Genomic DNA, 72,089 nt, shown 5'->3' on the forward strand with positions numbered 1-72,089 from the left:
AAAATGCTTTAGTTCTTGGATTAATTTCAGCTTGTTATCTTTTTTATATAACTTTTAAAAATAGAAATATGAATTTCCTAGTGGATTTTCCTCTGTCTCCATGTAATGTACAACCATTTTATTTATTTGCTTTGGGATCTCTGCTGTTATCTGTCTTCCCCAGTCTTACCCAAAATGACAGAAACCAGTGAATAAAGAGTAGTACTGTTGGATATCGATGTGTCTTAGAAGAAATAGATCTAGAGCTAACAGCCAACATTTTCCTATTACTTACTAAGCTGAGGTGAACACCTTAAATGCAGACATCTAAAATTCAGAAATTCAAACTGTGTCATGAGAGTTAGAAAATTTTAATAAAGCCTGGTGTGTATCTGATTTGAATCTTTCCTATCCAGACAGAAAGAGAAACCAAGGGACAATTATCTCACAATCCTTTATCATTTTGGTGTGGGACAAGACAATTTGGTGATCTTTTTCTTACATTCAGCCTTCAAGAAACCACAAACAGAGGAACGTATTTACTTAGCTTGTTTTGAGTGGAAAGAGGGAGCCATTTATTTCTAAACAGTCTCTATGGAGATCAAGGATAGACTAATTAACTTTAACTTAATCTACAAATCACACTGACAGTCAGTATCCCACAGAAAAACACTTCCCCACTACAGTGGCAAATTGGTAAATAATCACCTCTTCACACTCTGTTCATTTGCCATTCTCTTCTCTATTTTTGGGTAGGGATGAAGATAAACTTTCTGTTTCTCAGCAGAAAAGGGACACGTCACTCAGAACTGATTGGGAGTAGCGGAGTTTTGGATACATAAGGAAGAAATTTGAAAAGAGCCTTTTCGTCTGTCTGGATAGTTACTGAGACTCCGGATGTAATAAAGAGTGCCAACATGATGGTGACTAACTGATGATGCTTTTCAATATAAGTTTCAGAAAGAAACAATGCAATATTGTTTCTGTACTTTTAAAATGAAAATCCTTCTCTTGTTGAAATCAACAGAAGTCACACACTTAACATTCTGCTCAGATATCCTGTTCCCCTGAGTCATCTAGTAAGACTGCTAAGCATTTCACATTATGAATTCTTTATTCAAAGACAAAACATATACTTGACAAGTATATGTTTCAGTATATTTCATTAATAAATATTTATAGACATTTATAAAAAGTGTACATTATCTGCCATATTTTTCAACATGTTTAAAAGAAAATGTATTTCACTATCTTATAAATACATTACCATATGTTTTATTTCTGCCAGTATCCAAATGCTCTTCCTACAGAATAGATTCATTTTGCAAGTGGATTCATAAGAAAATTCTTTTTAATAACTCTGATTCTTTTTCTTTCTTTATCTATTTCTTTATACCTGTCCTCCTCCCCTATTACTTAGTAACTTGATATGGCAACTAAAGCTTTGAAAAATGCTCAAAGCTTGGAATTGCATCCAACATTTTTTGAATACAAAATGTATTTATCTTTGTGGAACTTACATAGCTGTATAAGTGTCTAACACTCTATACAATTCAACATATATAATGAAGTATGAAACAGGGCCATTATTACAAAAGCAGACATGTATGCAATAATTGATACAGAAAACATTACAAAGCAGCTTCCTTTTTAAATCCCAGAATTTTACTTACTGGGTACCCTCTGAAAAATGTTAAGTTGATGGAGACCAAAGGTGGTACCTGTTCATAAAACTTTGATTTAATAAGATTTTATTGTTGGGATCCAAGAGTACTCTAGACAGGAACTTGGTACTCGAGATAAATCCTAATGAAGTATTCTTGTCTCACTGGAGCAGAAGTTATGAAGATTATGTCAAACATCCTCTGGCAACTATCAGAAAAATCCAAGAAGACTTCCAGTTTTGTACTCCAAGTACTGCTTTTAATACTTTGCATATGTAAAGTTGATAGGATCATCTCTTATCCAAGGTACAACAGGTATTCAGAGTACTCTGGATACAATACAATTGTCATTTCATCTGTGCACTCTCAACTTCTAGTAGACTCCATCACGTTTGTCATGAATCAAAACATCTTTTGGTCCATAGAATTTCAGAGAAGAATTTCATTTTATTCTGAGGTACTTTTATTTTCTTCCAAGTTACAGTTTTCCATGCTCAGTCATTTCAGAATAAAATATAATTAAGACAGCCTATTTTCTGAAAGCATGTCTGTAGTACAAAATCAAGGATGGTCATGTGCAGGATAACAAAAAAAAGATTACAGAAATTCATCCCAAGTTGTGGGTCCACACTTTTGTTAGTGTTGATGTTATGAAGAGAAATCTCCCTGAAATTTTTAATTTTCCCATTCAGGAAACTAAGTGTCCTTTTGCCATGCAATGAACCCCCTGACAGCCAGTGTATGAATCATCCTGGAAATGAATCCCACACTCCTTGCTATGAGGAGGAATGAGAGGACAGATGAAAATCTGTACAGTGGAGCTTCAAATCCTTGATGTGATTCTGGGCTGTTTCCCTAATGAGCCGTGCAAGGGTTTACCTGTCACTACCTCTGAAGAACTTGTGGAGCCCATGGGTTCCCTCATATCTCACCCTTGCCTCTAATGGCCAGAGCAAATGGAGACTATTTACCCCCTCAGGCTCACACATGTCCTTATGAAATGTATTAGGAGGATGTAGGATCAAGGGACATGCTCCTCCTCTTTTCAGACCTAAACCCTGTGGTGTGCTTTTTCCTTTATTGATTAAATCACTGCCTTCACACTCCTTTGATTAAGGATCTAATCTAATCTCTTTCTAAAGTGAGTTTCTTAGTCATGCCCAGTCAGTGAACTATTGAGGTAGACTACTCCAAGAAGGTGTTTGTTCATTTAAAGTAGGAGAAACATTTTCTTGTTGTAAGAAGGATATGTGAAGAAGGTGGATGGTGCCACTTTTTTTTTTATTAGTTTTCAGTTAATCATGGACCAAATAATAAGCATTAAAATGTAACATCTTAAGTGTTTGGATAAAACAAATGTCACAGGAGGAGAGAGAAAAAGTCATCAGCTCTGATTAGATCAAGGGAAGACTGCATGGTCTGATGCAGTCTGATGCATTGAATTCTTCAGGGATGTTCAAATAATTCAATGTTCTCTTCAAAAAGAACTGACAGCAAACAGATTGTTGTCTCTTGTATTAGGCATAGGCATTTCAGGCTGAAATACCTCTTACCTGTGTCTCATCCTGACAGTTATTAAATGGAGGCAAAAGGAACAGAACTTTTACTTGTTTTAATTCAGAGGCATAGAAAATCAGAAAGCATTCCCAGTTCTTATCCTAGGTGCCCTTTGACTAATTCCAAACCTGCAAACATGCAGCAGATCACTTCTTTCAGTCAGTAATCAGTAAGCAGTTTGCCAATACTCAGAAGTGGTAAGTCAGCAAAATATGGTAAGTCAGAAAAATTTGCCTCCCATCAAAATGCTTTCCACTTCATCATTGCTAGAGTAAAAAAAGGGGGGTTTGGGAAAATAATTCATGTCTACAACTTTCAGTGGGGATATTTAGAGTATAAAGTGAGGTGCCTCTTTTTCTGCATCTGATTGGATATAGGTCAGATAGCCTACTTCTAATTTGATGTAGGTCTAGGATATGTTTATAGATATTGTTTCAATGGGATAACTTAGCAATTACCAATACTCAACTATCTGTAAAATATTCTAAAGCAGTGCTGCACAACTTTTGTACATTTCCTTCATATTCTTTAGTAGGTCATTTCATCAGAGCTCTTTTCAAACTGCTTGTATCATGCTGAGGATATATGCAAAGAATTATATTAATCAGGAATGCTTTCTTGTGATCTATCTACATTATAATATTCTATGGAGACCTGCATTTCTTCATATATTACTGCATATGTCAGTACATAATACTAATACATAATAATACAATGTATTATACACTGCCTTGCTAATTTGGAGGCTATACAATAATCTTCTGTGTTCACATTATGAGAACCAACAGCTGGACACAGTAGACGGTTCCAAGTTTTCCAGTTGTGGGACAAGAACTTCTGCAAAAAAATCAACGTATTTTTCTGTCAATACTTATATCTAGGTTGATACAAGATTAAAAAAAATAGTTTCTCTGCTGTATAGGTTTATAGAGAAGATGTGGCAACAGAAAATGGGGTTTGTTCCTCCTGAGTACTACGCAGCAAACAAGTAGAGATATAAATTGAATGTGTTAGTACAAAAGAAGTAAAATGAGCATTGACACCCCTTTCTGCTGGACTCTTTTTATATCATCACCTCATTCTCTTCTTTTATTCCCATTCTATTTGTCTCTTTATCCTTCACACCATCTGGCAGAATGGATAGTAAATGCCTTAAAGAAGGGACAGGAGTTTTTTAAAAAGCTGCCCATGTACCTCAGTTCTGAGTTGATATGCTTAGGCATTGTCATTAACACTTAATAATGACAACATTTATCAAAGAATTGATGCAAAGGTGACCTATTTCAAAATAAATATTTCTCTAGTCCATATTCACCCTGGGGGTTTGTCCCCTTGTATCTCTTTGCTGTTCCCTTAGCCTGATTTCTATATTCTATATATTCTCTTGTTACTGCTGAAGCATTCAAGATTAAGAAAAAAAAGTTCCACTACATTAGTTGGGGTTTTTTACTACAAAATTTATGATTATAGAAATACACATAAGAGATTGAAATGTTTATTAGCTAGGAATAGAGATGAGCACATAAGTATTTTTCCTGTCCTATGTAACTAACATTCAAATAGCCTGTTATGCATATTCTCATAACTAAATTATCTTATTTTATTTTATTTCATTTCATTTCATTTGAAATTTCCATTAGTTTATCAGTGATGTATTTCATGTTTCCAAGATTTTTTGGAATCCTTCTTGTAGCGGACTTGGCACTGTTAGGTCTGCAATTGGACTCGATGATCTTGAAGGGTTTTTTTCAACCAAAATGATTCTATGATTCTATCATTTCTTTAAGTTCTTAAGACTTCTCTAATTTTTGGTTCTAGTGACATGCTGATAGGCTAGGTTAGCGCATTGCCCTCACAGATATCTGTGTAGATAACTGATCTTTCATATGCTTCTATAAAACCACTGAATCATATGCTTGTTTAAAAACAACTCACTGGTGTGAACAAAAATGATTGGACTTTTAATCAAAACAGTTTGCTCTTGATTCAAGTCCATCCAATAATCCATTTGATTAATTCTTAGGAGTTTTCAAAGTCAATAGGCTGTTAAGAGCTTGATTTCTTACTGGGAATAAAACTTTCCTTGAAAGTCTGAATATAGTACTTAGAAAAAAATATGTTCATGACATTATGTTGTGCAGAGCCAGACTGAAAAGAAATATCTTCTGATCAGTTTGCAGTCCCTTTAACTGAAAGTGACCAAAGGATAGAAGCAGGATTTCTTAAATGTCCCTGGATATGGCACTTAGTCAAATTAATATCTGAACAAATTGGAAAACACTAAGAGAAATAAAATCTATTATCTTCTGGTTTGTTGTATAAATTAAAGATTTTGTTTCATGGTTTTGATAAAGACTTTCCTATATAAACACTACCATGAGAATAAACTTCCTTTGAGAAACCATGACAACCATTGCCGAGTCTGAGAAGATGGACAGTGCAGCAGCTTCTTCTCAGATTTGCTGTTCAAAAATGTTTCAATTTTAGAGAAATACAGAATTTTAAAATATTGCTTGCAGTAGGACACAGAGTAAATCCTTTTCCTTTGAGATAGAGTTGGGAAGCCAGAAATCAGCCTCCACATCCTTCCTGTATATCTTATTTCCCTTCCACTCCACTCTGCTCTCTCCCCATCTGCTCCATCTGAAGTTGCCTCCATGTCTCAAGGATAATTTCCTGATATTCACTAGCAAGAAGAATGTTTTTAAAATAACATCCTTCCACACATACCATGTGCACCTCACATGATCCATCCTACTTCAAAAGTACTCTTCCTTGATTACTCTGGACCTGCACAGAGCCAACACTGGGAGCAGAAATAGGGAACCTTTATGGCAGGGGTCTAATATAGGAGCAGGATACGTGAGCAGGAAATTTATTATAGCAGTCTTGTTGGTACAGTAAAAAGCCTGTGCTTGCTTATACTGGGCTAGAGTTTCCTGCTCAGGTGCCTAATCCACTCTACAATTAAATTACTTTTTTATTTATAAAGATAATAAGAAATTATAATAGTGACTGGTCTGTATTTTAATGCTTTTATTAAAATGATTGCATAGAAACAGAAAATGGAATAGGAAGCAATCAAGGAGAGCAATGAAAAGACTGGTGGATAAAAAGGGCAAATTCTTTCCAAGCACTGAAAGTTTCTATGAAAATACAGGGTGACATATCCCTGAGGCCGTCACCTGAGACACTAACCTAAAAACTAGATCACTGTGATAGAGACCTTGGTCCATCTAATGTGAGAAACATACAGTCTCATTTATGATACTTTTCTACCTGTTGGAATCCCTTGTATGAATTATCCTCTTTTCAGGAGGAAGGCAGGAAGCATAGAAGATTTATTTGTGCCAGGTTGCTATTGCACTCTAAAATTTATCAGAGCTTATCTATTCTTCACTGCCAGCAAAAGGAATAACTATAGCAAATGAATTAAAACGAAAAATAAAAAGGAAATAAAACAGTAAAAAAACCTGTGGTCAGTGTTAATGATCTACTTTCCTCTTAATTAATTTTAATTTACATATTCATAGAGGAAATATGTTGCTAGCCAGTCTGCTTGATCATAATATTCCCTTAATATTTCTCTTTATTTTTCTATTCCTAATCTTGATGCTCTTGATAGCTGAGTAAAATCCAACATGCTAAACTGATATGATATGAAAGATATGAAAGACCTTGTAGCCTCAGAACTGAAGCTGAGAACTAGGTCAAGTATTTAAATAAATGCTGTGTCTAGATGAAATACTAAGCATCAAAAAATTAATGTACATCCAAAATATGTTGATCTTAGGTTTCTGATAGTCCCTAATTAAGTAGACCACTCCTACACATATTCCTGAAATAGTCTTCTCAAGGTGCTAATTAATAAGCACAAATCTCTTCTGACATATGTAGAAGCATTTAAAAAATATGTTTCTAGCTTCCCATAAGACTTGAGCAACTGGTTTCACCCAAAAAAAGACAATTTAACGTAGATCTAAAAGTGCTTTTCTATTTCATTATCAACATATTGTTAGCAAAAGCTGGGTTAGATTCTGATATACTTACTTGTGAAAGAGGAACAATGAATATAATTTATGCTGCATCTGAAAAAAACCCATTCTGAATTCAAACAAAACCCACTGGTGGATAAAAGTATCTCTTATCAGAGTTAAAACATCAGATTCTCTATATTTACTAAGGCTGAGATGATGACAGCTTGCTACTCTGAGCATGTTTATAAACATAGGCTCCCAATTCACTGATGTACTAAATGAAAAAACTCCACCTGGAAAAACACTGGGTTCCATTCTGATCCCTGTTTCACCAGCTGATGGCCAGAAGGAAGGGGAGGTCATTATTTGCTCCAAGCCTTCAGGTGGGGCTCATACCTGCAGTGCCTGGGCTGAGAAGGATGCAAACCTTGCTTCATGTGTCATCTGAGTCGGTTCAGGTGGAGCCCACAAGACCAGCATCAAATAATTTCCAGCATCAACGAGATACAGGATGGTTGCCACCAACAACTCACTGGTACCCCAAAGGGTGAGGATGACACAAGCACAGGTCTAGGATGCATGTGTGCGGGGGAAAGCTGCTCTGTACTTGCTAAGCACAGTCCCAGTGCTGCCATGAGACCTCATCCCCTGGCAGAAGCTGATCTGCAGGTCATAATGTGTGCCTAGGCTTTGTCTACCTTGGCTTTTGCTTTAATAACAATAAAAACAATAATAGCAATAATTCACCATTAATAACAATATAAAAATAGTGAAAAATATTGAAAAATAGTAATATTCCCAATTCACATAAAAATGTCTGCACTGAATCAGACCAAACGTTCTTTTACCCTCATGCTGTTTCCTGACACAGCTCTGGGCACATGCTTGGAGCTGTATAATCACTAGGACACATGCAATAGATGTAAAGTTCCCTAGGACCTACTCCAGCTTATTCCAGCTGGGAATTGGCCCACTATTGCTAAGCAGCCCACTGCAAACCTCCATGCTCTCTACATGAAATCTCACCACCTAGTGAGTGTGCTATTTACATCTGGATCTAAACATGCAATTTAATATTGCATACAAATTTCAATGAAAAGCAACATCCAGAATTAATATGTTTCTGACAGCTAGGCAGCCTTTTAAATTTTTCCTCCCGTGCAAGTTCTAAATTTGTTCCATCTAGTTTGAGGATATGGTGCCTGTATAATAGACTGCCTTTAAAGCAAGAAAGAGCTTTGTCTTGTACTAAATTTACAGGCAAGTGTAAGATGTTGAGTAATGTGCAATTTTTTTACAGGGCTCAAACATCAAGTCTCTGCTGACCAGAAAGCATTACACTTGTTTTACAAAAGCCAGTGATGAGAATAACAATCATAATCTCAGCCAAGAGAATTGACTAGTGCAGGATAGCACCACACACAAAGCTGTTTAGCACATTACTGCAGGCAGAAATGTTACTTCAGCCTTTGCAAGGAAATACTTGCTCAAACAATTCACAGGTAATGTCCTAGATATCAAAAGAAGATGTTGCAGTACTGACATTTATTCTTACATATGAATATGAATATTTCATGATCAAGCAGATTAAAACCTGTCTTAAGTAATTATTCTGAGCTGTTTACTACTAAATTCCCTGCTGAGTCAAAGCTGCATTTTCTATATTGTTTTGGTACAGAATATAGTAAATATATTCAAATCAACCAAATCAGGACATATATAGCATGTGTTCAACTAAACTACTTAACATTGGTGAGAAAAAGTAGTAGTTGTGTGGAATTAATATATTGAATTGTAGTTGCTAACTATTAAAATAGCTGCAAACAAATTTTCCAGCAATTCTTTCATGCTCAGAGAAACAAACTGAGTTTGAGAACAAGAAAAAAATTGATTATTTGTGAAAGTCTCGTATAAGTTAACTCAAGCACCACCCCCTCCCCACCCTCCAATTCAAACACAGGTTTGTCCTCACCTCACCTCTGAATCATCTGTTCAATCTGCCCTTTCTCCATCATGCTGTGCTGAACTCATTGTTTCAGGCATATGAACTAGGAAGCTGGGAGACAGAAATGTTTTTGCGCAATGTTTCCCATTCAGAAACAGTAAAATGAAAACGATAGGAAAGGACGTCAGCCGCCTGATTATACACAGAGGGACGTGTCCTTTCAATGAGCTAGGTTTACAAGTAAGAACCAAAGACTTGATATTTGAAGAAAAAAGTATTTTTTAATCTAATGGTGCAGGGTCTTGATTCAACAGAAACAGCCTAATAATATATTCTTCGTATTATGCTTGCTCTTGAGTAACAGGTGAGCTGGAGTCTCTGCACACACAGCATCCATTAGGGAGTGCTTTTGTGTACCTGCAACATTTTCATGCTCATTTATAAAGAGCTGCTTTACCTCGCTGCAAACTCCCAAGAAGAAGCAGTGGAACCCAGCGGGAGGTGGGCAGTGCTAGGGATACAGGTGTGAGAGTGTCTCCCAGCAGGGCGTCTCCCAGGCCATTTAGCAGCTCTCCTGTAAGTAAAAGAGATTTAAAAACCCTGCCACCACACCAATTGTGGCTATCTCCTAAACCCAAACGTTTCAGGGAATATATAGTTTGCATTTGTCCTTCATAGCTCTTGACATGACAAAGATCTAGTTACTAGCTGCAGGTAGACTTGCACTTTGTGGCAGCTTCAACTTCTTTTCCAGGAAATGGAAGAGAGTGGTTCTTCCTCCCAGCTGGGGATTTAATGATTTTGACATTAACTTGGGTTCATTGCTTTCCTTCAAGTATTTTGCATTCTTTACTTCTAGATAATTGTTCATCAGGGCAATTATAGAAAACAGCACAGCCTAGACCCCCAAAGTAGTGAAAATTCAATATTTTAAATTAAATCCACACCAACTGCGAGGCCTGAGCTCCTTGAAAATTAAAATCACAGCTCCTTCTTTCATATTGTTTTTATCAAATCAGCATTTAGGGACTGAAAGAATTTTTTATACTAGTATATTTGACTTTGAGGGTAGAATTGCCAACTGCTGAAGCAAGAGCTTCCTAACCCAGAGTAATTTCTCTTCAAAGTAGGATTTAAAAAAAAAGATTTTCATTGATAGATTCTTACTTATGCTAAATGCAAGCATTTCAGGATGTTGAAGAAACTCCTAGAGCACAAAAGCAAAGAAGAGAGATGGGCTTCTGGAATCTGCTTGCCATTCAGGTGAAAAAAACACGACTAATGATTGTGAATTTGATATCTTGTAAAACATTACAATATTTTTCTTTTCTTCTCACAAAATTAAGGAATAGGTTCTACACCACAGAGGCAAACATAGGTAGAGAATAACAAGTGTTGAGAAGCCATGCAGGATAAGTATTAGGCACTGGTTATCTAATTAAATATTATGGCTATTGATGAATGTTAGAATTTTTTTTTTTTTCCTTTTCACTATCACATTATAAGAAAACCAAATCCTATTATATAGGAAATTTCCGTCTGGTCAAAGAATTCAATGTTAATAACAATTCATGAAGCAGAAAGATATAAAATTCACTATGAAGAATAAATGATGGTACTAAGCAGAAGTTGTTTATATTAATTTGCTTTTATGACTTCACACTGACTCAAATACAGGTAATTTCAATGTACTATGACAGAAAAATGAAAACAATGATGATCCTTTATATGTGTCACATGGTCTGATTCTTGTGGCTGTCCGGTACAGGAGCTGGACTTCGATGATCCGTGTGGGTCCCTTCCTAATCAGGATATTCTATTGTATGATGCTCCATTTTCTAAAACACGGTTTTAGAATCTCTGTGTTATCAAAAAGGTATTAGCCTGCAAAAAATTCTATTTTTCTCTTCATCACAAATAGAAATAAACTACACATGGCAAATATGGCTGGTGTAGTGCAGGCTTTTTTCTGACCTAAACAGCTGGCTGCAAGATATATATATATATATATATATATATCTATATATAGATATATATATATATATATTACATAGATAGATAGATAGATAGATATAGATATAGATAGATATAAAATCACAGAAACACATTATTACTTCTACTCCACTAACCAAAACCTCTAAATGGATTGCCAGGGACATGGTTTCTACTCATAATTTTGTTATTTGAAAATTTCTGATATATAGTATTCCAGGCCAATAAGGAAAAAGACCAGCACCACCACCAAAAAACCCAGAAAAATATGGAGCTCAGAATTAAAGTAAAATTTAAAATAATTCCATATGGTTTAGAAAATGTACATTTACATGCAAAGTACTTTTAGTTGTTTAATTTAAGACTCAGATACAGGCATCACTTATGGAATGTATGGACAAAAAATGAAAAGAAACTGTATTTTTGTTACCTTTGTTCCAGAATGTTTGTTCCAAAGCATTCCAGAAAGCTTTGGTACAGTGATCGAAAGTAGGTGTGCATGAATATCTCAGTGCATCATTTGACCTTTGATTATCACATTGTTTATTTCTCCTCTAAATGACATTCCTTCTTTGTTAAATGAGTTTTATCCTCCTGTCCCATGTGGGTTAGCTCGACCACTTTGTAAAACTTCAATGCCATTACTGAAAACAGAGTAAATGATGAGGAAAATGGAATGCTGCATGCCAGTCCTCTCGACAAGAGTGAGGAATGCAGACTTGCAGGGCTTAACTGGCCCTGTTGCAGATTGTCCCTGTGAAGGGAGGAGCCTGGTGTCAGAGGACATGTCTGTAGGGCACAGCAGGGAAAGCAGACAATATTGCTTGAATGAGAGAAGTGCTGTAAGTTACTCTTCAATATTTGTCAGGAGCAATGCTGGAAATGTGGCCTTCCAGTTGCCATGGTTACAAGCAGACTTTCATACAGACTGGTAACAAAAAAGTGCCCTCCAGTTATTTGTTGCCTGTTTCACACGTTCCCCACTTTTCATAATGATTTATTCCAATTGCCTAGCACTTCTCATAGAAATATTCATCACCGTCTGGGGCTCAGCTTTTCATTCTTCTTCAGCTTCCACTAATAATTCAGGACATTGAAGAACTGGAACAAATAGTAATGGTTTAACTTTTTTTTTTTTAATGCAGCAATTGCCTGGATATTCACAGGTTATTTTTGTATAAAATTTAGTGTTTAAGACAGGATTTCAGCCATATGTGACTTTTCTTTTTCCTTTTTCCCCCTATACATAAATATGTTCATTAATCATTAGCAAATTAATCTCTTCATCTAGCTTTTCAGAACTATTTTTCAGCCTCTGTGCCTACTATAGAGCACACAGACAAGACTGACAACTAAAGTGAGAGCTGACTTAACTATTTCCAAAATTCACAAAATTAAAAAACTTCAAAAACATAAACTAGGAGAAGTAATTAAAACTTTGGTTTTTCCTAATGCCATTGTAATGATCTACCATATGTACTATAACTAGGAAAAGTACCACAAGATCTGTATCATAATTTTAAGCATACAGGAAGGCTATAAGCTTTTTCAGATAAGTGGATTTTGTTCCCTAACTTGGTCTCTGGACTGAACATTTACCCTGGACAGAAGAAATTCTGTGACTCTGGGATTGTAGTCTGTGGTGGTCTCATCGATATAGCTTGAGAAAGAAAAAGTACAGCCTGACAGTCAAGATTCAGATTTTTCATGAGCATTCCATTGCACTGAGTGACTAAAGCTACAGAAACCATTCAGGTAACATCAGGTCAACTTCAAGCCATGACCACCTCATGAGCAAACCATGTCTTCCCATGTGTGCAACATGTCCCAGGAGAGAGTGACTGGGTAAGGTACTTCCACTCTGTTCCTTCAAATGCAATGCAGATTTGTCAAAAAGGGGCTTCTGGCACTGAGCGAGCCAGGGGGAGCTATTTAAAGCCCTCAACGTGTATCTTCACTGACAACCCTTCAGTACCACTCAACATGCAATCTACTATCTGTAATTGTCTCTTGACTTCGGTAGTTGAACATCTGTCTGCTGGGGATAATAGCATTTTTAAAGTTAATCTGTATTTGCACAGGCTCTACAGAAGCTGTTTATCAAAGCTTATTAGATGCTTGAATTGCTGAGTCTGTCACATGGTTTTTATTTTTCTTTAATTATTAACAATATAGCAAGTAATTTCCTTAGCAGAAAGAAGTCCCCTCTGTATTATTATAATTTTATCATTATATCAATAATATTATAATTTTAATAGATGCAATAGCAAGTCTTGGTAATTTGGCAGTGTCCTTCTACCTGTTTTAAACACTTCCTTCACAGCAGGTTTTTGTTTTCATGAAACACAGTCTTTCCCACTCCATTCTTTCCCAGCACTCTTTCCAGGGCAGATAATACTTGTTGGTGTGGAAAAGCACAGTATATTGAAGTTATCACACTCATCCCCTGGGCAGAGTTCAAGGTGAATCAGCAGATCACTTTTTGGGGGGAAACATGAGGAGCTCCATCCAATGCAGCAGCCATTGCATATGCCAGTGCCTGTGGGTAAACAGAGGCACAAGGCCAGAATGGGAAGGGGACTTTGATCCAGTCCTTCGAGGACTAAATGACCACTACAGGGGATAAACATGAAGCCAGGTCCTTCCAGTTACACATGAAAACAAATTATCAAAGAGAAAGCTTTCAGTTTGGGCTTGCTCTGCATAAGTTCACACCAGTAATTAGTCACTGGTGCATTTTGCACAGGTCTGGGTTGTCACACCGTGTTTTGAATTCCTTTCTCATCTTCTTACCATCCTATTTTCCTCTCAACGTAGTCTCAACTTCCATGCCAAATAAAGTTCCTTAAAGTCATCATTTCTGCAAGGGTTTGTGACTATTCAAGTTTTATGTCATTATTTGAATTGAAAAGAAAATTATGATTACTATTACTTTGTTATTATTATTATTACCCCTGAAAAGAGAATTGGCTTTAGTATTGCCAAGGATGGCTGGGAACATAAATTTCAGGAAGCCAACAGGACTCCTATGAAATCTCAGCTAGATTTTAAAGATGTTATTTTTGTAGGGAGCAATGTCAGTATTGCTGCCTGTCCCATCCAAGGAACAAGTTTCACTACTGGAACAGATGACAGCAGGCAGGCAAATGACAATAGTGTGATGTCCTGTATTGCAAAAATCAGATCTCTGTTTGATGGGTAGATTTTGAGGCAGCTCCAGAAAACTAGCCTTAATTTTTCAGGATTTCCGTTTTTTAGTTTGGACATCTATGGCTTCCAATTCCTTTCTTGATCTATTTTTCCATCAGTATTTAACACCTTCTGGGAAGAAGGTTGGTTAGCTGATTTTTAAAATACTGACCAAAGAAACCTTTGACCAAGTCAAACAGGCAGTGTATTATTAACACATAAAGAAGTTTATTCTCAGTCTTTCAGACCGAGTCTTGAAGTAGAAAGAACATGAAAATAACTAATCCATAATTCTTTTTCCAAGAGCTGTGTGATTTAAGAGGTCTTCTCACTTTTGTCCAAACATTGACAAAATGGCAGTGTCTACTCACTCCTGTCTTACCAGAGGGGAGGAGTTATCAAGACATTCTTTGAATACAGACACAATAACAAATTATCAGGAGGAAAACTGAGTTGTGGAGTTGCTGTCACAGTTCTCCAGTAGATACTGGTAAACTAAAGGCTGCTCTGCCTTAATAAAAGATGTGCAGAGTGCCTTTCATTTACCACAAGTGTGTGAAATTATCACGGAATACACATGAACTTTTCAGGAAGTATCTTATATGATTGCAAATTCATGTTTGATTCAACTTCTTGATTGTGGTAGCTGGACCCACATGAAAATTTAATATTGCTTTCCCAAGGAAAACGATTGTCAATGTGATGCTGTCCCTGTATTTCATGTGAGTTAATGCTTTTATCTTCTGATAGCTAAATGATTAACTCCTGTCATTGGTATGCTGCTTGTATGTGCTGGCTGACCTTTAAAATAACAACGAGAATTTTAAACCCATTCCTTATTAATACAACTCACATTTCAACTAGAAATGAGCTGAAGCAATTTATACTTACGGCAGAAGGTGACATGCATTTTCCTGCTGCAGAGTTTCCAAAATATTTCAGAGACATCTGTGCGGCTTTTTTGTATCATTTCCCTGCATATTTTTCCTGTCTTGGTGCTAATCAACACACCTTTCAGTGTGCAAGGAACAGCAGAAAGCAAAGATAGATGGAAACAGAAAAAAAAGAAAAAGAATAATATTTAGTAACACCAATGATGGAGAAATAGCAGCCGTAGCTGGGAAAAGGACATCAGATTTTACAAGAATTTGAAGTTTTTCTTTGTTTGATAAGTTAGGCAGCTGCATATCTGAAGAGCTGGAAAAAAAATCTAAAATGAGGGAAGGCTGAAAAACAATGTTGGGAATTGCAAACAGAAGAAAATAATATATGTCAAGTTTTGGACAACTTAGACACTTACCTTAACGACTTTCATTTTCAGTCACTCTTAAATCTTAAATAAAAATAAAGGAATGTTAGTACAATGGTTTTCTATTCATCATGCATAATAAACAGAATCATTTAAGATTCAGGTATCTCAGGTTTGCAAATTAGTTCTCATGGTGAGTCAGAAGGCAGTGACCAAAGCAAAATTATCATATGAACCGATGCAAGAATGTGGTAAATCCTTCACGATGCTCATAAATCACAGGGATTATTGCTGTGCCTATTTCCCTGAACTTTTGTTCTTTCAAGTAATTTGATTCATCTCAGTCACCCTGCAGCTATTTCACCGGTAAAAAGTACCTGAAATTTCAGGGAATTTTTTATTCTGTGTCTGTGCATGGGAGCTATACACAAGTACATAAGTGTGAATGTGGAGATTGCTTACAGCAACCCTCACTGCTCATCACTCAGTCACTTGGTATTTCCAAGTTTAGACAACCACAGGCCAAAGAAAAGACAACTCCATGATCAAAAAGTAGAAATCCTTGCTCAATAGAAGCAAGAAGCAACACAGGCAATGTCAACAAGTCATTTCACATAGAGAAAAAGAGTGTTTGTGTCCCCCCATACATCACCAGTCACTACTGATCAAGTCTAATCTCATTCCAGCTTCTTTCCCTGTGATTGGTAATCTGTTAGCAAAAAAATCTATGCTCCAGTCAAACAGAACATAGCAGGGGTAGGGATGCAGAGTGACAGGTAAGGGTTTAAAAGAGGGGAAAATGAGTTAGTCTTGGGGTCAGCTTGCCAAATCTGAAAGTATGCAATTTAAAAAGTGTACTTTATGGAAAAGAAGCTATTTGTGACCAAGCTTTCCAATGCAGATGAATCTTTTGAATCTATAAAAAAGAAACAGAACTCAAAGTGTGGCAACTCAAAACTGAGCATATTTGCTGTTCTTTGAATTTGGATTTCAGTATTTTGTAAAGATTTGTCTTCTAATAAGTGACTAGGGAGGAAAAATTTTCTTCAAATACCACTGCTTCCACTGCTATTAGTAATGAGGATTTTTAATGTAGATAATGAATATGGAAATCTTTGTTACAAATATTTCCATGCAAGAAAAAAATGTATTTCTTTTTGGTTTTGAATTCTGATCCCAAAATGTGACTAGATACAACTTTCCTCTTCTTTCTCCTCAATTTTTCCCTTCTGACCTCATATGAGAACAAGATAGAGAGAAGATATCAAGACCTGGTAAAGATATAGAGAGTGGTAAATCATCAGCCATCAAACCTGATAAACAAAGTCATCCGAAATTGAAGATTATTTACTTACAACCTCTGTTTAAAAAGAAGAAAATGTACAAGTCTTCCCTTCTTCCACTGCCCACACTAGAAAAACCTTGATTTATATAACAATTTTTTTCCTGGTTTTCTTAACCCTTCTTTCCTTTGTGCATTATAAATCTTCACAAATTTTTCACAAATTTATCACAAACTTTTTCATTAAAACAAGCAGTCACAGCAGGATGTCATGTGGTGTTTGATATTTATCCATGATCAGGGGAACCAGCATGTGCCTTTTCAGTGATTTCAATCAGCCCTCCATCAAAGCCCCATGTCTGAATTGCAACTGCTTTCATTTATACACTTCGTGATAAAAATTAAGCTAAACTTACATCTTAATAATGGTATGAATAAACCAGATTACAAAATCCTGCAGAGGCAGTCTGTCAGTTTTAGAGATCCTTTGATGGCTACATTAGTTACACCTTTGCTTCTGATCTGACAGCATGCTTAAACAATCATGGCTTATCCACATTCATTGCAAGTAACCCAAGGTAAGACCTTAAGTCTTTGGAAAAATCCATATGGGAACAGGACTCCCCAAAGTTAAAATGAATAAATCAAACACTTTTTAAAATAGTGTTGAGATACACTTGAGAATTGAATTTGTTAGTTCTCAAAAAATCAATTCTACAGTCTTTATGAAAAATACATCTGTTTTAATTAGTTATGTAACTTCTTCATTATATCCCTGTGTATCAGAACAACATGAAAGGAATAGGAGCAAGGAGCGTGCAGAATAATAAGAGGTGCTGGGACTACAATACACTTTTGAATAATTTGGCAGGTCTCTCTGCTTGGTAATGACAAACACAGGAACAGACATTATGCAGCCAGCTGCAGCAATATGGCAAGTTACTTTATGAAGGTAAGTTTCATATGAGCAAAATCAGAGCAACAACCCAGCCTGGAGTATTGTTTTAACCCACTAGTCCAGGAACAAGGAAATTCTTTAAACAAGTTCATATTTTTGCATTTTTTCAAATAATCACTGTTTTCAGGAAGAAATTTCAAAATCTGTGCACTTACTTGGAAACAATGTACCCATCATGTCCTCCTTTCATAGGGTTTCTTATACCCTCCACTATTTTAGTGTTTTTTCTCTCCTTTTTTTTTTGTTTTAGTTTTGTTTTGTTTTGATTTTGGTTTTGTTAATTTGTTTGGGTGTTTTCTTTTTTTTGATTGGTTGGGTTTGTTTGGGTTTGCTTTTTGCTTTTTCTCTGGAAAGAAAGGAACAATCTAGCCCTGAGTACTGCAGATGAAAGACAAATGCATGGGCGTGGGAGGATCTATTTTCACTGCTCTTTTTCACAGTAAGGCTGCTGTGCCCTTATGCCCCATATTTCACATTGATGGGAGGTGTACTGGGGTACAGACAACTTTACCGCAGGGGTGAAACAGGGGTTGTGCTGGCAGCATTGAAAAGGGGAATGGACAGTCTACTCTAAAGGAGTAAGCATGGTGGTCACAGAAGCAGAGGGAATAGCACTAATCCCCATCAACTCTAAATATCATTAATTCAAACTGTGAGTGCCACGGGGAATTGCTGCCTGCCTATATTCTTAGTGCCTACCAGAGCTGGGTAATGAACACACTGCTCATGGGCCCTACCTACTCAGCTCTGCTCAGTCTTTGGAAATACCAATATACAGAGTCTCATCCTTTCTGTGCAGACTTTTCAGTGATATGGTTTAAGTAATAACAAATGCTCATGACCCTGAAAATAACCAGACTCTGCCCACTAGGGAGCTTCTGTGTGACTAATTGATTTTCTATTCAGCGTCCCAAGCAAAATGGGAAGGATATAATTTAGAGAAATCTGCTGTGTTTTTTTTTTTTTTATGCCAGTGATGTTTTGTGCTTTTAAAATTTTTTTATTAATAATCATGAAGAGATTAGTGAATTCCAAATTGAAAAAAAATCAGTGAAAATTCACAGCATTGTATGGTGTACATTTTGAAATTAAACACTCATAGAAAGTATTTCCTTAATTTCTCTTCTGAACCAAAACTTCATGCCAGTTTTGGCCATTATTGCAAAATTATCCTAGTTCTGCTTTTTTTTTCTCTTGTAAACCTGCAATTCATTAAAATATTTGGCTCAGCTGCAACTCTAGTTTAATGTCACAGAACCAGGAGAAGAGACATAAATGTGCATAGGTTGTAGTTTAATCAGTTTTAGAAAAGGACATTTCCTTGTAAGGTCCTTGTTCTCACTGCTGGAAGCTTTGCACAGAAGTAACAATGAGTCAATAGGGAAGAGATATGACTGACTGTACCTGGGAGTTTTTATACAGTGAAAAAGCTGAAAGAAAGAGCTCTTTTTTCAGATATTTTAATTGTTATGCAGAGTTTTTTAAATATATTAAAAGGAAATTTCGAGGCAGATGTTACTGTTTGGTTTGTAATTGCAATTATTGTTTAAGAACAATACCACTTGTCAGCACTCTCATCCAGTAAAGCATGGTATTGAAAACAGCTCCACAAAATAAGCACATGGGGTAGATTGTAATAGATTGCAGGGCCCTCAACTTAGTCTAAATAAGGCAATGGAATTTAGGCAGCATTTTTCATTCAAGTCAGACAATTGTCACGTTTATTGAATGCAGAAATTACTTAAAATTCTTCCTAGAGATCTGAAGGGGTTCTTGCACTCAGAAATTTCACATGACAGTACCATTTTTCTTAAATCTCCCAGGCCCTTTGTAATAGCTTACTTTCACTCTGAAGAGAAAAATAGCTTTCTGGCTAGAGTTACTCTTCACATTGCTGATAAATTGCAAACTGATTTGACAATTACTCTGAATTACAGATAGACGTGTCAAACAGATCACTTAGAAACTGATCAAGAGCAAGTTAAAGTGTCAAGATGTAAAATAGAATTAATTAAAACGAGGAAATGGCTGTAGATTTTTTTCCTATGAATAATTGTGACTCTGACTAAACAAGAATAAAAAAGCCTCAGTACATCAAAAGTATATATCTCCATTTTTAAAAAACAATAATCTGCTATTTAGAGGGCTAAGAAGACTTTTCAAACAAATGATTTTGTGCACCAGTTCCTCATTGTGCATCTCTCTTCATGAACCCTCGTTTACCTCGAAAATTCTCTGAAGTCCTCCAACTGGCAATCTGTCAAACTCAGGAGCTAACCCACCATCCTTGAAGGATCTAGGAAAGCTAATAGCTATCCTCCTGACTTAACAGATTTGTTCAGGCTCTGGCACTTGCTTTTTGATTGGCTTAAATAGTTCTGTTGTCCTGGGATGAGGTTTGAAAGTTGCCACCTTGGTACAGTGTTTTTATTAAAACTCTTGGAAGCTGAGCATCAACAGGGTGCAGAAACTTAATTATGCTTTCAAAGCCAAAGCTGGTCCCCATGGAGACCCTTTTGCTTCAACAGCTTTAGCAACACATATTAGCTGGATAAATACAGCTAATGGAGCAGTCAGTCTACTGCTTTGTGAAGGATCTGTATTCAGATAAAGTAGTTGTTTTAAATAGTTGCATATATTAATGTATAGTTGCACACACACATTTTTGTATATGTTAATCATATTAATATTATATGATTAAATATTCAGACATTTCCTTGCACTGTTTGTGGGCTCAGGTGTAAGGATTCAGTTTTGGGAATTAACTTGATCTAAGTCATATTCATAATCATTTTGTTTTTAATTTAGAAGATTCCACATTGTGTTAGAAAAGGATTAAAATTGGAAGGAAACACAGAGCTGTCACAATTGAGACATTATGGTTAATCTCTGTTGATATCTGTTTTCATGCTGTTGGTTACTGAAGGAAAAGGTTGACCCTTACTTCAAGACTGGTGCTGTACTGTAATTAATCCCAAAGACAGTTTTGGTAGGCATCATTCTAACAAAAGCTCCCCAGAACTTTTTCTATTAAGGATAAGCATTTCAGCAAATGTAAAAGGTTTTCTCGGGATAACATTCTGGCATGAGAGCCACACCTTTCCCATCAAGCACAAGGAGATGGTATAGGAGAAGAGTAGCTAGGTAAATATAGCTCAGTTGATCCTTCAGAACATATGATGGAAAAGCAGCCAAAATGTGCAGCATGTGACCTTTGTGCTACTCACAATGCCTCTCTCACAGTTCAATTTATAACAATGCAACATAGAATGAAAATAGGGTTTGCCATTTGTTTGCGTAGAAGGGATGTTTCCAATCCATGAACCAACCAACTTAACATGCTACCATTTGACAGGAAGCCCTAAAAAGAAGATTGCAAACCTTTGTTTGGATAAAACTTATATTGAACTTAAAATTTATGGACAATCTTTCATTTATTTCTGCAAACAGCCATTGAACTGTTTCTGTGAGCAGTATTTTGAAAAATAAAATCAGCATTTACTTGTACAAGCATTGGTGACTTTTGTCTGGTTCTCCTGATGACTCTTTTAGGACAGAGTCAGGGAGCAAAAATTCCAAGATATAGGTGACAAAGTCTCCTAATTAAGATTGAACTGGCTCATTCCACCGGCTGCAACAGAGACCTATTGATCAGTCTAACGCACAAAATAAGTTCTCAGAGGATCCACTTAATAATTTCTAGTATGGATGAATATGATGTATTACCACCAAAACTGGAGAAGAATAACAGTACTTTGAAACTTGGTGTTTTCATATACCACAGTGCAGAAAAAGAAAAGCTGCTTATGCTCCAGAAGCTACCTTCATGAAATCAGTCATTTTTTCTCCCATCACAGCTCTTTTGGTGAGTTTAATGCATTTCACCATGGCAGACTACTGCTTTGCAAGTCAGTTCATCATACTTCTAATAGTGTTGTATTTGATTTATAATATTTGTCTAGCATAAGTAAATCTGGCAGAAGGCAATTAAAATAAAGTTCTCTGAGTTTACAAGGGTTTCAAGCCCAGAGAAAGCTTAATTAAAGTCAATCATGGAAAAAAGCACTTAGCCCTGCAGCCCTACACATTTGTCAGACATCTGAATCATGGGAAAGGTTAATTAGAGTCAAATGAGGAAAAAGTAAACACTAAAAGTGCTTTCTGGGGTTCATTAAGTTTAAATAAATCAAAATATGAAATATTCAACTTTGTAACAATGATTCACACAAATCTCTCTCTGCTTTTCTTCAATCACACATTTTCCAAACTTACTGAATTAGCATTCTTGGAAAGCCCAACTCTTAGTTACACCAGGACTCCATGGCTGCATTTTGACAATGAAAAGGAAGCAGATGAAACCTCTATGCCCTGTTACATTGAGAGTAAAACAACTTGTGTATACATATTCATTTCAAAAGCAGAATATTTTTGACAGGTTTTTTTATTATTTCTTAGTCCCCCTTCTCTGTATGTCTTTACTCTGTAGGATGAAGCAGAGGAAGTAAGCTTTAGGAATCCTACTATAGCTCTCTAAAGTAAACCTTCTAAGTAAGGGCAAGTTGAGGCCTTAGATCAACAAAAATCCCAACAATTAGTGCCTATTGATTCAGCCAAACAAATGAGAAATGAGTGGAGCTTCCTGAATGAAGAACATGAATGCTTATGGTCTCATGCTTGCACAAGTCTTTGGGATCAGAAGATCCTGAAAAAAACCCAGCATGTGAGACAGGGAATCTCATGTACTCGGTTCTTGAGGAGGAAAAGAATTTATAAAATTGAGAGCACAAGTCAAAAAAAAAAAAAACCCAAACTTGTTTTGGAAGACATCTGTTAAAGAAATATACCCACTGTATATCTTGAAGGAGATGGAAAAGGAGTGTCTGGGTTTCTATAGAATGTATCTTCTCAAGATACATATTTTTTTAGACCCTGTTGTCCCCTAGAAATTAGTATCTCATCACAGTATTTCTTAACATGTCAGCTCTTTGTCTCCCTTGCACAAACTAGATTTTTATTGAAGTAAAATAGTTCAAAATTATCCTACCTACCAGTTAGCATGGCTGACAACTCCAGATGCAGTGACAGGCAGGCAAAGTAGATATGTAGCACTTAGAGCATGATTTGCTGTAAAGCAAATAGTTTTCATTTGTATTCATCATGTCAACAAACATTCTGCGAAACACTAGGTAGTATTCCAAACACTAAAACACTAAAAACACTAGGTAGTCTTTTTCTTTCCTCTTCATTTCTTTATAACCATTTATTTTGTTCTTCCTTTGCAGTGCTCACAGTGATTACAAATCAGTCAGGACACCTTCATAAAAAACACGAAAAATAAGTTTCTGTCTAACTTATGCAGGTTCAATTATCACCCTTTTTAGAGAATTTGGCAGACCCACAGATACAAATGCTACAAATGTGTCTATAAAAAAGTAGAAGAAGAAAGAAAGATCAAGGGGCTGCTCTTCATCTAGTAGAGGACCTCAGCTTCCTTTGCCTTTCACAGAGAGAGAGATTTGTTGTGCTTCTATGCCATCAGCACAGGACTGCCATCTGCACAGAGCAGTACAAAGTCCTGAAGGTTTTGTCTCACAAATTATAAAGCTGGAAAGCTCCACTGTTGTCTCCTCCTCCACAGTGCAATGGGAACTAGAGTGCTCCATGGAGACACTCACTGAACCTGGGCCACACTATTTTTGCTGATGAAGAACTTAACAGAGATTCAATTAAATGGCTGAAATGTCCAAATACCATCATTCTTAGCAAACAACTAATTCAACTTTTCCTACATTAATAACTGTATGATCCACATGTCACCCTTATGTGGTAGACTGACAGTAGCTGATAGAATATTCCACATGCCAGCATGAAGAAATACAGCCTTCCATTAATTCATAGATGATTGTTACATCCAAATATGGTAATCACAGCTAGAAAGGTGAAGAGAAGATTAAAATGAAGAGCCAAAAAAAAATCAGAGAACTTGAAAATCAGCCTTTTTGGGATTGTGAAGTTGTTGAAGTAGTTGGTTTTTTTCTGTGTTTTAAACAAGTTGAGATACTTCATCAATCTGGTTGTGATACAGGATGCAAATTTTGGACAATAGGCATTTAGCAATATTGTCATTATTGTTATTGCACAGATCAGTGTCCAGCAGTAGAAATAATAAAAAAAAAAATCAACCCTATGATAAAGTAGAAAGGCTTATAAAAAAACAGATTTCGGCTTTACAAGCATATTTTTAAAAATGTATTTCTAATGCAACCTCCCAGGGAAGTTTTTGGCTTCAGGACAGCATAGTTGTCCTTTCTAACTGGCAATAAACCCAAATTTCATCCTCTTCTCTATGAAATCTCATCCTATTTCTGTCTCTTCATTCCATTTCTTTTTTGTGATCCGACTTCATAATCCTTTCTATTATCTCTATACTCTTCTCATAATGCTTAAGTTTTAATGTAATTATGTTAATCAAAGCGTACAGTTTTCAATTAACTACTAACAGAGGGTCAGAAAAAAGCTTCCTGCTGGTTTTATTTGTTTTCTCATCTTCCTCTGAAGCATCAGTGTCTGGCAACATAAAAGTAGAACTTTTAATCCACTACTCTGCAGAAAACTTTTGTCATTGGTGTGTCTGCTGGCATACTCAAGTCTGACCAGTTGGACAGCATTTTCTCTCCTTGTCACGGTCATGGAGCATAAGGCTAATTTATTCCATTTCTTGGCTTTCTGGTGCACTAGATGATACATCTTATCCATTGGAATCATCTTGGTTTAATTTATCTGATCATTTCACAGGATCATATAATCATAAAATCATAGGATGGTTTGGGTTCCAAGGGACTCAAAGATCATGTATTTCCAGCTCCCCTGCCAGGATATAGATGCCACTCACTAGATCAGGTTTCTCAGAGCCCCATCCAACCTGGCCTTGAACACTTACTGGGATTGGGCATCCTGCCCACTTCTCTGGGCAAGCTGTTCCAGTGCCTCATCACCCTGAGTAAAGAATTTCTTCCTAGCATCTAATCTAAGCCTGTCCTCCTTTAGTATAAAACCATTTCCCCTTGCCCCTCTATTTATACCTGCCCATATAAAAAAATACTTCTCCCTCCTTTTTATAAGCCCCCTTAAGGTACTGAAATGTGATCTTCCCCAGGACCTTCTCTTTTCCAGGCTGAACAAGTCCAGCTCTCTCAGCCTGTCTTTGAAGGAGAGATGCTCCAGCCCTCTGATAATTTTGTGGCTCTCATCAGGACTGACTCCAACAGGTCCATGTCTTTCTTGTGCTGAGGAGACCCCAGAGCTGGATACAACACTCCAGGTGGGAGTGAACTCACCAGAGCAAAGCAGAGGGGCAGAATCACATCCCTCAATCTGCTGGCCATGCTGCTTCTGATGCAGCCCAAAACATGATTGGTTTTCTGAGCTGCAAACATTCACTGTGGACTCAGGTCCAGGATTTTATCCTCAAGAACCCCTGAAGCCCTTCTCCACAGGACTGCTCTCAGTGAGTTCTTCCCTCAGTCTGAACTCATGTCTAGGATTGTCCCAGCCAAGGTACAACACCTTGCACTTGGATGTGTTGAACTTCATGATGTTCTCCTGGGCCCCATCTCTAAGTCTGTTCAGGTCCCTCTGGATAACATCCCGTCCTTCAGACGTGTCAACTGCACCACTCACCTTCCTTCCCATTGCAGACAGATTGCCCAGAAATTGGACTCATCTATTTACTGTCTCTAACACACTTTTGAAGACTGAATTATCTGGCTTAGCTAGAAAAGGTCTTTGGGTTTCATTTAAGGAAATTGGGCAACTTGAATATCTTCTGATTTATAGATCAAATAATCTGAGTTAATTGCACCTGGTGGGACTAAGTGTATTCCTCCAGCTTTTTTCCTTGTGTATGCAAATTTAACACTTCACACCATTCTCTATAAAGCATGGTTTTCAGCCTTTTGTTTATTCTTACAGCTTTTATCTACATCTCCTGCAACTTTTTAACAACCCTGTTGAATCACTGACACCAAATTTGGCACAGTATCTTTATAATGTTTTCACTTCTTTCTGTATCTGCAAGTTAATGTCTTTGCTGGCAGTTTACAGTCTAGGTGCTACTGAGAAAAAAAAATCCATTAAGCATTTTCTAACAGGCAGATGCCATGGAAGAGAAGGTTTATACAACCTTCATCAGGGAGAAAATCACAGCTCATTATCTACTAGGAGTCAGTACACAAAATTACCCAGCACAGAGAGATAAAAAACTCGAAGAGAAAAAAAAAAGGAAGAAATTGAGAATATAGACCTCCCTGACAGGAACACTCTTTTCAACAAGAAACTAGGAACAATGAGTGTGTTTAACACAGAGAGGAAAACCTGCTGTTTACATTTTAAGAAAAGTGCTAGGTAAAGTCTGGTAAATAACATGTGTATAATGAAAGACCTCATAAAAAGGGGCCAGAACCGAGTGATTTTTGGGAAGTGTCAATGCATGGAATCAAAGTGGAATGCCAAATCTGAAATGCAGCAGATTGAGAGTTATGGATATGTGATAAGTGAGAGATAATAATGTGCTGGTAAGACTGGCCATGGTTACAAAATAGTTCAAGCAGTCCAAATAAAGGATCTTTTTGTGTATAAAGACAGATTTTAGTCTGTAATCAAACTTAACAGAAAATTAATATTGTTGCAATTCTGGGTAGTCCTGGAGGTAAACTGAATGAAGGAAAGAGGATGGTATAACATGGTAATTCAATTGGTTGATAGCTAATTTCCTCTTTTCCCAAGGGTCTAAAAAATGTGATAAGTCAATTCCTTCTGGGCAGCCTGATTCCTGCAGCATCTCTGAAATTCTGAAAGCAAATTACTTCCAGTCCTTCTGAATAAATGTACTTCAGTGTTTTGGGACATTTTCATTCCTGTGAGCAACACTTCCAGAAAATGCTGGTATCAGAAAGAATACAACACAACTTTATGGTGCTTTGGTTCTCCAGCAGTGGGTGTTTACAGAGACCTAACTGCAGCAGCTAATTTAACTTTCTGTAAAAAGCCTGCACAACAATATAATCATATCTTTGCAGAATAACAAAAAGTCACCTGTACCTGCCAGAATACAGAAGAGCATGACACTGTCCAGAAGACACAGGGACTCTTGTATCTCCCAAGCTGAAGCCATACATGTAACATTCAGTTGTTTATATAGCTTTGGGAAGACAAACTACTCTTTATGTCTTTCAACTGCATTCACCTGAAGCAATTCACACCAGGAAAAAGATTACATAATGCAGCTCTACTCCACTGTATTACGGTAAGTGAGAAAGTTGAAGATAATGTTTTTTATTTGCTCTTCGTCTGTCCCTGCTTGGTCCTCACTGCAGTGACACAGTAGAACTGTAGCATGTTGGGGGAAGGGAATACTTGTGCTGCTGCTACAGATAGTAATAAGGATGGACAGATGGAACAAATTACACTGAGTTTGCATATCTGTGTAATGTCAGATACTGAAATCAACAGGGAGCTTGTTCCATGGTTGTAAACATGGCTCTTTGAACCTTCTTTGGCAGTACTTGTTCCTGAGAGTGAAGCATGACCATGCCCTGCAGCACTTCAGATCTTGATCTCATTCCACTGCTAAATAAACTCATCAGAACTACCTTTGTGTGCCTGTGCTCCAGCCCAGCACTGTCTTTGTGGAGTGTCTCCATGCCTCCATTGGCACATGGAATCAAAGTGCTGGTCCAGAACTACAGAGAAACAGAATTTAAACAGGAAGGTCTTGCTGACCTAATGATTCAACTCACTCTAGGGCAGCCCCTACAGTAGTGAACATGGATAAAAATGCTTTTCAGACTAACTACACTTAGCAGGTCCAGTCCTTCTTCATGAAGTGTGTCATCTGAATAGTCCCCCATAGCATGGCAAAAGACCATCAGAAAGGACCTATTTTATTCTACAAACCTATTTGCAATTAAAACATTGCGCCAAAGGCAACACACCTTCTTCATTATTTTCCTTCTTCTGTGTAATATTCTGTCAGGCAAAACAGTCTTTTTCCCTCTGTTTGTCCTTTCCAGTGATTATTAAGGCCAAAGAAATAGGCTTTCCACTTGAATTCAGAACTTTAATAAATGTGATTAAATATTTAAAAATATTTGTCTATCAAATAACAATTGAATGATCTTCATGTCTGAATTCTTTGTAACCACTGCAAAATGTGCTATCTTAGTAGCTTTCAAGGATTAAATATGAGTAAGCAACTGTTTGTATATATATGGATATAAATGCTTCATTAATTATATAAACTCTTAGCTAAAAAATTGGTAAATCCATTCTCCAAAGTCCATTATATACAAACAAGGGTAATAGGTAACTAGTTTTGACAGCAGATTAGGGATTCTGTTGTAATATAAATCATAAAAGCAAATACTTAAAAGTTTGTTTCCAATATTAACTCAGTGTACAATTAGAAAAATACATCAGGATCAGAAAATTCAGTGATCTGCTTTCTTGGATGTGTCACTTTTTTTAGATACCTAAGCATATATTTCCTAGAGGAAAGAAAATGCCTGTTTGTAATAGATACATATTGAAAGAGAGTGTTGTGCCAGTTCTTGAAAGGAAAATTACTAAGAATTTTGTGGAGGCCTAATCAGCTGGTTATGTCACTCTTCTTTCCCCTGGTTTTCACCCATTAATTATGTCAAATTTTAACAGTATCAATCAAGACAGCTGAACTGGGCTGGTATGCACCAGCTTAAATTCAAATTGTTCTGTAGTCTTCCATTCTTTCATGAGCAATTGCTGCATTTGCTGTAGGAATACCTTAATGCCCAAGAAAATTTTAAGAGCTTTTGTTTTAAAAAGTGCTACAAACTGTGAAGAATTTCAATGATGCAAAAAATTCCATGGCCCATTTTCATGGGAATCAAAAATAAAGTACAGATTTTGAAAGGGTTCCCAGGACAAAAAGGATGAGCTACTATCTACTGATCACACAGGATTTCATGAAAATTCACCATATATTTCAGCAGCCTCATGGATGTCAATGGCACTGGAAAACTACACCTGAGAATGTACATTCCTTTCAATATGTCTATGCAGTGTTTTAAACACTAGCTTATTGATGGTAACACATCCCAGATTAAACAAAACCAGCTTCAAATTGACTTGCCTATCTAAAGACAAATAGTATCTTAACAAGAGCTTCTGGTTTATGAAAATTCCAATCTTCCTTCACGTGCCAGCCCTAAGAGTATCCATGCCTTTGCTGGTGGCTGGATTCCTAAGGGTGGTGCCATCCCCAGACACCCCATCCTCCCCTTTCATGCAGAATGATTCTGCTGAGGCTAATGCCAGAAAGTACTTTGATGTGGTACTATAAACAGTAGCCACACATAAGGAAAAAAAGCCTGCTATTGAAAATAATTTGTGCCCAAACTTTAAATTAAGAAGTCACAGGTCTTTAAGAGGCCACACACCAGGCTGAAGGAGAACCAAGCTCTCCATTATCTCCTAGCTGGACTCTCTCTTCATTTGCCACAATACCTAGGCTCTGAACCACACAGTAGGAAGGATTTGCATGCCACCTCTCCTGGTGTTTCATTCTGCAATTTTTCTAAACACTGAAAAAAACCCCAAAAAACAGAACTGCCTTACAAGGGCAAAGTGAAGAATATAATTGTGCTTGTGCAGACTGTTGGGTTCTTGTTGAAACCCTGCAGTCCTGGGCCCAGTCCCAGATACAAGTCTCAGGAAAAGCTTTGTTGGAAGGAAGCCTCTATAACAGCTGCTGTCCCTGACAGATGTGCCAACACAGCAACCAGAGAGTCAGTTTCCATAGTGATTGCAAACTTTGCTCATGCTCTTCCTTCGTCCATGCCGATAAGCAGGCACTGACTTTCTCCATATCAATGCTATGTGCACATAAGTCTTTCACAAACAGCAGTCTATGGATATAAGCACAGGAGCTGAACTGACACCTGTGGCACACCTCATCTGTGTCTAGTCTCCTCAGGGAAGAAAAAAAAATTATTTTGTGTTATCTCTTTCTCATTATACAGTTATTTTTAGAATCATACTATTACTGGCTTTTTTATTATTTCAGACTTCTAAGGATAACCAACACTTTCAAAAGTTGCAAAATAAGGTGAAATTCACATTAAGTGGTACAAACAGCAGCAATAGAAAAATACGTTGAAAATCAGAATACCATTGTGCATTTAGATAATTAAATTGCAGTTGATCCAAAGCTGTTACTACAATATCTTGCAAGCTACTGCAAGACTTTACAGTACTCATTTTCCTGTGTGTCGTTCATCCAGTGCACATTTATTTTTCTGTAATGCTCACCAAATGTTATCACACAGGTCTTGATCTTTAGACCTGCTCTCTCTTTCCTCTTTATCCTTAATCTCCTTCCCCTTCTTTCTCTTCCTTTTTAATTTATACATGCATGCTTATGTGTGTGCTATTTCAAAGAACTGTACCAAACGATTAAAGTCAGGGTCATGCATATCAACAGGATTCTTTGGAGCTGAAAGAATGATCCACAGTGAATACTCTTCTCACCCTAATGTGTAGCATAGGTGTTAGAGTGCAGAAATATAAAATGTGGCAAGTGATGTTAGGAGCTGGCAAAATGCAGACACGCTATAAATAATAATGGAGATTGTTTGCAAAATGTTCATAATCTGAAACTGAAAATACCTGTGGTGTTGCCTAATTCTATTTGAATTTATAAGAAACATGGATCATTTCCTAGTGCTTGAGTATCTGAGGACAATTTGTAGATTTAATAATCAGCTTTGTTTTGAAGAAAATCACAGTACCTTTTATTTTGGTCCTGTTGATCTGTTTTTACTAACTGTATCATTAGGTTTTTGATAACTAACTCATTAGGTTTCTGTTCTGTTTCAATCTCAGAGAAAGACTTGAATTTCAGGAAGGTTTAAGCAGGAGATAGATTATCTGATTCTGGTGTTTGAGGTGTGAAGTATGGAAAATCAAGAACTTCAAATGTTCCCAGGTTAGGTGCGAGTAAGGTGATGTGCAGGCAATTGCTGCACATCAGCAATGTACCAAAAGCTTCTCTGTTGGTGTTTGAAAGGAAATAGGTACTCACAGTACCAACATCTCCTCCAAACCCCACCCTCCATGGCAAACACAAAAAATTTCTCTCCTAGAGAAATTTTCTCTTGATCACTTCTGAAGGATGATGGTAGGAACAGTGTGCCCTCAAATTTGCCCTCTTCCTGGCGTTCCCAGGAATGTACAATCTATGTACCAAAATATCCTCAGGACACCCCACAGGAAGCCATCTGGGAACTCCAGTGGGGTAATTGGAGGACCCTGGAGAGTTTCTGCATGTTGTCCTTGAGAGGTCACTTTCCAGTTCCCTACCTGGGCAGGTGGTGAATCTGATTTTGACAGCTACAAAACTGCATTGAGGAAGAAGATACTGAAAGGGACTGGACATCAACCAAGTCAGAAATAAGCAGAGAAAAAACATTCACAGCCATGAACCACAGAAACCTCAATTTACTTTAATCCTTCTTCCAATGTCTAGTTGAGGTACAGGTATTTGTACTTGCAAACTGGAAAGTTTTGCTACAAGTTGGGAAATCACGCATTGGAAGTAAAAGTGGAAGAAAAAAAAGACCTGAACAGATTTGTGGATGATAGAATAACTCTGAGCCCTGCTCTGGGACTCTGAAAAACAACCCACCAAAAATTGTAATCTGAAGGTGAGAAGTAAAGTGTCTTCCAGAGTAATAGAGAAAAAAAATGTTTTAGTGTAAACTTTTGTAAAGCCTCATTTATGACAGAACTTATTCACCTCCTAGAAAATTTTTTTCCATCTGCAACAGGTGCATGGAGAGGCTGTGAAGATAGAAAGGGGAGTTAAAAGCCTATCTTATGTAACAGAATGGAAGTGCTTAACTTTTTTCACATAAAAAATGAAGGCTGAGAGGAGATACTATTGCAGCCAATAAATATTTCAGGAGGCAAATATTAAGCAGAGAGAGGAGGTCAGTGTTAACACAAAATTATATGACTGTGAATTGGCTATGAATTATTGTCTTGCTAGTAGTATATTGCTACTTTACAAAGTAAAATATAAACCAGAGAATCTGTCTTTGTTGATCTGGGTAATATTTTTTTTCATTAAATGAAAAGATCATAACAAGCTCTGTGACAGCTTTGTGTGTTATCATGTGAGAGAGCCCTTCTGCTATGTAAGATTTTCTTTTGCAATCCTTCAAAAAGCAATTTTTGACCCTTTATCTCTGCCTCTAGTGTCAACCTGGTGAATGAAATGTGCTCAATTGAAATTAAATTCTGGTTAGAAATCAGTAACCTTATTCAGGATTCAAGTTCATTAAGGATTTCTACATAGGAATTACCATCCTATGTAATTATCATTACCAATGGTCTAGACTTGCAATCCTTTGTATAATAAATTGTCTTCTAACCTGTAATCAAGAAGAGTAGGAGCCCTCTTGATTTCATTGTTTAATTGAGTAATCATGTTTTGGTGCACAGACTAGTGCTACTTTGTTCAAATGTCATCCTTTCCAGTACATAATTTTTTCAGAGTATCTCTTACTTTTTCTCATTTTAATAAAAAAACCCAGGTATTATATCAATGTATCACCAGTGTCAAATGAAGACCTTTACTTATTCATAGCACACAACTCTACCATATATAAAAATATTTTTATATATGTTGTGTAGCTGGCTACTTCCTTCTGCACTATAGATTAGTATTGTTCTAATCTTTATCTCAGCTGGTTTTTACTGTGTTGGCTGATATTAAGGACAAAGACAAGAATAAATTTATAAGTGGAGCTATTTTACCAATTCATAATACAACAATTTATTCATTTCATTAATGATTTACTTACTCACTTGGAAACTTTCCTTTTATAATAGTAATTTAAAGGGCCAAACCTGAACATTAATTCATAAAGGCCTTTACAATTTTTTTTTCAGCCAGTACCCAAAAAAAAAAAAAAGAGTAAGAAGCCCCACCCAAAGCAATTAAAAAACCCCACTCAAATCCACAAACTGTGCCCTACTTACTCCTTCAAAATCCTGCAAGTCAGCTGGGAAAGGATCATTTTTGGCTTCTCCATGGCTATGACTTGGGATGTACCTGTGAGCAGTGATAGAAAGCACCCTCAGGATACTAATCTCCTTTCAGTAACCAGAAAAGTCCTTCTTCATCCTCAGGCTGCTCACTAGCTTGCCCACAGAACAGCTTTTAACTACATAAGTCAGATGCCTTTTTTACTTTAAAACTGAGTTGATATTCTGGCATTGCAGGACTCCAGAAGTGAGCTGTAGCATGAATACAACCGAAATATTCCTCTTTCCAAAGCATGTGCAGATATTGCCAGATGTTACTGTGAGGTGGATGTATTAATGAAAACTGTCGTGGTGTTACTTTGCAGCAAACTTGCATTTGACAGTCTGGAAATTCTTCCAAATTCCAGGCATAGGTTAAGTGGCATACTAACACTGAAGAATTCCTTTTACCTGTAAGACTGCCTGTCTAGTTCAGCTGCCTCAGTCTTGCAAAAGCTGGTACAAAAACCAGTGCACACAAATACCATAGCCTTCACTTATTCCAATGTACTAACAATTCCTGTCTCACTGACAGAAGATTTTGCAAAATATTTTGCAAATAATTAAATAGGAGCATTGAGAAGTAGATGCATTTTCCCCCACAGTCTTGGACTTCCATGCTGTTCTGAAGAATCTCTGAATTGTAAAAGAAACATTAGTGGATTCAGGTTCCTCAAATTTGCCATATTCTACTCAGAAAGATTTCAGTGTGCAAGTTCTTCCAGTTAAAATGAAGAAGATCACAATACTATTGCTAGGCATAATAACACATGTGCAAATGTGAAATTATGTACATCAATATTTAGTCATTAAAAAATATTCAGCATATAAAAATTGTAAGACACTCTTAAATCAGAAGCTTGAAAGGCAAATAAATTAATGGAAATTAATAATAAACACAGGATTAAATTACATTTTCATTATTTGATAGGAATTTGTTCAGAAGCCAGGAAGACTGGTAACGTCTCCTAGGCTTGAGACATAAATCTTTCATTTTCAACATTTTAAAATACATAACAAGGCTAAGCATAAATTTGCTTCTGAGTGCACTACTAAGGGAATAGTTCATTACTATTTTTAAAGGCAATAATAATGTGCATCTGAGTATCATTCAGGAATAATGATAGAAAGAAAACCAACATTGAAATGGTCCTATGAAAATATCCTCAGTCATCATAGAGGAATATGCAAGAATGTCCACTGTCCAGTGCTATATTGTTATTAAATTGATTTTTCAAACAGAACAGTCAACTGCTCTGACAATGCCTGCTCTTTCTCTCCCTTTTTTTCCATGATAAAAAGCCCTACCCAAAACCAAGACACAACTTTCAGCCTTATTTTTACCTTTACCACAACCATTGTCTGCCTACTTAGGATCACACTAAAGAGCTCTCATTTCATCCCCTAATGCAGTCTTAGCCACCTCTTTGTCAGGGTTGCCAAACTCACAATAATGATGTCCTCAGGCTCTTTCCAGCCTGGTGATGTTGGAAGAGATCCCTGTACGTCACAATTTGGGAAAACAAACCTGGCAGTACAGCATGCTAAGGCTCCATGTGCAATTGGCTGCTGCTCACTTTTGCACAAGAGTAATAATGGTAGCAACCATCAGTGTCCCACTTCAGTTTTGGAGACAGGAAGGAGCTAAAGAGCTGGGCCATGTAATGCTGTGAGCAGCGGGAAATTGTCCTGCTTTTTGTGACTTGAGGCAGCTCAGAAACATGGCTTCATCAGTCCCATCCTTCAATGAACATTTCAACATTCAGCGTTGAAAGAATATTTCAACAATAGCCTGTGGCATTCCCAAAAAGTAGTTCTAAGCAGGCAACTTTGCCTACTCACTGTCTAAGATGTAGTAGGTGAGTGGAGCTCTGAGATGGCAAAAAAGTAAACAGCTTGCTGAAGGAAAAACAGAAGATGGATACTCTCCAAAAGAAACAGATCATACCAATGAGTTCCAACATTTTCTGGATCAAAATCCAAAATTTGGCAGATTTCCCTACTATAAATGCCTCTAAAAGCATTGCAAAAATTCCTATGTGGAAGTTCTAGTAAAACAAACTTGACATTCTCTATTGGTGTCGGCTTTTCCTTTATATTTTATTTCCTCCCATATGCAGATTCACACTTTCAAAAGTTACTTTAAATATTTATTACCACTATTATTGTTGTTTATTTAAACTTTCAAAAAGACAAACAGTCATCATGAATTTTTGTCATGTATATGGCAAAACTGCAAATTTTCCCAGTGCTGAATATCATGCCGGTAACATCTGCCATGACTACCATGCTGTTCTTTTCTGGAAAGATAAGTTATCATGCAGAAGGACAGAACATCTTGTAAACTGAATAAAGACAGGGCATGCTTATGCTAATGTAATACTCAGTCCTTTTTCTTTGAAAATCCTTAGGGAAGATGTAAATAGTAGCAAGAAGCTCTATTACCTGTTCTTGGAACGAGACCCTTTCACTAGTAGATTTGCCACCAACCTAAAGAACAATGGTTGAACAAAAGTGTTTGTAAAGTCAACAGCTAAAAAAGGTCAGGCTTTTACAAGATAATTTTGAAAGGTTGTGAGGTGTTTGTGAAATGTTTAAAATTTATATGTTGCTCAGCAGGCTGCAGAGTAAGACGAGGACATAAATAGTTTAAAAGAAGACTTCTGGTCCTTTAAGAGCTGAGACAGAAGTATTTTATTTATTCCTCAGAAAAAAAGCTTTGCAGCTATGCCAAATGCCAGATCAGACAGCACGATTCAAGGAGTAAAGAGTCTGACAGGACAGGAAAAATTAATCTAGGCTTTTTACAGCACTAAAACCCTCTTTCTGCACTGACTGGAAAGATACTCAGGCTTGTAAAACAAATTGCACTTTTTTGCATGGCATTCAGGTTCACCAAAGCAGTAGAGAACTAGGTCCTTTCTAAAAAACCTAAAGTTTACTGCAGCATTTTCAAAGAATAAAAGCTTTTGCAGTAAGCTAGCAAAGGTGTTTTTGTTCACCATGCTGTTGCTAAGTGGTCTTTCTCACCCCTTCTGCACTGTCTCTTCCAGTTTTTACCTGGCAAAAAAAAAATAATAATAATATCATAATTATTTTCTTAATAATAATGTTAAAAAATTTATTAATTACCACTGTCTTCCCAAGGAAGAGCACTGAAAAATCCACATATTTTTCTTGTCCATAAGAGGTGTAGATTAGAATGTAAGGAGATCAGCTTCAGTGATGAGCATCATGACCCCATTACTCCCCATCCTCCCTTCAAAGTCTGTCACATTTTAGGTTACCTATAGCTGTATTTATGCCACTCAAACTTTGCATTGTAAATAGACTGAAAGGACTGAGTTATTTCACATAAATCTCTACATCTTATTGTCATATGTCATATTAAAATTTATGAGTGGAGCCAAGCAGAATGAACAGACTCTTCATAAAGAGATATTAATTTATGTGAGGGAAAGAAATGGCACAATATTATCATTAATATATTACATTACATATTGATAGGGTCTGAAACATGAACAAACTGAGTTCTATCATAAAACACTGTATGAACTCACAGTATTTGAGATCCACAATCAGTTTTCAGTAGCCAGATCTCTCACTGTTATAAAGAAGGGGAAAATAAAGTTGCAAAAACCACCTGAAATTGATAGCAAATGAATCCAAGGATAACATAAGAAACATAAGAAGCTTAGTGTTGTACTTATTCAACCTGATCTCAGTATAAGAGTGTTTTGAGAGTATAAGAGTGTTTTGGTAAACTATTCACATTGTACAATTACAGTGTTTAATTTCCCAGAGGAGTAAAGCTGTATGGTGCTCTGTTGTGTGTACCTTACTCCATATAGAGACAGTTTTCACAGGAGATCATTACTGCTGCATAAACTTTGTTATAGTTGCACCTGAAGTTCTTTAAAATCCTTCATGCTTCAAAGATTAATTAAGTTGGATGGCCCTGGAAATGTAATTCTTTTTAAATGCCTCCCTAAGGCCTCTAACTCTTCTTAAACCAAGACTTTCTTTCTGTTATTTTCAAGCCACACAAACTTAATTTTCCACTTATCACTTCAATCTAAAGAAATATCATATATTTGTCTGTTGTTCTTCTACATTCAGAGATAGGTAGAGAGCCCTTGGGACTTACAGGACCATTATGTTCTCTTTGGCTAGGAGAGAGATTTCATGAAAGCCTTTAATTTCTGCCTTGCAAGGTAGGAAACAATGTTCTTCACCACCAAGATTTAATTTGCAGTATTGTGGTCATCCTTAATAGCACAAACTTTTTCACCAAAAGTGACAACTAATGGTACTTCCAGACTGCTGTTTAAAAGTCTCCAGCTCTGTTTTTCTCACAGACACAGCTCCAACTCAGAAATGACGGATGGATAAATCAAAACTAATATCTTTTCCCTGGTTTTGAGTTCCACTTGTCACTATATTTTCTCCACCAAAGTGTGTGTAAGGCACTGATTGCTGCTAAATCCTTTTCATAGCACTTAGTTTGTGTCACAAATCTTAAAAAAAAGGGCACCAAACAAAGCATCTGGATTATACCTATAAATTAGGTGAATTCAATTTTCACAATGTCATAGGAAAGAGGTACTTAATGAGTGAGGTAATGCACTTAGGAGTTAATCCTCTGAAGTCTGTAATAAATAGTGAAGGCTTCCCTTTTTCCACTCCACACCTATCTTTCAGAAATTCTTGTCTTCATGATTTTTCTTAAGAATTTTATATATATATGTATATTTATATATATATAAATATATATATAAACAAAAAATCATATTATCTACCTTTTCAAGCACACAATCTTGCTTTGTCTCAATTAGTCCAAACTTTTATTGTATGCAAACTGAAACAAGGTATCTGTGGCATTAGGCCTCTGCCACCAGAATATATCAGGCTGCATACGACAGGGTGGTAATGTCAATAGCTGGAGATATTGGAGCAATAGAGACTCTGGATCAGTTCACAACAAGGTAAATTACTGGCTGCACTTAATAAAATGTTCATTTTTTGTTTAATGACATCTTTAAGTGATATTTTATCTACTTTAACATGTTACTAAAAATTAAGAGATTTATAAATTACCAGAAAAAAAATGTAAGGAGATAAATTCAAGTAAAAGTATGTGGGTATAAACCTTAATCATTCTAATGTCTCTCTATCCAGGATCTGTCTCCCAAAAGCAGATTAGTTCATTGAAATATGAACTAATTCAAACATTGAAGGGTACTATTTCTTCTTAAATGTCTTCATCAGACTATTTCTGATGCCTTTAAACTGAACAAAATCAAAACAGTCATCTGGAGGACTTGAAAGTACTTATTCAAAGACAGAAGTAAAGATGTAACACTGCTACAAAGAGGAGGAATCCCCACTGGGAAGTATTTGGCAGGTAGACCTATCTGATGTGGTGAGTCCCCATCTGTTAGGCTGGTAGTGATGAAGAGGCAGTCAGGAAACTGTGGAGAATCCACTGGCAAGTTACCCAGGAGAGTCTAAAGCCGGGAATGGTGCTGAGAGTCCAATGCAGTAATGGTCAGAATGCATTTTTGCAAAAGCTGGGAGAAAGGAAGATAATTTCAAGGTGGCACGATTTGCCATTGACTTGATATTCATAAAAAAGGAATAGAACAAGAATAAAGACAGAAAAACTGGCAGCTTCAGCACAGGTGGGTGGGGATATGCAGTTTAGGTTCAATAATGGAAATTAATGTATGTCAGCATAACTAATGTCCTCTGCTCCAGCATCTGCTTGTGAACTTGAGAATATTGCTAAACGAAAGAGTCTGGAGTCAGCGGGAAGCAGGTGATGGCAAGGTGATGCTCTGGTCCAGAACAATTAGGTTTGTATCAGCAGAATAAATAATCCCAGAGGAGCAGCCATCCTGCCTCTGCTCCCCAACATAAAAGACACCGATCTGTGAAACGCAACATCACAGCAACCAGTTTGAGAAGAACCTTGCTACAGATTTTCCTGGTATATCCTTAATTTTCACACAGTTGCACCAAGGCTCCAGCTGCCCATCCCAGCCCTGCAGGCAGAGTGGTGGCTGCCTGGTCGCTGTGCTGTGCACCTTGCCTGAGGGCTGGGTGGCTGCTGGACAAATCACTGTGGGCAGCTGATCAGCAGAAATGGTAACGGGAAGAAATGTGTTCTCCTCCGACACACAGGGATCACACATTTTGCTCATTACAATGCCACAGACACTGCCCCCTCCAAAAGCTGATAAACTACAAATGGAGCTGGTCCATCTCATGTCTGTCCTGCTGTATCAAACTCCTCCCCTCTGTTGCTTGGGTCTGTTTCTTACACATACACTTATATCTCGCTTACAAAAACACTTTTTGCAGAAACTTCCTGATGAAAAGGGGAATTGATGCAGATGGCAGTAACATGGCCTTATTAAATTTTATAACCTGGAAAGGTATGAAGCAGCAGTAAACATTTTCCCTGACTGTGATTTGGGGCAGCTATATTTTGTATAGGTTTTCAGTTCATCTTGACCCGACACTCAAATATGGATCTCAAGAGATAAATCATTCAAAAAAAAAAAAAAAAGTTGCTTTAAACTGTATTCTGCAATTCATGAAACAGCATGAACTCTGTAATGAACTGTATCATGCAATTCAGGAAATTCATGATACCATGAAACCGAGTTCAATATCCTCAATGATAGGACAGCGTATCTGCAAGTGTCATAGCAATTTATTGCATTTTAATATATAAATAATTGTTGAGTTAAAAAAATTAAATGCAATATGAAAAACTAAAAAATTCTATGCACCAAATTCAATTTAATTTATTTTTTCTGTATTTCCATTTTGTCCCCACTATTTAAAGAAGCTAGGCTGTGTTGCTCCTATCTTTATTGTGACTGAAACATTACAAAATTGTTTCAATTGATGTGAACATTTAATCTGCTCCTTTGGTTACATCTGTGATAGAATTGCTTTTGCCTAGTTACTTTTAACAATGGCAAAAAAAAAAAAAAAGAAGCAAAGAAAATAGAGTTTAAGAGAAATCTAACACTCGACTGTATTTTTGAAGTCTTGGTAATTAGTAGAAAAAAAGAACTCTGCTCACTTTCTGGAGGTCCTTTTTTCTGGTAGAAGCAAATTCTCCCCTTGAAGCTTCATTGCTTATATTTAAAAAGAAAGAATAAAATAGATACTCTATAAGCCACAAACAAATGGAAGTTAGGTTGTCTGAACTCCCTGAACTTCTACCTATTTCCTGAAGGGAAAGGGTTTTATCTATCTTTGTAAATGTTTAGCTTTGTATGTCTGTGGGTTAGAAATGCTAGACCTCTCCACAATATAAGAGAATACATGGAGGTTTTTTCCTCTTGGCATCCTCTGTGGAATCAACTTTATTAGGGAAAGTAATCCAGCAACAGCAATAGTCCATGACAGCTTGATTAATACTAGGTTCTTGATATTTCCACAATATTTCTGGTTCTCTATATTTTACTCACCATTCTGTGTTGTTTGGGGACCATCAGAAATCTTTCTGATGTTGTTTAGCATCTCCTTTTGCATTTTTACTTCTGTCTTAGTGCTACATGAGAGAATAAATAAACAAATAAATAAATAATGCTGCCATTTGTCTAGTCATCTCAACAATATGCTCTAAGATGAATGGTCAGAATGAAATAAAGCTGTCTCATCAAATGTGGGTTTTATACATCATTCAGGTAATTAAAAAAGCTAAATATGAGCCCCAGTGCTCAAGGACTCTGTGATATGTGACTCTGAGTCCATAAGAAAACAAATAATTTAATGTCAAATATAAATACTGAGAACCACAGGACTCACTTTAGCCACTAGAAAATTAACATTATTTGATACTATTCACAGTGCAAAAGGCTTAACTTATTCTGTTACTGCCAATATCTCTGGTGCATTCTGAGGAACATCTTCATAAGCAGAGTGATACACCTAGAGAAATGTGAGATGTTTTCTCAAACTGCAATGTTCTTTAATTCTTTTTCATCTTCTGTTTCTGTCTTATTTATATTTATCAATATATTCCCAACTCAGCTGCCTCTGATGACTATTACTGTGATTGTGTTATTATAAAATAGAGAGGCTGCTAACCATTTAGATCTTTGCTATCAAAGTCAAAATATTAAACCTCCTCTCCCTACCCCACCAGTTCCCCCCTAACTCCCACACCAAAAAAAGCCCACAAAAAACATGCAAAAGCAATTTGTTATGTGCTTGAGTTAGGTATACTAGTAAGATTGTTTGCTCTGTAAGGGAGTTTTGCTTTCTTGAGGTAATTAGGTCCCAAGTTGATTTGCTCTATTCTCTTTTATAGAATGTATTGCATTATTACTACTTGGAAGACAGAAAAGCCCTATGCAAAAGGCACCTTTCTGTGACAAGTGAATAAGCTTGGGTTTTCTTGGGATAAAGATGATGAAGAGAGCTTGCACTGACAGCCCCAGAAATTGCATTATAGCTTAGGAATTGATAGGATATCACACCTTACCCTCATTAGGAGGAACTCTGATTTTGCACCCTAACTTTTTATTACAGAATAATATCATTCCATCAGAACAGGGAAGAATTAAGTAACAAAATGATACACCTATTTAGGAAGGAGTCGCCACATCCTCTTTAGATGGGGATAGCTCTTCACAAGTAACTTCAGTACACCAGTGTGATTGCTCAGATCTCAGTGGGGCAGAGGCCTTGTCCCTGTGTTAGTGATGCCTCTGAGGAAGGAGAGAGGTTTGACATATACTTCTTCCTAACATCCTCATTGTCTAGCTGAAGGCAGCCCCTAATCATGGTGCACATTGCATTTCAGGAGCACCAAACTCTTGAGGAGAGGAGGAGGCAGAGGAACTCCCACAGGCTGTCTGAATCACACTGCTTTTCCAGCCTGGAGATGCCAAGTATGTGCTCTGGTGATGAACAGATAGGGGAATAACTGAGTCAATGAAAATGAGGGTCTTTTTTTCTCTTTTGCTCAAGAAGGATTTTAAAATCAGAAAACAATTTACAGGTCCAATGTGTTTTCACATCATACCTCCTTGGGCAGTTTACTGTAGTAATTAATAGCTGTAGTGAGAAAAATCTGATGAATCCCATTATGTGAAAGAAGAAGAAGGGAAATCTTCCTGGATCCCCCAACCATCCCAATCACAGCAGACACATAGAAAGGTGGCCCTCCTTAGAAAGGTGGACCTCCCAAGACACATAGAGACAAAATAAGAACAAGAAAAAAACAAAATTAAAATAGAATTAGAATCATAGAATGATTTAGGTTGGAAAAGACCTCTAAGACCCTTGAGCTCAAGCATTAACCCAGCACTGCCAAGTCCACCACTAAACCATGTCCATAAGCACCACATCTACACACCTTTTAAATACCTCCAAGGCTGGTTACCAACAACTTCCCTGGGTAAGCCTTACTGTGAAGAAATTTTTCCTAATGCCAATCTAAACCTCCCGTTTTGCAATTTGAGGCCATTTTCTTGCTCCCTGGGAGAAGAGGCACACTTCCACCTTACCACAACCCTATTTTAGGTGGTTGTAGAGAGCAATAAAGACCCTCTTTGGCCTCCTTTTCTCCAGACTAAACACCTCTCAGCCCCCTCAGCTGCTCCTCATAAGACCTGTGCTTCAGACTTCACCAGCCCAGTTGCCTGCTCTGGACATGCTCCAGTGTCTCAATGTCTTTTTCCAGAACTGTACACAGCTCTCGATGTCTGGAAATCACCAGTGCTGAGTAGAGGGGGACAATCACTGCCCAAGTCCTGCTGGTCAGGATGCCAGTAGCCTTCATGGCCATCTGGGCACACCATGCCATTCTTTTTCCTACTGGATTTAGAGAAAGTATGCTTGATTTATCCCCTGTAAGCCAGCACCCCTAGGTCCTTTTACCCCAGGCAGATTTCCAGCCACTTTGCCCAAGGCTGTAGAGCTGCAGGGCATGCAGGGTCCAGGACTTTGTGCTCTGTTGAATCTCATCAAATCAGCCTCAATTCATCAATCCAGCCTGTCCAGATCCCTCTGTAGAGCCTTCCTATGCTTCAGCAGATCAACACTCCTGACCAACGTGGTGTCATCTACAAAATGGCAAAATGATTGAGGTTGCACGTAATCACGTTGTGTGGGTCATTGATAAAGGTATTAAACAGAACTGGCCCCAATACTCACAGTTCTGAGGACACCATTTGTGACTGGCCATCAGGTGGATGTAGCTCTTTTCACCACCACTCTCTGGGCCCAGCCATCCAGCCAGATTTTTGCCCAGTGCAGAGTGCACCTGTCCAAACCATGTGCAGCCAGGTTCTCCAGGAGCTGCTGCAGGAAACAGTGTCAAAGGCTTCACTGAAGTCCAGGTAAAACAGTATCCACAGGCTGCCCCTCATCCACTAAGTGGGTCATTTTGCCATAGGAAGACATCAACATGGCCAAACAGGATTTGCCTTTCACAAACTCACTCTGGCTGGGCCTGATCCCGTGGGTGTCCTGCATGTGCTGAGTGATGGCACTCAAAGTGACCTGCTCCATACCCTTTCCTAGCACTGGCAGGCCTGTAGTTCCCTGGATCTTCCTTCCAGTCCTTCTTTTAGACAGGCATCACATTTTCAAAGCTCCAGTCAAATAGGACCTCCCCAATCAGTCAGGACTGTTCATAAATGAAGGACACTGACTCTCTGAGCACTTCCACCAGCTCCCTCAGTACAGTTGTGTGGATCCTATCTGGCCACATGGACTCATTTGTGTTTACATGGTGTAGCAAGTCAGTGACTATTTCCCCTTGGATTAGGGGGCTTAATTCTGGTGCCTATCCAGGTCTTCCAGCTTGAGGACTGGTCATTCAGAGACCAACTGGTCTTACTAATAAAGACACTAGGGCAAAGTCCTTAGGTACCTTGGCCTTTTCATCACCTTTTGTCACTGTGTTTCACCCCTACCCAATAAAAGATGGAGATTCTCCTCAACCCTCCCTCTGTTGTTAATGCATTTACATGAAAAATAGTATTGTCTTTTACTGCGATTCTTTAATTGGATGAGGAAAAAAATCAATAAACATATGAAAGGCTTATATGCCATGCTTTTTTTTTTCTGTCTTAAACATCATAAAGAATAGTGCCAGGCTAACCTTCTTCTGCTAGCAATTTTACAAACTATGCCTCGTTGCTCAGTAAAACACATTAGGTTATTTTTGACTAATGTGGGAGACTCAATATACTGGAACTGAAACAGGACGTGGCTTTGTAACCAGCTCAGAGAACAATGGGTTTTAGTTCATCTGCATTATCTTTATGGAGAGGTTGAGTAACATTTCATCATTTGGGTCCACAAGTCAAGTCAGCTTCCAGATTCCATCCATACATATTTCCACCTCTTTCTTGTATCTTGCTGTCCCTTAAATGATTCTTTATTGGCCCAAAAGGGTGTAGACTTAAATTGGTTAGGTAACAATTGAATTTTCCTCCTAAGAAATTTTAAGTACAAATGAAGAACAGAAAATCATTAGGGAGCAAACTGACTTTCACCAAGGTGAATTAGACATGTTATGCCCACAGATTCACCAAGCAGAGTGATATAAATTTTATCGAGTTTTCTGTTCCCTTCTGTACAAACAAATAAGCCCAAGCAAAATCCTCTGGTAAAAAGCTCATTCAATTGCTCAGGTAAAAAACTCATTCATTGCAAGAATTTTGCAAATTAAATAAAACCTTCCTTGAACTTGTGTGGAAAGCTTTTTTATCTTCTTTCTGTACCTATTTGGGCATTTGAGAAGTAGGAACTCTGCCTTACTTGTGCTTAAAAGATTTCCTGTGTTGCTTTTCCCTTTCCTCCAGTATTTTGAGATTGTTTCACAAGACCTTTTGTGGAACAAGACGTTGCAGATAAATATTCTCCAAGGTGTCTGTACCTGGGCTATTTCCTGGTGCTAATTAGACCCGTGTGCCTTTTTGCTGCTGTTGTGGAGCACACACATGTACTGCAGCCCTTGTGAAGTCAAGCTGCAGTGCTCACAGGATTAATCACATCTAACATTCACCAGTCCAGGACAGAAATTATTGCAACAAATGCCTGTTAATATGCAAATGAGGCCTCTCTTGCTTCAAGCATCATCCTGTAATTACTCAGCTGTTTCTCAAGTGTGATCTTTTGAATCAGCAATTTATGAAGATGGAATGGCATAACTTAATTTACTTGTGTAGCTTCATTAATGGTTAAGGGGTAGAAATATGCATTGTGTCACTACTCACAAATAGTATTTGTTAGCACTAGAAGTTGATATGGGTCATTTAATTTGTCTATGCAAATTCACTTGCAGTGTGTTCTGAAATCAACAGCTCCTCAACAAGCTTGTCTCTCAAATGCTTCCTGCAGCACAGGCAAAATTACACATTCCCGCTCATGGCTTGAGCTTCTAAGCTTAAAGACAAGTTCTGAGAAAACAGCAACAGCTGGTGTTAAACAAAAATTAAATAGTTAGATTAATTGAGTAATAGCAATATTTGGTAAGTAGTGAGGATCTGTCTGCATTCCTTGTTATTGTGTCACTGCTGAATGCAAAGTTAAATGAAAACTGTATGTATTTTAGAGGTTGAAACAACATATGTAGTCATCAAAATAAATGTGTGCTGTAATTTCATTCATGACTAATAATATGTTAGGAATCTGAGTGCTGAAGACAATAATTGATAATGTAAATCACTAAAGGAGATATAATATATACAGTTTTAATTGTTTTCTTTCAGTTGCTTTGCACTGCTGAATATCCCAGCTATATAGGAATGGTGGGGAATGCAAATTAAACTGAAAAGTCATGTTCTAGAAAGACTGATGTTTTATATCACAGATACTGTATTTTCATGAGATTATTCTGTGTTTGAACCACAGTGCAGTGTTCTCATTTCTGCTCCAGATCTCTTCAATATTTTTAATATAGTTTTTCTGTTTACCACTTTCTTCAATTTCTTTTCAGATAATTTTGGCAACATTGTCTTGGTTTTTTGTGGTGAGGGTTTGGAAAGTATGTCTTTAAATTAAATTCTTCAGGTGAAGTGAAGGACAGCCTCAGAGTACTCTCTTGTGGTAATAATAACCCCTTTACACACGGAAGTCAGATCTTCTAGAGGTAATATATGGGTGTGTTGTGTTTTTCTGCCCAATATTTTTGGAACAAAAGCCTTCAAGTTTGTCTGAAAGTGATAGGGCACAGCAAGCAGAAGCAAATTCCTTGAACTTAAAGGAATTTTTCATTGTAAAACCTACATATACAGGATTAAGCTCTGAAAAAAATTTCTTCATGATTTCCCCCATCATTTACTTCTTCATTCCAAGAACTGGGCCTTTGATTTACATAATATCAGATATAGCTTTGAAGGTTATTCAACAGAAAAAAAGAAAAGGTGGAATCAGGCCTTAATTTAATTATAAATATTTTAAATATATTTTAAGAAGGTATAAAGAAAAGTGAGCCTGGTAATTAATCCCTGTTCTTGCTAAAGACAATACCAAGTTTTAAAAAGATACTTGAAATCCAGAGAACTAAGTAATAACCAACATTTCAGATCTCAGATCAGGGGAATGATTATTCTTTCCTTTCTCGTAAAGTCTTTAAAACATCTGACTTTGTACTGGCAGTAGAAACACTCATTATTACATATGACAAAGAACTCTTTCTTTCAAAACATCTTATTAAATTGCCAGCTGAGTCTGGTACCAAGTTTTACAGTGGGGGAATAATGACAGCCGACTGCTCAGCCATGTGCAGTGGGTGCTATCCCCATGCGAAAGGTCAGGGGAAGATGACAGGATGCCAGTTAATAATACACATCTGAAGCAATGATCCTCACAGGACCATCAAGACTGCAATGGTCTGTGGACAATTGTGTTTTGTCTTTTAAACCGAGCACTGGCACTCAGGTTTGTATCATCTCAAAAGAGTAATACGAGATGGCATCAGAAAGAGAGGTCTTCTGTTTTGCTTCTTTTAATTACTGTCCAAAAAGAAATTGGCCTTTACTGATGTCTTAAACAATACATGTTCTGGTTTTCATAAAAGGCGACAGTGAAAAATGAGGGACAAGGAATTTGCTCAGAATTTTTTTCCCTTAGAAAGACTTTTTCCTTGATTGGACTGAATGTGGAGCTCTGACAACCACAACTATACATATCTCTTCATTACATGATGCTTTGTAGTAGCAATATTTTTACAAATATTTATTTAAAATATTGTACTACAATATTTTTATTGCCAGCACTGAGGAAGGTGGGAAGTAGAAGAGAAATAGAGATGTGCTGGGGAAGCTGGGAAATTGTGTAATGGGCCACAGGGTCTCAGGGATATATGAAGTGTTGATTTGAGACTGAATCTGAGATACGAAATCCCCCAGTATGTTCTTAAAAACCTTCACTCCCCTCTTGTCTTTATTCCTCTTTCCCATCACTTCTCTGACTATTTTCTCCTGTCCCTTCCTGATTACTAGGACAGTGTTAGATCAGATCTTAGATATCAAGAAATGAAGATCTCTAGCAGGCTTCTTGGTCCCATACATCTCACCACATTCTCTACTTGTTGCACCTGTGACCCTTTGCCAAATACAGTGCCAGCAAGGTGAAAAGTCTGGCCTACCTGAGCTTGATTCAGTTAAGAAACAATACTGCTTGAAAATTTATCAGGCTAAATCCTAAAAATAGAGAGGTGCCAGCTGAGCCATTGTAATTCCCTTCACAAGGGGTCAGTGGGCAGGAGAGGGTTGGCAATAACTGAAGATGTATTTTGTTCAGTCTTTTCTCATTGTAGTTACCAGGACGATTTGATTTTGTTGGGTGCCTGTACTGACCCCTGAGGCCCTTGGTTTTGGGTGGAAACCATCAGAGGGCAAAATGGTGCTGAAATGTCCACCAGTTCCAATATCCCCTATTCAGCTGCCTCCTTCCCCCCACCTGTAAAGTGGGATCCACCAGCACTCACATGTGCAAGAACCTGGACCCTGATTCAGCACTGGCAGGAGGAGGGAAACAGCACCAATTGCAAGGACAGGGTTGAAGACACTGCTTCAGCCATCCTCCTGCACCACTGTCTGGGCAGCCCTAGGAACTGTAGGACAGCAGCCATAGAGCTCACATCACTATGTGTTGCTATGCATAGTGTCACCATCTAACAATTTTGTCATCCTGAAGTACAGTGGACAATTCAAATTGCGATATTCCTAGAATTCTTACAATACCATTGTCTATTATTATGCTGTTCCTAGCTTTGGCACTGGCTTGCCTGGGGAAAATTACATAATCTTTATGCTTCATTTTCCTCCATCAGGAAGCTAATATAATTGTAGAATTACATTATGTTACAGTGCTATGGGGACATAATATGTCAAGTCTTGAAGCAGAACACCTGCCTCTGAGCAGAATAGTGCTGCATATCATAATCTCTTTCTCTTAGTGTTTACTGCCTCAGACATATTGCCCCTCCCACATAGCTTCTCTGCTACAGGACATTCCAAGCTAGCTTGGATGTCTCTTTCCCTACAGTCATCAGACTTCCAACAGTTTTCATGGAATTGCAGTATATTCTGAATTGGAAGGGATCCATAAGGATCATGGACTACAACTCTAAAACAAATGGCTCATACAGGGATCATGTGTGACCATGGATGACAATGTTAGAGCCATCCTTTAACTGGCTGAGCTAATTTTGATTTCCAAGCAGATTGAATTGAGTGTTCATTTGTGCAGAGATGGTTGGGCACTAAGAGTCACAACACTATACTCATGAACAACAGAAGGCATCCAGACCTGCAATTCTCTCCAGATCAGTGTACTCACACAAAACTACACAAAACTGACAGCAGAGTTGTGCTACAATCAAAAGAAGGCTTTATTGCAGATAAACAGATAACAACTAACCTATGACCATAGGATATTGATAGTCATTGCAGAGATTATAACATCCAGGTCAACACTGCTTGCATTGTAGTCTCACCTTCCTCTCCTTTAAACCATCATCTCAGCTTTTTCACAGAATTTCACTGAATTACTGCTACCTTGACCTACACAAAAAGATAGTAGGTTCATCTCATCACCTTCACAATAGGGGTGAGATGTTAAATTTCTTTAAGCTTCCTCATCAGAAAGCAAAACACTGGACAGTACCAATTTTACCATAATGGCTCTAAATGTCCTATATGCAAAACTGAGATGTCCTTGCCTTCCAGTCTTCTATAAAATGTAGCAGATGTACCACAGGTATGAGGGCAGCTATCTCTTTAGGAAACCAGTGGTAAAAGAATTTGTCTTCCACCATAATACCTGTGGGCCGCTCATCCTTATGAAATCATCTGAATGGGTCTCCAGTTCTCCTAAACAATTTGGCTGTAACTTGGGACTACTTCAAATACACAAAAATATGTCTGTTGACAGGTGAAAACTTTACTCAAAAAGACTCCTTTTGCATTGTGTTGGGTTTGCACAGCCAGATTTTGGTAGCAGGGGGGCTACAGAAGTGGCTTCTGTAAGAAGCTACTTGAAGTTTATTCCATGTCCAGCAGGGCCAATGTCCAAGGCAGCTCCAAGATGAACATGCCACTGGCCAAGGCTGAGCCAATCAGAAACGGTGGCAACACCTCTGGGATAACATATTTAAGGAAATAAAAAGATTACTGTGCAGATGAAATTCTGGCCAGAGCAGGGTGAGGATATGTGAGAAGAACAACTCTGCTGACACCAAAGTCAGTGGAGATGGAGGGGGAGGAGGTGTTCCAGGTGACAGAGCAGAGGCTCCCCTGCAGCCTGTGGTGCAGACCATGGAGAGCCACCTGTGTCCCTGAGCAGCCCATGGAGGAGCACAGGGATGCAGAGCTCCACCTCCCTGTAGAGGAGATCCACTCTGGAGCATGTGGATGCCTCAGAGGAGGCTCTGACCCCATGGGGAACCTGTGCTAGAGAGCCTCCTATCAGGGACTGTGACAATGGTCACAGGGGTTTTCAAGATGAGGGAAGAGACGTAGATCTGACTCTGTATTTCAGAAGGCTTGATTTATTATTTTATCATATATATTACATTATAATTATACTAAAGAATAGAAGGAAAGGTTTCATCTCAGAAGGCTAGCTAAGAATAGAAAGGAAAATAATGATAACAAAGGCAGCTGGCTCCTATGACAGAGAGAGAGAGAGAGAGAGAGAGAGAGAGAGAGAGAGAGACAGAGAGAGAGAGAGAGAGAGAGAGAGAGAGAGAGAGAGAGAGAGAGAGAGAGAGCTCTGCCGTGACTGGTCACTAAATCCAAACATCCACACGAGACCAATCACAGATCCACCTGTTGCATTCCACAGCAGCAGATAACCATTGTTTACATTTTGTTCCTGGAGCCTCTTAGCTTCTCAGGAAGAAAAAATCCTAAGAAAGGATTTTCATACAAAGGTGTCCCTGACAAGGGACCTGTGGACCTGTGCAGAGAGGAGCCCACACTGGAGCAAGTTTCCTGGTAGGACTAGTGATCCCATGGGGGACCCACATTGGAGCAGGCTGTGCCTGAAACACTGCGCTCCATGTAAGAGTGACACACATTCCAGCAGTCTGTGGAGAATAGTTGCTTGTGGAATGGACTTACATTGGAGAAGTTCACAGAATTCACAGAATTTACAGAATGACTAGGTTCAAAGAGACCTTAAAGATCACTGAGTCCAACCCATGCCCTAACACCTCAACTAAACCATGGCACTGAGTGCCATATCCAGTCTTTTTTTAAACACATCCAGGGACGGTGACTCCACTACCTCCCCAGGCAGACCATTCCAGAATGTTATGACTCTTTCCATGAAAAACATTTTCCTTATATCCAACCTATATTTCCCTTGACACAGCTCGAGACTGTGTCCTCTGGTTCTGTCAGTTGCTGCCTGGAGAAAGAGACCAACCCCACCTGACTACAGCCATTTTTCAGGAAGTTGTAGAGAGTGATAAGGTCATGGAGGACTGTCTCCTTTGGGAGAGACCTCACGCTGGAGCAGGGGAAGGATTCCTCTTCCTGAGCAGTGGGAGAAACAACGGGTGATGAACTGATCATAACCCCCACTCCCTGTCTCCCTTTGCTGCTGGAGGGGGGTAGGTAGAACTGGGAGGGAGAAGTGGGGAAAGGTATTTATGAGTTCTGCTTTTACTCCTCATTTTCCTGCTCTGATTTTGTCAGTAATAAATTCAACTAACATCCCCAATTCGAGTCTGTTTTGCCTATTTTGCTATTTGGTGAGTGATACCTCCCAGTCCTTATCTCAAGCCATGAACCCTTCATTATGTTTTCTCCCCACTGTCGAGTTGTGGATAGAAGTGATGGAGAGGCTTTGGTTGGTGCCTGGTGTCCAGCCAGCATATACCCACTACATGCATGGACCCAACTCTGATTTTGGTCACAGACAGTAAAAATCTGAAAACACATCACCAGTGTTACTCTAGGGATATTGTCTCATACTTCCTTGCAACAAAGAAATGTTTTGGCTTTGTGTTCTGTTCAGTCAGATATCATATCCTATTATTCTGCTATCAGTAGGCAGGAAGAATTAGTGAAGTAAAAGAATACCTGTGAATTCATAATTCCTGAGGGAAACACTTTTAGTTTTAGTTTAGATATTATTCAGATCTGTCATGGGATCAATGTCCTATACAGATGTACTGTGCTAGTATGATACTGAGCATATCTTGAAAAATCTCTGGTAAAGAGAGCTCTTAAATCCTCCAAATTAGACTCAGATATGCAGCCTGCCACAAATGGCAAATTAAGAAAAAAAGTGTAATACAACATCCAACTAATGAGAGCCCTAGAGTAGTCAGTACAACCAATTTAAACCAAAGGGTCAATGGCAGTCACAGCTTTAATAATTCTAGAGACATTTAATACTGCACAGGGATAGAAAACATCTTCAGGAACTTGTCTTTTATCAAAAAGAAAACTAAAAATCCAGCATAACTCCCAGAAACAGTGAAAGCCAAAGAAAAAGTCTACTTTTTTCAGTAACAAGGAGAAGTAATGAGAACCCATTCCACTTCTAAAACTAATATAATGGGGAACTTTGACAACTTCACTTCAGAAACAGGGTATTACAGAAAACTGTGCTACATTACATCATCACACATGAACCAGGGCCAAAATTATAACCTAGAACGAAAATAGGTTATTTAAACCGTCTCAGAAATGATTCCTTGTCTTTCCAAGGTCAGTTTTGAGGAATGAAAGCAGAACAGGGAAAAGAAAAAGCAGAACCTAGAAATCTTTCACATGCCCCACACTTTGTACATCCCTTGCAGGTATGTGGAGTACCTGGAAGGTGCTACCACTTTGACTCAGCATCTTGCAACCCTACTAGGCTGAATACTAAACTGTGCAATAGAGGATCAAGTTCTCAGAGGATCCTCCTCTCAAGAGGATCTCTTGCTAGATCCAGAATTATTAGTGCGTTATTAGTTACTATATAAATAGTAATCACAAGATACCAAATACATAAGTAAAGGAAACTGAAATTGAAACCTTTGATGGATACTTTCCCATTTTACCCATCCTCTTTTTTCTCATTATCATATTTCAAACTGTATAAATTTTTGATTGTTGTGATATAAATAAAACATAGCTTTATGCCAGAGATAATTCTAGTGCTGACTTCAAGTTCCCCCCTTCAGAGATCTAGTACTATCTCTGAAAGTTAACAGAGAATTGTAGAAGTTGAAATCTTAGCTTCACTTGAACGTAAGATTCAAAACAAACAGCAGGATTAAAGAAAAAAAAATTGCCATGTGTCTCCTTAAACATCCAAGTACTCCCTTTTGCTAATTTTAAATCTTGGTTTTTGGAATCAAGCAGCAAATTGTAGTGCCTTCAGATTTCTTGTTAAGTTTTGACAGTCTGCTATCTCCAGGTGAGCATATTTCACAAAAACAAAACTCTGAATTATTATCTATCCATTGAGTACAAAGAGTTTACATAAAATTAATATAATATATAATAATTATTAAATAATTTATATATCACCCTATTTTGTGCAGGCTTTTTTCCCCCTGGTTTATTATTCTGTCTAAAGCTGGTCTTAAATCAACTCTGTTTAATTTGTTTCCTGTCTTCATTAGCTGTCTAGAGTTTTTACAGTGTGTGAAATTCATCTGGAGTTATAAATTAAGTTACATATTTGCTTGAGACAAAATTGCTCTTCTGCTTTCAGGGGGAAAGAAATCTAAGTTTCTAGTTTAACTACCTTGAGATTTTTTTACTGTTGTTAATCAAACTGAGTGCCTGGTTTCCTACAGAGCTAAACTGAGTCAGTCTACCTGAGCTTTGCCCTCACAAAAAAGCCTTTCTATTTATGTGAATCACAGAAGCAGTGACGTAAAGAACTTTTCTTTGTCATTCTACAGTTTTCAGAATATCCTGTTGTGAACTGAAAATGAGCTGTTTAAAACAAAATCACAATTTACTCTCTATTATACCACTGTTATAAAATGGTCACACTTACCTAAAAACTAACATAATTCTCTTTCTTTGCCAAATGTTCCATGATTAAAGCAAAGATTTAAAACTAGACATTTTCAAGATTAATTTGTAAAAGAACAAGAAATTTATTTTTCAAATAAAAATATTTCAGTTATCACAATATTAGAAATCTATCCCCTCCCAATTAATTTTTCAATTGATTGTTCTGTACTAAAGTACTGTAATCCAAGAGTCAAGAGGATTTAACCTTCGAGACAGTAACTTGTTTCTACATTTTTGATGCACAATCTTAAGCAGCAGAAAGTAAAGCTTGTTGGTGTTTGCTACCACTCTTGAGGACACTTTAGGAACATTCCTTCTGCTAATCCAGACTTTGCAATTTTTACTTGTACAGATGAGGATATTCAGAATATTAAGTACATCTCTAGTTACATAACATTGTAGATATGAGTTACTCATATTTGACCCAAGGCCAGTATTCATATTTTATATTTGACAGGAAGAGTATTGTTAGCAGAGATGGTGAATCAAGCATACTTTCTCTAAATCAAGTACGAAAAAGTGTGGCAAGGTTCTTTTGTTATCGTAGCCATGGTCCTTTTGAAGCTTACCCCAAAAATTGTTAAAATTAAAGTGAATCCATGTTGTCCTGGTGTTTGAAGCACCAAAGCACCACATTTACATTTTTTCATAATAACCATACTATTTATCCTATTTACTTTTGTATGATTATTTCAAGTGCACTCAATCATCTGCTTTGAAGGTCCTCTATAGACTTCCTAGAAGATCCCTCCATTACCCACTTCCCTTATTTTAGTTAAGTAATTGTTACCTATCAATATAAGATTCTGAAAGAGTGAATTAGAGATAAAAACAGAATTGAAAATTCTGTTCTCATAACACAGAAAAATTTCATTTTTGAAGGAAAGGAAGCTCCTCCAAAGGAAGCTCAAGACCTCCCTTTGACAGATGTGGTTACTGCTCTTCAGAGCCTACACAGAGATATTATCTGAAAACATCTTATGTATAATCAGGATTAAAAAAAAGACATGAGACAAAATCACCATGATCCTCATCTTTCCCTGCAACCAAGCATCTCTTTCCCCTCTTCAACCCAAAAGTAAGCCTGATTCCTCAGGGGATGTCCCTTCCTTCCCAGGGCTGGGTAAGGAACTTGCAGAAGGCAGAGGGCTGTGATCACCTCAACATGCAAAATCTGAAAAATCTTTTCAGGTTTACCCAGAATGAGCCTAGGTGTGATCACAGCTACCATCCTTTCCTCAGGAGGAGGGAAAAGGGAAGGGGAGGATGACCTCCTGGGGCCTGCTCCAGCTAAAAGTGGAGGGTTGCTGCTTCATGCATCAGCCCTGTAAGCCCAAATGAGACAATATGGGCTGACACTGTCCCTTCTTGCTTTCTCTTCCTCACATACATTATGTGTGCTTGCAAATAAGATCCTAAGAGTTGACAGTCTGGCATTTACAATGATCACATTCCTGTGCGTGTCACATACCCTTATAATGGGTCATAAAAATACCACATTTATATTTTATAAAACTTTAAACAGGGTCTAGCCCTGTTCCTTCAAGAGTAAAGTATTAATTAAATGAGAGTTTTTACTTGATGTGTCATCACTGCTGATAAGGAAAAATGAAAAATAATCATTAAAGTTAAAAGTGTATTTAATTTTTAAGTATTTCGAGTATTTTTCAATTTTTTTTATTCAGGTATTTTCTAATTTAAAAGTTCATTTCCTTGCTTAACTCTGTTATGAACATTTAACCCTACTGATATATATTAACATCTGACCATTTTATCCTTATTTCTGTGATAAATGATAAAATATACTTAAAATATAATTTTATTTAATGAGTTGGGTTTGTTCAGATGCTTTAAATGGTAATCTATCTTAAGTATACTGAGAAAATACAGACCATATACTTGAAGGACAAAACTGAATTGATGTTTTTGCTGGCAAATTTACAGGAGGAGAGAACCTCCAGCCTCTTTAAATTTTATGTACAGGTTTTCATATTTACTATGCAAAGAGTGCAAGCATGTGGGCAGGTAAAGGGGTTCTCAGAAAGGAATTTTCATTAAAACCAAAAAGGGAAATTACTGACATTTGTAACTGAAAGCCATTCTCTGCTGACATTTCCACTGTAACTGTGGTCTGCTCTGATGTTTTCTTCTAGTGTGGTTCTCCTTGTTGTGCTAATATTGAGTGTCAGAGGGGAACTGGTATGGCTTTGGCTATGTAAAAAGAGGGCACCAGGACTTACATAATGTTCTTCTCTCTCCCCCACAACATATCACGAAGGATGTAAGATGTGTGAGAAGCAAAGAGCCTGAAGCATTCTTTATGTAAAATTAATTGAAAGAAAGGTGCAGTTAAGAAAAAAACCTCTGCCATTATCTCCTAGTGAAAGGATGCAGATATTAACAATTTAGAGCAAGTGATTGCACCAAGAACTTCATGATTATCCAGTGCTTAATAAATCATCCTTTCATCTCCCTGTATGATATGGCACCACTACATTTTGCAGCAAATTATAAGAAATATGAATGCAGATGAAAACCACAATACAAGTGAAGGGCTAGTTTCTTGATGATCAAGGTGTTTGTGAATTACAGCACAGGCATGCATTAGTATAAAGCCCACAAGTCCTCCTTCAGTGCTCATTCTTCATCTCTCATGCCTTGCTTTTCTCTGTGCTCAGTTATTTCATGTCCAGTCTGGATAAGCCTCTGTTTTTTATGCAGTCACACACAGAGATGGTGGGACTGTTGTCTGATTTGGGTCAGAGAAGGCTGAGCTGGACACAGATATTTGGTAGTTTCATTATTCTGTTCCTATTCCTCCAATTAACCCTATGGTCTGATTTTTCACCACAGACACGGTTCTTATCCTGCGTGTATTCTCCTGTGATCATCTGCATTGCTGAAAACTGGGATCAGAGGTGAATTGAGGAAGCTGGAGCCTGACAAACTGCTGTGAATCTCAGCTGTAAACATATGGTTCATGTGGCATGAGGCTGGACCACCCTTTCTGCAGCTAGCATCCTTCCCAGATTCAAGTGACACCTTCTGTGTGAATCTCCTGACCACTCCTTCTGCTTCACTCTTCTTTCACAAACTCATCCTACTTCAGCAGCCGCAGCGTTTTCTTCTGGTGAAAGTTTAAAACCTCTTCTCTCTGAATTCCAGGTCATCATTCTACCTTTCAGCTATCGTTCCTGTACTCATGCATTGATTACACATATAGATCTAGTGTAAACCCTGGTAGTTATCAAGGTTTTCTCCTAATAGAGAAAATGATTTTAAAATTTTTTGAATATTCTAAGTCAAGCATCACTGTCATCCAGTGATAACTTTGCAGGTTTGGAGGTGTTTTGCCTGAACAATGCTGGGATATTTTGGTTTTATGGATGGTAATTGCTAAAATAGTAACATTTGCTGGCAGTGACTGAGATAAGAATCTACAGTAAATGAAATATGTGATTTTAATTTCAAGCATAACTTGCATATTCTCGTCTGTTTTATATAATATATGAGACATGAATGACTTGTGAATGCAAGCAAAACTGATAGTACAGAAGCATCCTTTCCCTACACATAACAGCCAAGAAATGCAAAGTACTTTACAAATTAATGACAGAATATGTAAAATTTCTAACCTCCCCACAGTGTATAGGTGGTAAAAATGATCACCAGATAAGTCAGAAAATTCTGCATAAAGTTTATGTAGAATTGTAGGCACACAAGTCACAGACCAAATTCACATATTTTGCCTCAGCTATTCAGGTGAGGAATTTGCTGCCTGTTCTGTAAGGAAGACATCTGAATAGGACAGTAGAACAAATAAAGCTCTCCCTTTACAAAAGATCATTGCTTCTTACACAGATACTCATTAAGTCATTAAGTGGATTCCATTTTTCAGTGGGTTTTTTGGGGATTTTTTTCAAGGAGTCAGTATGCTGTCATTTTGAAATACACTGACAAGATAATTGTAAATCCTAAGCCTGAAAGAGAATACTGAATGTGAGCCCAGCATTAAATCACTGTATATCCTAGGCTGCTAACAAGCTCTATAGCATCGTGACAAGTATAGATGAAACACGCAACATCTAATTCATTGCTTCAGTACTTACAATAAATATGCCTGTAATTTTAAACTGTTTGTAGCAAACACATAATGTGACAAATAATGCTACAAACTTTTATCTCCTGGGAGGATACAGATTTCAGACAAAGTTTGCAAAGAAAATCCATGTATTAAAACATATTTTGTAGAAAACACACTAATCACAGAAAAGAGAAAGGAAAGGAAAGGAAAGGAAAGGAAAGGAAAGGAAAGGAAAGGAAAGGAAAGGAAAGGAAAGGAAAGGAAAGGAAAGGAAAGGAAAGGAAAGGAAAGGAAAGGAAAGGAAAGGAAAGGGAAAAGAAAAGAAAAAGTGGTGTCCTGGTACTTGGTGATGTTATTTCTGAATGCCTGGATATTTATCAGAGAACCCAACACAGGGTTTCATGTCTGTTTAGGGTCTCAGTGAAGTTAGTGGCGTTGCTCATGTACCCTTGAGGCCCATGCAAAATCCTAGAGCTATGCAAATTGCAGAATTCATGTTTATGGATTAGTCTCTGGGAGAGACTGAAATTTTATGCTTAATGGCTTAAAGATTGTTAAAATCACCGATGGGATTTTGTCCACTGTAGCAAACTGTGCAAAGAGGTAACTGCACATCAGTGACCACCAAAGCCCATCCCTCCCTGAGTATGCTTCCTGAAGGGAGCTGGGCTGTGAGCTAAGCTACCTGATGGGAACTTGAGATATGATAAAATAAAGGTGGCACTATTGTCCAAATATCTCAGGTCTAAGGAGAAGTAAGCAGGCCTGGGGGGAGTAGAATGCATCCACAAAGGAAACCATTCTCAGCAGATGTGTTGAAAATCAGCTCTAGCTGGGGGGAGGCCATAACCCACAGACCCATTTGCTGAGGCCAGGCTTGAACCCCCAGGAGGAGGTGAGTGTTTGAGTGTATAATGGAAAACCTCTGCCCTGAGGAGTGGACTGTCACCACCTAGAGGCTACAAGCCAGGGACTGAGGTCGATGGAGGCAAATTCTGCAGAGTGGGCTGGTGCTTTTTATCATGGTAAAAAACTCCCTCTTTTCCCCTGGGAAGGTTGTATGGGGCATCGCTGGCTCAACTGTGCTGACATCCGAGGCAACTCTCTTGTCTTAGAGGTGCCCAAAACCATCAAATAATCCCAAAGTGCCCACAGACTCATTTCTGAGGCTTTCCACCAAAGGACTGAAAGACACATACACACAAACACACGTACACGATGTATCAGGAAGTTCCCACCTGAGCCTTTGCCCATTATAACCCATCAGACCTCGTGTTTTGTGGGCTTTTTTCCTGCCCCAGGCAGATAAAGACAGGAATCATCACTTCAACCCATGGACACCCAAACTGCAACAATCAAGCCTCATGTAGGTCCATGGCTGGTGATCCATGTATCATTCTATTCTTATAGTTTCTTTTTATTTCTTTCTTTTTCTTATACATTTTCTTAAGTAATACCTTTATGCTTTCATATGCCATTTAGTAATACAGCATATGAAAGCATAAAGGTATTACTTAAGATATAATAACAAAGATGGCCGCATATGTGCTTTGCATTGCAATCAAATTGTTCTGAAACGAACCCTTCATATGCATATTCACAAACCCCCATCATTCAATGTCATATCACTCTAATCTGCCCCAAGAGATCTATTAACAAGAACCTGGGTTGCTCTTGCTGTCGTGGGGGCGGGTCGTAACAGTCTTCACTTCCACATATTACTGACATTGTTATATTTTATAGGTAGACATGAAACATCTGTTTGGGTGCCACTAGGTGTCCTTTCATAGATCAGTAAGTTTATCTGCATGAGTAGTAAAATGACACGTAGGAAATAAACCCAAGAAATGAAATGTCACGAAAAGTTGCATTTTAGTTTATTAATTTTAACTTAGAGCTATTATACAGTAACATGCAGATGTTTTCTGCTATTATCTGGCTTTTGGAATGGAAATAAAATTCTCTTTTTTTTATAACTTTATGGTGTTCCTTGCTTTATGTATTTGAAGTTATCCCAGTAATTAAATGAAATGGATTAAATGAAACAATGCAGTTAAGGGAAAGGAGATGCAATAGAGTGAGGACTCCTTAAGGGAACACAGATAGGGAGGATTCATTGATGATTTTTTTTTTTTTTTTGCCTGGCTTTACTCAACCTGACAGGAGACCCTGGGATCAAAGGCAATACTAAATATTAATGAATGCAGAAGGCTCAGAAAAGGAGGTAAGAGAGACTGATTGTCAGAAGCTGAAGACAGAAATGAATTCAAAAGGGAGCTGAAGACATGCACACAACAGGAGACTAGCTTTATTTCAAGCCCAGAAAGAAAAGGAAACAGGGATGATGGGAGTGGACCAGGACTTGCAAATAAGAGAAAGAGTTGAGACAATTGTGAATATATAAACTTTTTAATCATTTTTCTATCTGTAAAATATATTTTTGAATGAATAAGAATTATAGGACGATATTGATAATGGTGTGAATAAACACACGTAAGTGAATAAAGCAAAACTTCATTATGAAAAAGCCAGAGAGATGCAGGTAATAGAGACTCAAATCATAGTTTGTCCTATAATCTGGATAAGGAAACTGGTGGTGAAGCTGAAGGAAGTACATTTAACTAAAAAGGAAAAATTTAAAGAGAAAGATATGTTTATAAAAGCATAAATAAAAATGAAAATAAAGACTTCAGCAGAAAGAAAGCAGCCTGAATTGAAGAATTTGGCTTCCCAAAAGTTTCAGGAACTACAATAAAGTCAAACTAAAATAAAGAAAAGAAAGTGGTTAGTAAGTAAAGCTAGCAGAAGAAAATAGCAACCAGTTGTAGTTGGCCCTGCTTGAGCAAGGGGATTATCTTGGATGACCTCCAGAAAACCCTTTCAACTTCAGCCATTCTGAATTTCTGCAGTATGGTCAGCATAACCCTTACTGTAAGGAGTCAAACTTCCATTCTCAAAAACCTTCCACATCAGAAACATAAGAAGAAATCTGAACAGCACAGTGGCTCACAAGAACCGAGGTTGCTGGGGAAAGTAAGTTTTTTCCAAGGCCAGGAGCAGGAATGACAGCCTTTTACTGTGCAATACTTCCACAAGGATTTTACAATCAGCTTTTGTGTCTTTGCTGGGGTAGACATAGCAGTATACCCTAAAACCTTTCACACAGGTCTGTGGATATAAAGAAGCATTTAACATGCAGCAGCTGAAATTTGCCAACCTGATGGTGTTTGAAACATGTTTGTCATAAGAAAGAATCAGGGCCAGCTAGCTTCAAAAGCAGTTTAGTTTTGCTGCGCCAAGAACAGTATCCTGACAGTGGCTCTGGAAACATGGAATGCCAGGTGCATTCCCCAGTGCAACTGCATTCATTGGCAGTTGTAGCTATGTGCTTTATTTCACTTTTTGGCTCACAGAGGTTCACTTCAGGAATAACATCTCCAAAGTAAACACAATGCCCAGAATACAAGTTTTAAATGGCAGCTCAGCAGCCCACCAGCATTGTATTTGCTGGGTCCCCCGTGGCAGGAAGGAATGATGTATCATAACATAATAAATTAGCCTTCATGTTCTCAGAAGACTAATTTATTATGTTAGGATACTATATTATATTAAATACTATACTAAACTATACTAAGGAATACAGAAAGGATACTAACAGAAGGCTAGGAGGAGAATAATGAAAACTTGTGACTCCTTCCAGAGTCCCAGCACAGCTTGACCCTGATTGGCCAATAAGTCAAAACAATTCACAGCAGAAACCAATGAAACAATCACCTGCTGGTAAACAATCTCCAAACACATTCCACATGTGAGCACAACACAGGAGAAGCAAATGAGAAAAGAATTTGTTTTCCTTTTTCTCTGAGGCTTCTCAGCTTCCCAGGAGCAAAGTCCTGGGCAAAGGGATTTTTCAGAAAATATGAATGCGATGCACCTTTTGTCCTGTGCAGGATACATCTGTTACACACCCATTGAACAGCACATTGTGCTGCCAAGCCTGTTTTATGCATCTCTGAAGGTCTGAGGTATCTCCAGAACACTGGAGGTACTGTATTGTGTCACCTACAGTGACGTTTGCCACACAGCTGGTGTGTGTTCATTCACACAGGAGACAGCTGGGGGCTGAATCACAAGTACCCTCCAGCCATGGATAGCTCGGTGCAGCAATTAAGCCAGGAGTTTATTTGTGTGGTTCTGAGATCATCAGCCTTAATCTACCGTACCTGACAGTAATCACAGATCCCATGACAAATGTTGCCCAAGAACAACTCTGTAAACAAAGTTACAAATAAGGCTTCAATTCTCATTAACTTGTTTTTCTCAGAAAGAATTTCTTAATTTCTGATTCCCTCAGATAATACATACAAACTCTAACCAGATTTTGTGAATAGATGCATAATTTACAACTAAATTATAGTTAAGGGAGATAGAACTCATCTGACAAGAATGAATTTACAGAAATGAAAATATAATTTTATCAAGTATACACAGTCACAAAGCCTCTTCCAGTTACCCATATGAGTCAGATGTTGACACAGATTATATTTTCATTCATTACCATTACACCTTCTTTCTCCCTTGAATCCCTTTGTCTGGTTCCTAAGCAACCACAAAAAGGCTCCTCTTCAGAGAGAACCTATAGTCATAACCCCAGAATGGGATTCCTTTAGGTAGATGGGCAATGGTCCTAGGAATTTCGAAGGCCTGCCACAGAATCCCACAAGAAATGAAGCACCTTGCATTAAAAGCATAAACCAGAGACGACAACACTCAGAAAGAAACTAAATCCAGAGCCCTTTCCAAATTATGCAGCTGAAATAATTGGATAGGTTGCTATCTCATGTATTTAACTTTGTGATCTTCCAGACTACAAATGGCAACTCATTTCTTTGTCATTTACTTAAGAGATGTGATCAGCAAGTGACTGTTCAATGGAAAGCTAGCTGTATAGAAAGATAATTATTTCAGTGATTGTTGGGAAGGCAAATTATTGAAGATTATTAAAATCTGAACCCAAAACTGTCAATGGCCACCAGTTATGATTTGGAATAGTTACTTCCATCCTTCATGTCTCAGTTTGCTATCTAAAAGTACAATGCAACATTTTCCTTCTTCATAAGGATTTTATTAATAGCTGTCCTTAAAATCCTTGAAGTTTCCTATACAAAGAACAAGATGCATATGAAAACCTACAAATGAGAAATGTTAGCAATATGACAACACTTGGTCTTTTGTATTTTTATTTAATGCACAGATCTCATGTTAAGCAAGACAGACTAATTTAGTCTTCTTTCTCTAACAATGAAATTAAATTAATTTTGTTTTGAAATTTGGTAAACAAAGTACTATTGACCATGATGAGAGAAGACTAGCCTAGCATTCACAGACTTTTTTCCTTCAAAAGTGTTCTATAGACTAAATGCCAAAATTAGTGTTAGCACCTGTAAGTGTTAACTTAAATAAATAAATGATTACTGATTGCAGGTTCTTCCTTCCTTCTGGAATCAGAAGAATTGTCATAATTCCACTTTGAAAGGGGAAAAACATCTTCTGTTTCTAAGCATATTACCAAAGCCTACACCTGATGTCTTCAGAAACAGCTCACACCACTAAGGTCCTGTACCATGATTAGTTATGTCCAAGTGCATTCCTGCTAAGTTTGTCTGACCTTAGTGAATCTTCTAAAGTTTCAATAGTTTCACTAAGAGAAAAACATTGCTAAGATTTTAACAAACCTCCTGCAGCAGACTCCTAGAATAACATTTGGTCTTAGCAACCAGCATTGTTCAGCAACATGGTGTCAGATAAACAAGGAACTTGCCATGACAAAGAATTCTTTCCAAATTTTGGAAAGAATGAACTTCTTATCAATCTTATAAATGGCATTTCAGGAAAAAAAAACCCCAACAAAAAAAATAACACACCACACACTGGATTTCCCTTTTCCCTTCTTCTCCTGGAATGAGATACTCCATGTGATTTTGGATTTAGTGGTAGTAAATGTAATTTTATCTAATAATGTGTGTCACTGTAGCCCTTTAGAATAACAAAGCAATAAGTAGAAAGTGTTTGTCATCTTTATATTACAATAAGGTTTCTTGATGCTTTGCTTTCAGTCTGGTTTTCAGATTGGTGGTGGGTGCCTAATTGCTGAAATATTACATTACATTATATTTCTATAATATTAGTTTAAAGAGAGATAGAAAGCCCTTTTAGGCTCTGAAGTTTCAGTTTAAAGTAATTTTCCTACTTTTGTCGTGGTCCTCAATCTATGCATTGAATCATTTCTTCTTTCATTTTTTTCATTTCAGAGCCCTGGTTGTTTTGGTTTTTTAATACTAGCAATCATCATGGATAGTATTCCACTCTGTTTATGGGGCTTCCAGTTTGGGCCCTCATCCAAATTTCTCTTTCTCTTATTCCCTGATTTGATATTTCCTTTATTAGTCAACTGAGGTTGATGTTCCTGTGAATGCAAGTCTATTCATCTTCCTGTGGCTAGACAAATCAGCATATTTCCTTTTGTAACCAATCTTTTACCGCTGCAGCCAGGAGAAGTTTTTCTGTGTTTACATGGGAAACAGCTTTCAGACATTTACTTTTATTTCAGAGTCATCTATGTCCACTCGTATTTTAATACTATATGTGGGGTAGGAGAACCTTGAATTCAAGTGCATCACCTTGCAAGAAACTTCAAAATCATAATTGTCTTAAACACTCTTAGGATCACCAAAGGAAGGCCAGAGGAACAGGACCAATAGGATGTCATCAGAATTCATGGAGTGGTGATATCTTTCTATTTAGTCTGTCTCTCACTCTTTTTCTGTCCCTTCCTCTCTTTCTTATTTCTTCCTCTCTCTCTAGCTCACACTTACTGTTTGACAAAATCTATACTATTGACTTCAGCATATGGTTTTGATTGTACCTTAATTCATGTAGAGGCATCTCTCTAATAATCATAATAACTGGATCTTAGCACACCTCTGATTTTCTATGACACCCACCTTATTGACTTACTTTTGTTTTGATAATGGCTTTCTCTATTTCCTTGCTATTTTGCATTTTCTGAAATATCCAAATCAGTTTAGCAGTGGGTCATCTGCTTTTGAGGTATTTGGCTACCACATTGGAGGAGTTAAGATTGATCCTATCACTTATGCTTCTTTTAGGCACTTGTTTTCATTATTACTCTTCACATCACAGTGAGCTGTCTAAGGAGAAATGTGAATCAATCTGTATGCAGTACCAAGCAAAACCAGCAAGATTGGTTCAGCAAGCCAAACTATTTATGAAATCCCTACACAACACAACATTATGCCCACACTGACATTTCCCACATATCCAAATGCAACAAAACAACCCTCTTTTTGAGATCGTGCTTGAATCCAACTCATGCCATGTCCAAAAATGAAAGCATTCCAAGGAATCCAGATCCATGAGCTTATAGATGATATATAACACCCCCCTCTGAACCTCAGAATTTATCCTTTTATCCATGTCCTGGCTTCAGCTGGGATAGAGTTAATTTTCTTTCTGGCAGCTGGACGAGTGATGTATTTGAGATTTGGCATGACAGCAACGTTCATAATATTTTAGTTGTTGCTGACTGGTTCCTACACTAAGTCAAGGACTTTTCAGCTTCTCATGCTGACCTATCAGCGAGGAGGTTGGGGGTGTACAAAGAGTTGGGATGGGGCAGAGATGAAAGAGCTGACCCTAAGCAGCCAAAGGGATGTTCCAAAACGTATGGTGATTAGCTGCTTGCCAGGTTAAGCCACAGCAGGTCACCACCAAGTCTCGTTGTGCTACTTTATCTCTATACTTATGTGTCTCTTCCATGAATATTTAATGTTATTTATTTATTTGACAAAAAAAAGGTTACCGTTTATTACAGTATTCACATCCCGAGAGATTTGACAGCTCTGGTATTATTTGTTTGTTATACTCCAGAAAATGTCACAACAGACTTCAAAATTACCTAGACTAAGACAGTAACAGAGAGATGGGAAATTTGAAATCCAGGTGCTGGATCATTTTAAATACTCAGCTCCCCTGAACTATGCTGCTTTCTTTAGCTATGCAACTATTGTAAGCATAACCATGCACTATCAGTATTTGGTTATTTTGGACAAATTCAGCTTTCATAGCAAAGAAGGGACAGTCAAGAAAAGATTTTTCTAGAGGCACAATGCTGAGCAGTGATACTAGGCTTTGTGATGACCAAGCATGTCACCTTGCAACTAAAATAGAATATAAAGATGTAAATGAAATTATGCAATGTGTGCTTATTGGAGGGAATCCTGGCATATTCAATTATCATGCAGCCTACCAAATTAGCTAAAGTTCATGTTGGAGTTTCCAGGATTTTTCCCACTACAACAGACATCCATGGCATGGTTGAACACCATTGTACTTCCCAGTTTCCACTGATCACCGGAAAAAGTATACCACATAGCAAATTTTAGTGAAATTTTCCCTGGTTTTAGCAGGTTGTTATGTCTACATGTTAAGTAGTGATCAAAGTCATACCTTGCTGATAAATACATATAACGATCCTAACCATGATATTCTGAGATACCTGTAAGGGCCTCTTAGCTGAGGTGAAATGACTATTTCAAGTGAATTCAATGGCATTTCCCATATTGTCCATACCTCACATAGAGGAGATGCATAGATATTTACTTCTAAAAATGCAACTCCAGAAAAAGTGTTTAAGATATATCATTTTGCAAATATGATTGTGATTTCATAACCTCTTAGTCCCAGAGAAGTAGAAAACAAATTTTAAATAAAAACAATGCCTTCTTCCAAATAGGGAAAAATAATTTATTATATATATTGTATTAAATAAATTCTATATTATTTATTTACCAAAATTAAAGCTTCCATTTTTGGAGGACTGGGTGAGTAAAATATTTATGAGAATGATTTTTCTATTGGGATTATAGTATCCAAGTCAAGATCTGTTCCTTTTTATGGTGTTTGAAACTGGATGAATTTTAGCTAATAAATGTAGGGGTCTAACAGTGCCTACACCTGAGAAGGAAATTTAAAAACCTAATCAATCTTAGACTGTATTTTTACTTACTAAAAACCAGTCCTAGCTCCTCAGAAGCTCAGATTTTGTTATATCAGACATACAATACCTTTTTCAACAGTCTAGAGAGGAGAAACAGTGTGACTTGGCTTGTTTCACTACTTCCCTTTATTAGCAGTTTGTCTCCTCCTACACTGGCAGCACAATGCATTTTCTCCCTTTGTTTCATTGCTTGAAACAAGTGGAAAATTTACTTTGTCCAAGCATGAACTAACTGAATACCATGTTTTGCTTTTTACAAAGTGCAACTTCTTACAAAATTCCCATAATTATTCATGCAACCCAGCAAAAGAATCCTTAAAGATATGGATTACTTATTAACATTAAGATCACCCTTAATTTCTTCAGTCAGATTTTAAAAACCCAGGCTGGAAGAAATGAAGAGATATTTTTCTTTTGATTCTCTTCCCCAATAAATAAAAAGTATTAAAATCCATAAAAATGATTGTTCTAAAACGTAGAAACACTCACCCCCCAGTGTTCTCAAATTTCCTAGAAACAGCTGGATTTCTTCTCATTTAACTTGGAATTCCAACTGTGTAGCTTCACTGAATTTAGCAGATTTATGCTACCTGTCAGAGAAAAATTATTCAAGACAAGTTTTTTGGTGTGTGATGCACGCAAATAATACTAACAGTGCAAATTTGTAAATATAAATCTCATTCTTTCCAAAATGCTTTAGTACAAATGAGAATAAGAAAATCATTGTCTCATGGATAGGAAAGAAACATTCAAAAGAGGTCACAGAAAATTCTTGGATTTTCATTTTTCAAGGAAAAATCAGGGCAGACGTTTTCACAGAAATATTTTTCCTAGTATTTGCTATGCCAACAATCTCTACTTTGAAATCTGACCACAATAGTTTGCACTGAAGTGTTCCCTATGCAGGTTTGGCAAACATTCTTGCTGCCTTTCTGACTTAACTAGGAAAGAAAAAGATTATATAGTCTTGGAGAAATTTGTTATCATGAAAAATCTTACTCGTTTAAAATCACCAGTGTCTCCTTAGTAGTAATTTCTAGATGGCTTGTACAATCTGCAGAGGTTTTGAGAGACATAACTGCAAGCTTAATGACTGACAGGAAATCAATGAGAGTTAAGAACAAACAGAATTGGGCAAAGAAAATGAGTGTGTGCTGGGGGAGGGAGGGGTTGCACTGTTGACAACTCCAAGAACAGGAATAGGACAATCATGACTTATTGAAAAAACATTTCTTTGCTTGACCTTTTATATTATTTACTACATTTACAAAAGTAGTTAATTTTTGAGTAAAAATCTATGTTTTGTTGTTGTTGTCGCTGAGGCATTGCCACTCTCTGTCCTCAGCACACTTAAAAGCCAGAAAGTTTATGTGCCTTCTTTTTAAGATCTGATTATGTGATGTTAATAGTGTTTAAGGCAATTGTGACATTTAAGTCTCCTACTCCTTCAGAAGCCCAAACACATAACCACAACACTGCAAGTAACTCCAAAGGCCAGACCTGTCCAGAACAAGGCAAAGCTTGCAACATATGGGATACGTGTTTTGCCTTCATCCTGGGAGCAATAAATGCTGATCCCAGCCTGGATGGTTGCTTGCATTTGCTGCACAAGACTGATAAGTTAGTATATGTTCCTAAAAGTTCAGCAAGATATTGGTGGCTTGCTAAGTGACTGCTGGATGAAATACCTTGATTTGTGCTGTGCAATACAACAGACTAGAGGATCATAATGATTGCTTCTGGTCTTAAAATGTAAAAATATTTTTATCAAAATAATTTAGATAAATGTGAGATGAGGGAAAATCTTTCTGTCTGACTTAGCTTAATGACTCTATTGTCTTAACTACTTGAGGGAAATTAAGTAAGTGGAGTGAAATGACTAAAACAAATCTGTATAGAAAACAATGCATACTGTCAGTTTTGCTACTGTTTGAAGGCATCAGTTGGAATAGATGCACATCTTGGTGCACTCATTTGTTTTCTTCATAAAATAATTTTAAATGAGAAAAGCAGATAGATAAAAATACCGTTGAAACCTCATTAAAATTTGAAAAAGAGTGCTTAACACTGAACATTTTTCCTTGACTATTCTACAGTGCAAAAGATCAAATTCTATATTGTGTATGTTATTTCAAGGAGGTGATATGGCAGTTGCCACGGCAACAAGACTTTTTAAAAAGATAAAATAAAGGATGTTGCTGACATGACCCATTGTAACAATAACTCACATGACCATGAGATTCAGGAAGATAAGATAACCTAGGGGAAAATAAAAGAAAAGAATAAACCCTAGAATTGTATCTTATCTTTTAAAAAAATTTTCTCTCTTTTCCATAAATACAAATAAGCACATTTTGCAAATACCTTCCAGATTTGGAAGCAAATACATATATCTGAAACTCTTATTTAAATGATAATAAGTAACCAAATACCATGACATGTTCATTTAGTTTGGGTGGGGATCCATCCTGTATTCACAGAAGAGTGGATTTTTTTGTTTAGGAGCAAAGTTTGAGGGACAAGCAGAGCACTGTGAGGGGATATGGGTCTGCAAGGGTGTGTGTGCCTTGATAACAGGAGCCTGCCACGTGCTGCAAGACATGAGAGAGCTTTTGATGTGTGGGGCTACAGCAATGGCACCAAGCTCTGTGGCTGAGCAGAGAGCACTCACCTTTTTGCATGAGGCCCTAGTGCACAGGGGCACAAACATCCTTCCTCCGTGCCCAGCCCCCAGCCTGAGGGCTGTGTTTGGTGTTGTGGAAACAGTACCAAACTCTGCTGCTGATGGATGATTGATCTTATTTCCTGCTCTTTCTTCCCTAGCTGAACTTTTACCTGAAGGCCTGCTCTGCCACTGCTCATGAAGAATTTAAGCAACCTGTAGCTGTTGGAAGAAAACTATAGTCAAAAAGGTACATCATGAAATACAGCAAAAAGCACAATCTAGTCATCAATAAAAAGTTATGAAGTCCACACATCTAAAGATCACCTATGATAACAAACAGCAGTTGCACAAAGCATTCATACTGACCCATAGAAATAATATCTCATCAAAATGCCATAGGCCTGTATCGATTCAAGGAGCCCCCAATACAGTGAAAAATGTGCTCTGACTCCATGATTCAGAAGGCTGAACAAATGCTTTATTAAGTTACATTGCACTAATACTATACTAAATTACATACTAAAGAGATACTATACTACAAAGAATCCTAAAGAAAAACCAGTGACTGTCTGAGACAGCCAGGACACAGCTTTGACCCAACTGGCCAATCAATCCAAACAACCCTCAGCAGAATCCAATCGATAAATCACTTTGGGTAAACAATCTCCATAACACATTCCACATGTGCAAAACAACAGGTGCAGCAAGTAGAGCTAAGAATTGTTTTCTCTTCTCTGAGCTTCTCCAGGAAAAATCCTGGGAGAGAGAATTATGTCTCTCTCTGTTCAGGGAATGTGAATACCACAAGCCTGTTATGGATGCACAGATTGGGTAACAGATTGGGACAGTGTATGATCAGACATCAAACATGCTGACCCTCACCCCTCAGCCTCACCAGGACAGCCTGCATACCTTTGCTTTGACCCAGGCACCTTTCCTTTGCTGCAGGAATCATCAACAAGGTTTGTTGGAAATCCCAAAAGTTTTGCTGCCTTGATGGGTAGGCTAAGTAAAGTTTTCTTCCAGGTTTCTTTCTCTTTGATTCATTTCAATGAGGGATATTTCTTCACAATTAACATTTTAGACCACGTTTGACATATGATGGCAGTGGAGTTCTTAAATATGCATATATATTTATGTGCAGATATGTACACACACATATTTATATGCAAGTATGCATCAAAAGACAATTTTTTCATTCATTCATTCATTCATTTTCATATTTTAAGAAAGGGATCTGTCAAATAGAAGTTTCCCAAACAACCTTCCAATATTGTAAAATTTGATACATATTTTCTCTTGTGACTGGATGGTAAAAAGAAAAATGGATGATCATGTTAATTTTAATGCTTTGTACTTTAATGTTGAGGGTTTGTTTTTTTTCAAACACCAGACCAAATTAATTACTGTTTCTAATTTCTTGAATATTAAGCAATTTAAATCCCTAGATAAGCCAGCTGCCCATTACAAAAATTATATTTGACATGTGTTTGACTGAGTTCATAGAATCATAGAATATCCTGAGTTGGAAGGAGTTCCCAAGGATCATCAAGTCCAGTTCCTGGCTCAGCACAGGCCAGCCCCGATAATCACACCATATGCCTAGAGCATTTTCCAAATGCTTCTTGAACTCTGGCAGGCTGGTGCTGTGACCACTTCCCTGGGGAGCCTGTTCCAGTTACTAAAATTAATGTGACTAAAACAACAATACAATTAAAGAAGAAGCAGTCTGTAGTTCACGTAAAAAGAAGAATAAAAAGCTTAGATACCTTGAAAAAAGTTGTCATATGCTTGGGTTTTCATACTATACATGTTAAAACATACTATGGTTTTCATGCTGTAAGTGCAAAAATATAAAACTGAATTTCATATTCAGAAGGAGACTGGGATGCTGAGAGACATTTCTCATGACAGCAAGGTTTTGGATGCTGAGACATTTCTTGTGAGAGCAAGGTTTTGAAGCAAGTGACCACAGCCAAATGCTCAGCCATAGGACATTTACAAATGTCTCTCTCACCCTTCTTCAAGTGGGAGGAGACCCATGATGGAGCCTGTGTTTCCTTTTTGCTGATGAAGTTGGTGCAGAATCTGCAAAAGGACAAAGCTGAGATTTTGTCTAAGCATCTAACTGGGACATTTGTTTTGAGTCTGCCCATTTGGGACTGAAAACAGAAATTGAGCCAGAAATAACCAGAACTCTCAGTAGAAAATATTCATTAGTCATAGTCCCTAAAAGCAATTACAGACTATTTCCAGCCTAGACTACACAGATGTTAGCCTTTTAATGAAATTTTGCTGTAAATTCTTCTTTCCAGGTACCCAAACTGTAAGTTCTTCTTTACACTTGCTGTTATTTTTGCAAGCATTTCTATTTTTGTTGGAAGGGATCAAGAGGGTGAAATATTCAAATTTTATTTTACTGCTTTGAAGTCTTTAGAACTAAAAAAGAAAAGAGAAAACATGAAAACCCAAAAGCGTTCAGAAACACATAAGTTTCTCTAACTCAAACTAAACCCAAAAAACAAAGTAACAAAACGACACCTAAAAAGTTAACAAAACTAGTTTTTCCTTGATTTTAAGAAAAAGCTGTCTGAGATAAAAAGGTTGCATAAGGCTTACTTTATGTTCTCTAATATTTTTTTGTTCTTACTATCACCTTATTTTTTGTTACTGAGGTCAACTGACTTATTGTATGGCAAACATTATGTGATGCCAAATGTAGGTTTCTGATTCGAAATACAGATATATCTCTTTCCGGCTATAATCGTCTCCTGACTAACACATGAAGATCCTGTATACTCAGGAGAGCAGGTTAGTTATTGCCATAAAT

This window comes from Molothrus ater, chromosome 1, assembly GCF_012460135.2.
Source record: "Molothrus ater isolate BHLD 08-10-18 breed brown headed cowbird chromosome 1, BPBGC_Mater_1.1, whole genome shotgun sequence".
Lineage (NCBI taxonomy): Eukaryota > Metazoa > Chordata > Aves > Passeriformes > Icteridae > Molothrus > Molothrus ater.